This window comes from Petromyzon marinus, chromosome 69 (genome assembly GCF_048934315.1).
Source record: "Petromyzon marinus isolate PM22_M1 ecotype Great Lakes invasive population chromosome 69, UKy_Petmar_22M1.pri1.0, whole genome shotgun sequence".
In the NCBI taxonomy this organism is placed as follows: Eukaryota; Metazoa; Chordata; class Hyperoartia; order Petromyzontiformes; family Petromyzontidae; genus Petromyzon; species Petromyzon marinus.
Genome location: NC_133735.1, coordinates 823,437 through 885,172, shown reverse-complemented (window position 1 = coordinate 885,172; position 61,736 = coordinate 823,437). Strand labels below are relative to the sequence as shown.

General features: G+C 45.7%; 1 protein-coding gene across 1 annotated transcript; it reads left to right on the top strand.

Annotated features, from left to right (window-relative positions):
* Positions 1–26,848: 26,848 nt before the first annotated feature.
* LOC116957056 (chymotrypsin-like elastase family member 3A) lies at positions 26,849–43,698 on the top strand. Its single transcript, XM_076055094.1, has 4 exons — positions 26,849–26,900; positions 29,051–29,181; positions 41,459–41,692; positions 42,504–43,698. Exons 1-4 carry the CDS (start codon positions 26,849–26,851, stop codon positions 42,735–42,737), a joined length of 651 nt encoding a protein of 216 aa, XP_075911209.1. The 3' UTR covers positions 42,738–43,698.
* Positions 43,699–61,736: the final 18,038 nt, after the last annotated feature.

Genomic DNA, 61,736 nt, shown 5'->3' with positions numbered 1-61,736 from the left:
TTTCCCCGTCCCCAGACGACCTGCTTGTCAGTTTTGATGTGGTATCCTTATTCACCAAAGTTCCGGTACCTGACACCATCGCAATCATTGAAGACTTGGTTCATCAAGGACTGCATACTGATGTACCCCCCCTGGTGAGACATTGCTTAACCAACACATATTTTACCTGGAATGGAACTTTCTACAAACAGACTGAGGGCACCCAAATGGGCTCCCCCCTGTCTCCGGTTGTAGCCAACGTATTCATGGAAAAATTTGAAACTGACGCCATCCAGACTGCCACTCTACGCCCGACCTTATGGAAGAGGTACGTGGATGACACTTTTGTCATCTGGCCACATGGCCAGCCTGCTCTAGACCAATTTCTCGACCACATCAATTCCATATACCCAGTGATCAGATTTGCTATGGAGGTCGAAAAAGATGGCAAGCTACCCTTTTTGGATGTCTTAATTAAAAGGATACCTGATGGTTCAATGAGCCACTCTGTCTACAGAAAAGCTACCCATACAGATGCTTACTTGAAACCGGATTCCCACCACCATCCATCCCAGAAGAACTCCCTCATCAAGACTATATACCATAGAGCCCAATGCATTTCCAACCAGGAACACATTGCCAGTGAACTCAAGCACATACACCAGGCTCTCAGGGCTAATGGTTACTCCGACTACACAATCCGCAAAGCCATCACTCCAGTCATGAAGAAGGATCCTCTTGAGGAGCCACTCAAAACCATCACCTTACCCTACATTGCAGGGGTCACTAAAAAGATCTACAAAATCCTGAATAAACAAAAGATCCAGGTCCGATTCAACACAGTACATAAAATCCGTATTCTGATTCTATCTGTAAAAGATGCTGTTCCAGACATACAGTACCCGGGCGTTGACAAACTAAAGTGGATCTGTGGTAGCAACTACATTGAAGAAACCAAGCGACATATCTCGGACCGCATCCGCGAACATAAAGCAGACTTGAACCACGGTAGGACGAACTCTTCTGCCGTGGCAGATCACTGTTATAATTCAGTGGGTTCACATGACATCGACTTCTCCAAGACGGAGGTTCTTTGCAAGCCAACTGGCTACCATGAGAGATTCGTTCATGAGGCCATCCACATATTCAAGCACAGAGACAATTTCAACCGAGAAGATGGATTCTGGCTTAGTAACCATTGGAAAGATGTTTAAAACCATTTCGGTTCTTAATTAATTGTATTTTACGGTGACCGTCAGAACGCAGCTCTTTCACTGGCATTGACTCTTAATACCTCTAACACCACGGTTAATGGTATGGTTTATAACATGGAGTATAACGGCACATTGTGGCTGTTTCTCTCCTCCCTCCTCCGTTCCGAGCATGGATGAACTCGTCCGTCTGAATGGGGCTCGTTCGCTGTCCGTGGTGCTGGGGTTGAGGGGAAGAAAACCGACATTTTTCGCCATATGGCATTGTGATATATAACGACTAATTGTTGTGTTGCTCAGCTGATTGGAGAGTATATAGAGTTTATAGATAACATTGTGGTGGTATATATTTTAGTTTTTTATTGGTTTACTGTGGTTTTCATTATATAGTGTAGTGTATACCCAGTTGCTTTGTGATTAATAGCCCAGCTTATTGAAGAATACATTAAGTACATTTATTATATTGATGTAATATAGACATAGGTTTTTTTCACATCGGTTTACTGTATGATAGTTGAGTAGGTGGAGGCCTTTAGCGTCCATATGCTAAATGCCTCTGTTGATAGGTAAACTTTGACTTTAACATAGCTATTTCTGTCACAAGCTAATCCCTCAGCTATTTCAATGCTAAATTCTCCTGCTTTGATAAGTAAACTCCTTTGTCAAGATGTTTCACGCCTCTCAACGAGCTTAAAAGACGCTACGAATCTTAGCAACGCTCATTGAAGCACTGTCGTCCCGACAGTTCTGTTCTTTCACCTGATGAAGGCTACTTTTGTTGTGGCCGAAACGTCGTGAGAATTTTATTGTCTTGTTTTATTATTTTATTTTCATTTTACGTGACTTTACCGAAAGAACCAAAGAATAAAAAAAACTTATGAGATTTGATAAAATCTGTCGAACGCTGGTTGATTTAGTCACAGGCAAATGTGTGTAATGTAATTTATGATAGCGTTTAAGAAGGGCTTCAAACATGACACAAATTCAATCGAGTCGTTCTTTTCACTGGAAACATTCCAGAAGCAGAATTTTATATTTTAGGCCACCAAAATGTAAAATTATTTAGACTCTTTCATTATTGACCTATAAACGTTTATATCTGGATGTTTAATCACCATACTGTACCTACATAGCATCCGGAGAATGTTATGGAGATATACTATGACCAATATATATGTATCTGTGTGTACACCCTTTCTAACATGACCTGATGGACGTTTCATCTTTCGTGGTCACATCAGTTATCTTAACTTTCCAAACTAACTTCCCCTCCTGATGCTGTGGTGAGTGAACACCGGCCACTAAAGTGTGGCTGTAGATCCGATTCGAATATCCACCAATGTGTGTTAATGGGGCAGTGAAGTGGAAGAGCAAGAGACAGGTTTGCTTCCAGTGGTCTTCACTGGTAAGTATGAAAACGTAACAAATGTCATCAAATTGGCAATAGAACGGTGCTAAGTATCCTCCCGGTCAGAATAGCAGCATCAATGTTAGAAACAACCGTTAAATGATCCAAGCCAAGATGACAATCAGATCATCACTGAGCATCATACAGCTAACCATTGAAGGGATATCCCACCAAAAAGTGACTACCTCACAAAGGTGCGGAAAATCGATATTTAAGCGATCGTGTTACGATAAAAAAAAACCCATGGAGGATGAGGCGCCGAGCATGGAATGGCCTTGCCCTGCACTGCCACTATCACTGCAACCGACAGACCACATGAAGGACCTCAACAGCCACCATTATTAAAGAAGCCAGGTCTTGACTCCAGTGATATGTTAAACTTACCTCCCGGTTCTGTCAAAAATCATGGAACGTGGGGTAGCTCAGCATTTACTAAATCATGTTACAAACCACAACCTCTGAGCCATTACAGTCGATATTTCGGACACTGGACAGTAGCGAGACAGCTATTGTTAAGGTGGTCAATACTATTTTCATGACCGCTGATTCAGGATAACTTTCAATTCTGGTGCTGTTGGATCTTAGTGCAGTGTTCGATACCGTTGAGCATCATCGTCTGCTCAAGCGCCTTGATACCCTGGTTGGCATAAGTTGTGCAGCTCTGTCCTGGCTTAGCTCCTATCTCACTGATGGGAAACAGTTCGTTACGTTGGGCAGCCATAAATATGAAACTCGCTCAGTTGTCACGGGTTTCTCTCACGGGTCGATTTTAAGGGTCCTTGTTATTTTTCACCTATAGGTTGCCACTTGGGAGCCTTTTCCGTCGTTATGGTCTGAATAATAATATTCATTCTCACGACAACCAAATATTTCTGCAAACTACGCCTGGTGCTGATGCTGCTGTTTCAGTCTTGTCTCATTGTCTCTCTGAGGTCAGCGTGTCGATGTATACAAATTTCCTGAAGCTTGTCTGTGACAAAACTGAGGTCATATTTCGGGGTTCCCCTAACCTGCTTCATCAAGTAAATAGTTTCAGTCGGATGACTGATGATCTTGAAATCATTTAATCATTTAAGGTCCGGAACCTCGGGCTAAATTTTGATCCCACCTTGAGTTTTGAGTGCCATGCAAGGTATGTGACTAAAGTCTCCTTCTTTCACCTGCAAATATTTCACGCATGAGATCAATTATCTCAATTTCCGATTGTGAGAGACTGGTACATGTTTTATTTGATCAATACTAGAATATTGTAGTGTCCTGTTCAGTGGTGCAACACAGAATGGTTTTAATCTCTTACAGCTTCTCCAGAATTCTGCTGACCGGGTGTGGAGCGATTGCAGTGTGTGGAGTAAGGATATATGAGCACATGAAATCTATTCTATGTTCCCTGCATTGGCTTACGGTAAAATACAGGATCGAATTTAGAATCTTTGCATTTGCCTTCAATGCCCTGAAAGGGTTGGCTCCATTATATATCAGAAAACTGCTGAACATGTATGCCCCTGTCCGGTAACTTCGATGCACCAAGGACAAATCTGCGTTCAATGAGTGATAGAGCTTTCAGTAGTCAGGTGCCTCGTTTGTGGAATGGCGTGCCCGAGTCCGTTAGAGACGCTCCATCGGTCGATGTTTTTAAGGCTCGTCTGAAAATACATTTACGTTCTCTTGCATATCCGTCGGTGTAGAGTTGTTTTACTCTAATTTTTCATTGTAAGGATTTTAATGGGATTGTATTGCATAGTGCTGTGAGGCCTTTTGTGAATTGTGCTATATAAAACTGAGTTTAACTTATTCTTGTAAAACGCGAGGACACGAACAACAGCTATGACTGCATGGATCTGAATTCAGTATTTTCAGCATTAAAACAGTGAACGAGGTAGTGTGCTTACACAGTAGGTAAATCCATTCCTAAACACCCGTAATAAAAATGGTGTGGGAGATAGGGGGGCACTGAGCGCGTTGCGACAGGGGTATTGAGTGATCATAAACTTCACTGCACTGGCGAGTGTGAGGTTATTCACGGGTCCCCAGCACCGTCTGAAAAAGAGCTTTCGAGCTCAGTTGTCCTGACCTGGGGAAATGCAGCGAAATTTATATTTACTGGTTTCAATGGGTAGAAGGCATGCATTGTACTTTCATCTGTAAAACGTCGGATCATATTGAGAGAAGAAGATAACAAATCATTGATGAAGAGGATAAATAATGTTGTAAACAAATCATGAACGTGAGAGGGTGGCGTCGCCTTTGGGTGGCCTGCATCCATCAGTGTATTGTTCAGTTTTCAGTTTCAGTTCAGTTTATTTTGGTATAGCCCTGTGAGCCATTCAGCTCTTGAATCGGGTGCAACCATAACAAAAACAAAAAAAACACGAAAAAGAAAACATCTTAAAGTGACTACGTGACTGTGCAAACAGAAAATCCATGAAAAAAACAGCAGAATATTCCTGAAAAAAGCACCGTACACCAACGCTGTGTACAAAAAATCCCAGTGGGATGCAAGTCAAACAACAACAACAACCACAAGAAAACTTAGATTAAGGCCATCAGTCTAACTCCGTACTACAACAAAAAAACATGTCCAAACCAAAAAACTTTTCGAAATCACCAAAAAATAAAGCCATAATTGCAACGTAACAGTGATCATAGGGACTCTGACCGAATTTTTAGAATTAACTACATAAATAACATGTAACACCAAATCCTAGAGCCATAGCTGGCTGCATGAGTTACTCCACAACAACAGAAGCATCAGTCGGAGTATCACATGTTTCAATGCACCTTTAAGATCAGCATGCTAAATCAAAATAGAGATGATACTTTGCAGCGTCATCCGGAGTGAAAACACTTTATTTTATTTTATGCCAATGAATAGCAGTGGTAGCTAGTGGTGTACAACTCCTCTAGAGCAGTTTTGAGAGAAGATCTCATTGGTAGCGATTCAAGTTGCAGTTTATTGGCAATAGCATTCCAGACCCTGGGGGCATCAATAGCAAAGGCCCTTCCTCCAGTTTTTGTACGGCAATAGGGAATGTGAAGCTGTAAATGAGCGAAGACCTGCGGTCAAATTTGTTCTTTGAAACAGAGAGGAGACCCAGCAGGTAGTCTGCGGATTTTTTGTAAGGACATCGTGAATAAATAAGATCTGGTGCACAAGCCATCGAACATTAAGAGATGTTAAGTTTGTCCCAATGTAGAGATCACAGTGGTGAGTCCTATATGGGCAGTTCAATGTAAATCTTAAGGCCGAGTGAAAGATGGAATCAAGCTTCTTCAGTACAGTACTTCGGGCTGATTTATACACGATGTCACAGTAGTCAAGTAGAGGCAGTATGATAGATTTTATCAATTCCAAACGGAACATTGGGGGGAAGCAGTGCTTGTGTCAAAACAGAAAACCAATTTTTGTTTGTCTTTTTACCAATATAATCAATGTGATCTGCAAAATTCAATTTTGAATCCAGGATGACCCCAAGATACTTATAGATCTTGACTTGCTCTATTTGATATTTTTTTAAGGAATGTAATTGGGTAAAAATAACTACCTTAGTCCTGGTGAGAAGCATAGCACCTTGGTTTTGGAGGTATTCAGGACTAGTTTAAGAGCAACTAGCTGATGTTGTAGTTTGTTGAAATCACCCTGGAGCTTAGCAATCACGTCATCCGGAGAGCGGCCAGCAGTAATCAGTATTGTGTCATCTGCAAAAAGATTTACCCTGGAATGATCCAGGTCAGTGCCCAAGTCATTGACATAAAGAGAGAACAAAAGGGGGCCGAGGATGGAACCCTGTGGACCCCTTTTGTTATCTTAACACTGGTTGACGTCCAACCATCTGTGAATACAGTTTGGGTACGAGAAAAGAGGTAATTTTTAAAACCGTTTTACTGCGTTTTTGGAAAAACCGAGGCAACTTAGTTTACTAAGCAGGGTGTTGTGGTCTACTGTAACAAAAGCTTTGGACAGGTCTAGAAAAAAACAGGCACAGTACTGCTTATTTTCAAGGCTACTGTAAATGTGATTCAGAGAGTCTAATGCAGCAGATGTGGTGCTGTATTTTTTTCAGAACCCAGATTGTTTTAGATGTAGTAGATTATTGGTGGACAGGAAACTGCTAATTTGGTAGTTCAATAATTTTTAAAAAATTTTCATCAACCGAGACACAATTGAGATAGGTAGTTATTTTGATCATCTTTTGGGCTCCCTTTGTGAAGTGGACGGACATAGGAATGTTTCCTTTCTAGAGGAACTGATGTTTCTGTGATGGACAGGTTGAAAACATGGGCTATATGTTTGTATATTAGGTGACCCACAGTTAGCAGAGCAACGACGGGAATACTATCCGCTCCGGTAGCAGGGGACCCGTTGAGGTAGGACAGTTGTTTCAGAACATTACTTTCGTGGATTGCTGGAAACTAAATTTGTTTAATGTTTGGACAGGGGTGTAGGAATTTGCATGAGCAGGGGTGACTCCCAATACATTATCAGAAAGATTACCAGCTTCAGAAAAATGAAGGTTAAAATTGACAACTATTTTTTTGGGATCTAAAAAATATTCCCCATTTCGGTTAAGCTCAATGGGCAGATTGTCTGTTTTGGATGCCTTTTCCATACATTTGTTTTCCAGAAAATCCTGGCATTTCCATGTGATTCCAGGAGAGTGGAGGAAAAGTAGGCATTTTTTGCATGCCGTATTTTTTTTTACGCATCTATTCCTTAAAATCGTGTATTCTAGCCAGTTAATGACCAAATTACTTCTCTGAGCACATGCCCAAGCCTTGTCCTTAGTTTTCATGAGCTTTGTAATCAAAGGATCAAACCATGGTGGGCGGTTGCCTTTAGTTTTAAATCTAACCAACGGAGCATGTTTGTTAAGAATTTGAGAAACGTGTACCTGAAGGTCTCCAAAGCCGTAGTCAGGTTGGGGATATCACAGACCTTGTCAATATCCGAGTGAAGCACATCATTAGTAAACGCCTGAGTGCTGAAGTGTCTCATAGAGTGCTTCTCAAACAATTTAGGGGGGGGCTTTGGGTCTGGCTGATGATCTCACCCCAAAAATGAAGGAGTGATCACTAAGGTTATTACCCAGAACACTAGTCAGTGTGAAATTGTGAGGGGCATTTGTCAAAAGGACGCCGAGCAGAGATGACTGTCCCGGATTTTTTAGGTTGGGTCTTGTGGGGACATTTATTAATTGAAACAGATTAAATTAATCTGCAAAATTTGTGGCCATGGCCGGTGGGTTTAGCCAATTCCAATTTAGATCAATCACTAAAACTATCTCACCTTTAGGGAGGCCCCCAAAAAGCTCTCTCAGTGCAGATGCAGCTTCAACATCCTTCCCACTAGGCGGTCGATAGCAGCACACTACCAATATCTGTTGATTATTTGGGAGAGTTATTCTGAGAGCCAGACTTTCAAAGCAACATTTTTTAAACAAGGAGTGATCTAGGGAACATGCAATAGTATTACGAACATAGATGGCAATTGCACCTTCTTTAGATTTTCAGTCAAGCTGAAAAAGGTTGTAGTTGTCAATCGCAATCTGCAAGTCATTAACGGCAGGAGTGAGAAATGTTTCTGTTAGGCAAAAAAATGTCCGGGTCAAGATTTGCCACTTCTAGTTTTAGTTGACTTAATTTAATCACAAGCCCTCTGATGTTGACATGTAGAACACCAACACCTTTTCTGCCAGAAAAATCTACAAAATTATACGAGTTCTTTACATTTGGGCCAGGATGAAGCTCAATACCACCCAGAAATAAGAAAAGTATAATAGTTTGCACAAGTATTTTCTGTGAAAGGATGAAGAGCGGCGAACCTTGGACAAATAGCAGTAGCTCGCAGATGGTGTTATTTTTAAGAGCAGAATGAAGTTTGGAAGGAGTGCTGGTGAAGTAATGGGACAAAGATAGGGTTTAAAAGTATACAATGATGCAGTGTAGACGTGTCTATGAGCTGTTTCATTAGCAGGTGTAGTGGCAAATCGAGCAACAAGTATGGACGCAAAGTAACGAGGGTAGCTGTTTGTAGAGTTGAGTGTGGTACCAGATATGGCTGGGAGAGACAGCAGTAGGATACACAGCAGGAGAATTGCCCCATCTATAAAATATCCGGGGTAAACACAGATTAACACACAGGCGGAAAAGAAAAAATATATATACTTGTAGGCCGAGCGCGAAAAAACGTCTTGCCGCACTCGTCACACATGCACGGCTTCTCGCCCATGTGCTAGGGTTTAACAGCGCCCCCTCCCACCCCGCCCAGAGAATGCATATTTTTGGCTGTTGTGGGCTCGGCTGAACCGCTTGCACCGCCTCCTTTCCCCGCCGCAGGATGGTGCTCGAGCTAGCCCTCCTTGAGCTCAGCCCACGACTGGAATGTCGTTTCTTGGCCTCTCGTGTCTCTGCTGCCCGACCAGACGGCCCCACTGAAGCCCACACAGGGGACTCTTCATTCACGACCCTTGGCTGTCTTGACGATCTCCGTGACGTTTTACAGGAACACAGCTTGGGGTCTGTCGCAATGTTGCCTTGGCAGGAACACAGCTTGGGGTCCGTCGCAATGTTGCCTTGGCAGGAACACAGCTTGGGATCCGTAGCAATGTTGCCTTGGCATTTACATAGCTTGGGGTCCGTGGCAATGCTGCCCTGGCAGGAACACAGCCTGGGTCCATGGCAATGTTGCCTTGCATTTACACAGCTTGGCGGCCGTGGCAATCCCGCCTTGGCAGGAACACAGCTTGTGGTCCGTCGCACTATTAACTAGGCCTCACTCAGGCTGCACCATGGGCGCAATTAACTAGGCCTCAATCAGGCTGCGCCAGGTGCACGATTTACTAGGCCTCACTCAGGCTGCGCCAGGTGCACTGTCAACCAGGCCTCACTCAGGCTGCGCCTTGTGCATGATTAACTAGGCCTCACTCAGGCTGCGCCTTGTGCATGATTAACTAAGCCTCACTCAGGCTGCGCCCTGTGCATGATTAACTAAACCTCACTCTGGCTGCGCCAGGTGCACGATCCGCCAGGCCTCACCCAGGCAGTGTCATGTGCACAATTTACTAGGCCTCACTCAGGCTGTGACATGTGCGCGATTAATTAGGCCTCAGGCTGCGACACGTGTATGATTTACTAGGCCTCACTCAGGCGGCGCCAGGTGCACGATTAGCTAGGCCTCACTCAGGCAGTGTCATGTGCACAACCAGGCCTCACTCAGGCCACGCCATGTGTATGACCAACTAAGCCTCACTCAGGCTGTGCCTTGTGCATGATTGACTAGGCCTCACTCATGCTGTGCCAGGTGCACGATTAGCTAGGCCTCACTCAGGCAGTGTCACGTGCACAATTTACTAGGCCTCACTCAGGCTGAGCCATGTGCGCGATTAACTAGGCCTCACTCAGGCGGCGCCAGGTGCACGATTTACTCAGCCTCACTCAGGCTGTCATGTGCAGTACTACCTAGGCCTCACTCAGGCTGCGCCACGTGCACTATTAACTAGGCCTCACTCAGGCTGTGCCAGGTGCAGTATTTCCTAGGCCTCACTCAGGCTGTGCCAGGTGCATGATTAACTAGGCCTCACTCACGCTGCTCCAGGTGCACTATTAGCTAGACCTCACTCAGGCTGCGCCAGGCGCATGATCTAGTTAGGCCTCACTCAGGCTGCGCCAGGTGCATGATCAGCTAGGCCTCACTCAGGCAGTGTCATGTGCACGACCAACCAGGCCCCACCCAGGCCGCACCAGGTGCACGATCAACCAGGCCTCACTCAGGCTGCACCACGTGCGTGACCAACCAGGCCTCACTCAGGCTGGGCCAGGTACACACACGAGTGCACATCACCACACCATCACACACACACACACGAGTGTACACCATAACACACACACGAGTGTACACCATCACACACACACACGAGTGCACATCACCACACCATCACACACACACGAACGCAGAAGTCCCTCTCGTCACGGCTCACTCACACACACGGCTCACTCACACACACGGCTCACTCACTCTGTGTGTGTGATGGTGTGGTGATGTGCACTCTATGTGTGTGTGATGGTGTGGTGATGTGCACTCTGTGTGTGTGATGGTGTGGTGATGTACACTGTCTGTGTGTGTGATGGTGTGGTGATGTACACTCTGTGTGTGTGTGATAGTGTGGTGATGTGCACTCTGTGTGTGTGATGGTGTGATGATGTGCACTCGTGTGTGTGTGATAGTGTGGTGATGTGCACTCTGTGTGTGTGATGGTGTGGTGATGTACACTCTGTGTGTGTGATGGTGTGGTGATGTGTACTCTGTGTGTGTGATGGTGTGGTGATGTACACTCTGTGTGTGTGATGGTGTGGTGATGTGTACTCTGTGTGTGTGTGATGGTGTGGTGATGTGCACTCGTGTGTGTGTGATAGTGTGGTGATGTACACTCTGTATGTGTGATGGTGTGGTAATGTACAGACTTTTGGGAAGAGAGGGGGTTTATAAAGAGAAGTGATACAAAGGCTGCCCTTTGTCTCCCCAGTAGGGATGTCTATACACCCAACCAGGTGCTCATTTGAGGCGGAGTCGACCTAGAGGAGGCCCAGGACCGGTTCAGACAATCGTCACCGGTGTTGGTGGCCGTGAGCGGGAATCTAAATAGGGTCGCCCGGTTCGTCGTGCACTGCGCGAACCGCTCCGCCACCGCTCCGTTGTGATGTTTGTGCCCTCCGCAGACAATGTGCCTTGTCGCCAGGCGTAGGTCGATATTGAGTCAATGGATGATTTATGATTTTCCGTTCAATGTTGTAAGGTAACAGGTTGATATGCACCTTTGCACTCGCATTAAAAGCTGTCACACATTAATAAGCAATTGCGAAAGGCTCTGCAAATGCATGTATTGTGGATGTGTAATCATATCTGAGACTCTCATAAGATTAGCGTGGGACTTCATGGGTAATTTTTGCATTACAAGGTGAGTAACTGCTGCCAACTTACAGAGGAGAATATCCTGTTCTCTAAGGTTCTAACCTGGTTAAACAAAATCAAAGTGTTTTAGACGAGCATGAGAGGGTGTGCTATGCACATGCACAGCCCTGTTATCTCCACTGCCGGATGAGACTCTCCTCACAGCTTCCAGATCACAAACTTCACCCCACTCGTCAGTGCTGTTTGGTGAAGACAGGGATCACAGACATGGCAGTATATAAGCACATTACTAACATGGATGTTCTCCATGTACCTCCGCTGCTTGCCGCATAACCCGTAACCTATAACGCCTGTAATGCATCATGATAACCCATTTAAAGTACCATTCCTGCCTATACTCTTATTTAACTTGTGAGATTTGATAAATTTGTCGAACGCTGGTTGATTTAGTCACAGGCGAATGTGTGTAATGTAATGTGTAATAGCGTTTAAGACATGCCAAATTCAGTCGAGTCATTATTTTCACTGGAAACATTCCAGAAGCAGAATTTTATATTTTAGGCCACCCAAATTTGAAATTAGTTAGACTCTTTCATTTTTGACCTATGGACGTTCATATCTGGATGTTTGAATGCTGCTAAAATTGAAAATAATCCTTATACTGTACCTACATAGCATCCGCAGAATGTTAGGGAGATGAACTATGACCAATATATATGTATCTGTGTGTACACCCTTTCTGACATGACCTGGTGGACCTTTCATCTTTCGTGGTCACATCTGTTATCTTAACTTTCCAAACTCACTTCCGATCCTGATGCTGTGGTGAGTGAACACCGGCCACTAAATGACCCAAGCCAAGATGGCTGAAGACACGATTCGAATATCCACCAATGTGTGTTAATGGGGCAGTGACGTGGAAGAGCAAGAGACACGTTTGCTTCCAGTGGTCTTCACTGGTAAGTATGAAAACGTAACAAATGTCATCAAATTGGCAATAGAACGGTGCTAAGTATCCTCCCGGTCAGAATAGCAGCAGCAATGTTAGAAACAACCGTTGAATGATCCAAGCCAAGATAACAATCAGATCATCACTGAGCATCATACAGCTAACCATTGAAGGGATATCCCATCAAAAAGTGACTACCTCACAAAGGCGCGGAAAATCGAAAATATTGAAGCGATCATGTTCCAATAAAAAAAAACCCATGGAGGATGCACCAAGTCTGGTTACCTGATTGTACCAAGGACAAATTTGCCTTCAATGAGTGATAGAGCTTTCAGAAGTTAGGTGCCTCGTTTGTAGAATGTCATGCCCCAGTCCGTTATATATGCTCCATCAGTTGATGTTTTTAGGACTCATACTCTTTGGTTCTCGTCTGAAAACACATTTCCGTTCTCTTGCATATCCATTGGTGTAGGGTAGGTTTTACTCTCACTTTTTATTACAATTATTTTTTTATGGGATTGTGTTGTATAGCGCTGTGAGGCCTTGTGTGAATGGTGCTATATATTTCCGAGGTTTACTTATTCTTGTAAAACACGAGAACACGCACAATAGTTATGACTGCATAGATCTCAATTCAGTATTCTCAGCATTAAAACACCGAATGAGTTAATGTGCTTACACAGTATGCAAATCCATTCCTAAACGCCTGTGTAGTGAGGCCAACTGAGTTGCAGACGTTGTCTTGGGAGCAACACTATTTATTACATCAACTCAACACCACATAACGTGACCTGCAATCGGGTGTTGAACGCCTATCTAACCACGCTTCGACAGAACTAGATACAGTCCCACTCTCCCGGTCCAGACCATGAGCTGGGTCCCGGACTGTGTGGCTAGAGGCTTTTTCAACCCGACGTGGATCTTCACTCACCAATAGGCCTCGGCAAGGTTAGGTAATTTACCTTTTTTACCGGGAAAAAGGGTAAAGGTAAAGGTTAAAGGTGTTGACATGCAAAGGGGTAAGGTAAAGGGTAGGGTAAAGGTAGCTCGGAAGAATTGCCCGGTAGGGTAAAGATAGCGCGAAGTATTACCCGGTAAATACGGTGCCTTGTTTACCGCTAACAGCTCCGTGGCGCAGTCCGTGGCCTCCATTTAATAAGTAATATTTTTTTTTAAAACTTTTTTTTAAACACGCTGTTATGAAATGTACGAGTAATGGCAGAACTCTACGACTCCAGGAAGTGGATCCGAGCTTGCCATAACGTAAGGGGACATGGCCAATTACAGCCATGTCAGTTGACTGTGGACAGTTCGACCCAAGCCGAAACATAACATTTAAAAAGAATGTTTAAAAATATTTTATTTTTAATGATATAATATAGTATTTTCATAAGTATGACATACGTATACCAAGTTTGCAATCGATACCACATTGGGAAGTGGGTAACAATTTAGTTACAAGATTTGAGGATACAACAATGACAACAACAGAGTGAGTTAAAAGAAAGCATGTAAAATTGGAATCATTGAGAGTATTCTATATGAATAAATTGCTCTACCTAGCGTTTACCTGCATGTGTAGTAGTACCCCAGTAATTACCCTGTAATGGGGTCATTTGTATGGTGTAAGGGTAAAAGGTCAGGTAAAGGTAGGCTCGTTGCTTTTAACCTTTTACCTTTAACCTTACCTGTTGATGGGTAAAAGGTAGGGCAGAGTGATTGTATTGTGGTAAGGTAAAAGGTAGGGTAAAGGTAGGCTCATTGTTTTTACCTTACCTTGCCGAGGCCTACTCACCAACAGTCAAGAACCCCGAGCCCCGCATCGGTCCCCTGTTATATCGGCCCGGGCTGGGGATGGCTCCGCCTCTCGCCCCGCCCACTTTCTAGATCTCTCGAGCTCTATTCCAAAGGCTCCCGCGAGCTCCTCTGTACCACGTGCACACCCAGCGTCCCCCATCCACCGGTGGCCCCCCTCCAATATCATCCGGTCACGTGTCGGCAGGTAAACCAGAGTATCATGCTCCCTCACCTGGAGCCCGCACCGCACACTGTACGTGGTGCCTCTGCGCTAACCAGCGCTCACTCAAGCCCCGCTAGGGCTGGTACTATTCCCAGTAACTGGGCTGCACATAATGACAACATATTATCGGCCGTGGCCTCGCAAGGCCGGCACCACAGAGTGACATTCACTACATCACCCCCCCCCCCTCCCCTCCGTAGCATCAAGCCGTCCCGGCTGCCAATTCCCACGCAAGGAAGCGACCGATGGACATATATAAAGAACAACAAGCAAGTCTGCTCCAACAATAACACAACAGTGCAATAAATTACCCAAACCCAACTGTACAAATTTACACCGAGATAAAAGGGAAAGAGGGATAAATAACACAACGGCGAACAAATAACAACCCAACAAGCGTGTCGCACAAGGTCCATGCAGTCAACATCTCCCACCCACAATGGGTAACAATGCCCGGGAGCTCGATGGCGAGCAGGATCAGCCAAATACTCGCCACGACGCATGCGAGCGTGACAACCCATGACGGCGTGCGAGTGTGCAATGTGCGGGGATCGTGCGAATCGAGTCTTTGATCGAGTCCGTGAAGCCGGGCCTCCAGGCAGGTTTGGGTCGTCCGCCCTGGAAGGCCCGGGGGGAACAAGAAATCGACCCGACGAAGCGAGCTCCTCACGAAGGGCAGTAGGCCGGGTCGTCGTGTTCTTCACGTCCAGAGCAAGCGAGGCCGACACGAGTGGCCGCGAGCGAGGCATGAATCGCGCAGCGCCTGGGGGCGGAACAGAAACACTCTCGTGAGGACAAGCATCAGCAGACGCACGCCCCAGCTCGTCGGGCACACCCAACACTCGGCCCCTGCGATATGGAGATGAAACAAATTCACACGGCACGATGAACGGCTTAAGACGAGAGGGGTGCACAAACCATCTCCGCTGGACACGTTGCGGGCGCACGACCCGAACCACATCAAATGGCCCTCTCCATGGTTGCAGCAATTTGGGAGATGTGCCCACTGGCAACTGCGGACAATGCAACCAGGCCCTGTCCCCCCGTGACCAATCACACAGGGAAACACGGGCACCTTTGAGCCGCTCATTGGCCAACTGTCTGGCGTGGGAGTTAACGCTGGCAGCTTCCCGTACCTTGGAACGTTTGGCAAGAGTGTAACAAACCAAATCAGAAATTTTTGACACCTTTGTGGCGGGCACGGCTTGTAACTGCACATCGATGGGAGGATCATACTCCCTCCCATACATCAAAAAGAAGGGAAAGTAGCCGGTGGACGTGTGAGGGGTCATCCTGTAAGTGGCGCGAACCGCAGGAATATGCAAGTCTCAATCGACATGTGACTCGCTGACCAAGTGACTCGACATGGAGGTCAGAGTCTGGTGTAGGCGCTCGACCATGCCATCTGTTTGCGGGTGTTATGGTGACGTGCATTCCTTTTTCATCCCCAGCAAATCGCAAACCTCATGAAGCAGCTTGGATGAACATTATTTACCTTGATCCATCAAGAGGCGCTCAGGGGCACCCTTATCCAGAACATAGCCATTGAGGAACGCCTCGGTAATAGTCACAGCCGATTGATTCGGGAATGGCCAGGCCATAGGCCAGCATGAGAAGTACTCAACCGCCACGAGCAAGTACCTATTTCCATGCGCGGAAGTAGGAAACGGCCATAGAATATCGAGGGCAACAATTTCATTAATACGTGACACCTGGATGGATTGCCGCAGAGGGCAACAGGATCTCGCTGGTGGCTTCCGCCGGGCACATTGTACGCAGCCCCTAAGCAGATCTTCGACGTCGGAGGCCATGGCCGGCCAATAAAAATCTAATTCAAGAGCGGCCAGCGTTTTTTGCACTCCGAGATACAACAAACGTTTATGCACAGCCCATACAACCTTGCCACACAGGGCGATAGGGACAACAGCAGCATAACGGCGCAATCCTCCATCCCAGTATATGAGCAGCCCGGCCCGCAGGACAAATGCGGTGACACCTCGTGGAGCCGTGCCATTGGCAGCCTCCCTGACACGCCGGCGCAACTTAAGGAGAGACGCGTCCTCCGCCTGCAGGCATCGCCACACCTCGTAGTCCAACCCGATAACCGCATCCCGTGCGGCAGGAACGTCGCCCGTCCGGCCCATCGTGTCCGAGGTGGACACAATGAGAGGGTAGTGGGAGGTCGACCTGGCCGGTCGACAACGACCGGAGCCCTAAAAACAAGCACACTCCCTGCCCGCGGGCAATCGCGATAGGGCATCGGCGTTTGTATGGTGAGAACCCTTACGATACGTAACTTGGGACGAAAAGTTATGCAGGATTTCAAGCCAGCGTGACAATTGACCTGAGGGCTGATCCACACGCAGTGCGTTCTGGAGCGCAGCGTGATTGGAGCGCACCTCGAAATGTCTCCCGTACAAATACGGCCGATATTGTTGCACAAAAACCACAATGGCCAATATTTTCCAGCACGTTACGCAGTACCACTGCTCGGCAGGAGACAGCACCTTGCTATCATACGCGACCACGTGCTCCACACCATTGACAACCTGGGATAACACCGCACCAATGCCGGTGTTACTGGCGTCTGTGTCCAACACGAATGGCAACGAAAAGTCTGGATAACGCAGGGGAGGGGCATTAGCCAGCCCATCACGAATGGAGTGGAACCCACCTTCCTCCTCCTGCACTGTCAATGCGTGGAGAGGTTTTGCAATAGATGGGAAACCCGTGACAAATCGGCGATAGTACGAAGCAAAGCCGATAAAACTGCACACCTCACTGGCCGAGGTAGGGGTCGGCCACATCTGAACGCAAGCAGTTTTCTCCAGGTCTGTCGCAATGCCCGTTTCGCTAACTATATGGCCCATAGAGTTAGCGATTTTTGGAGTAGGTGACATTTCTGGGGCTTGAATTTCAGGTCGGCCGCAGGCATCTTAACAACAATAGCCCTCAGGCTATCCAAATGCTCATCAAACATGCGACCGAAAACAATGACGTCGTCAAAATATATTAGGCACCAATCCCACTGGAGGCCCACTAAAACCAACTCCATTAGACACCAAAAGGTGGCCAGCATGGAGTGGTGCCCCATCGGAAGCCGGTTAAACTCAAACAACCCTTGCGGTGTTTTAAAAGCCGTCTTGGGCCTTGAAGCCTCGTCACGCAGCAGCTGCCAAAAGCCCGACAGGTCAAGGGTGGAAAAGAACCGCGCGCCTGCCAAAGTGTCCAACGAATCATCCACACGAGGCAAGGGGTATGCATCCGCAACAGTAACCTTGCTAAGCTTGCGGAAATCAACACAAAACCGCAAACTGCTGTCATGCTTTTTTAACAAGTACGATCGGAGCACCCCATGGACTGGTGAATGGCAAGATTATATCTGCGGCCAACATCTCATCAACCGCCACCCGAACATGTTCCTTTTCAGCCGGGCTCAGGCGGTAAGGATTCAGCCGAATGGGGGCGGCATTTCCCGTGCCAATATGGTGGGATGTGCGACCGATATCAAATTTACTTTTACTAAAAATGTCGGAAAATTCCCGCAGGAGCGCTCCCAGCTTCCCCATTTGCCCCGCGGATAAATCGCCGCATTCAGAGCACAGTCCATCCATGCAACCCTCGACCACATCCCGAGGTCCGTGAGCCCTGTTGTATATATGCCTTTTTCCAAAATTGATATTAATAATGATTTTGCCAATATTTTTTTTTAGTCACTCGCAGGGTCGCGGGGAGTACAAACAAACGGAACCCCCCCCCCCCCTTTTCGAGCAGCTGTCTTGTCACCCTCGCAAAGATATTGACACCCTCCCCTCTCTTCAACGGAAAGGGTCAGTCATAAAGTAAAAAAACACACACACGCCCCCCCCCCCCGCCCCCCGGAGGAAGGATAACAAACAGGCATTTCGTTTTGGTTAACTTTTTCATGCTTCTGCTAACAAATGGCAAAAATTCCAAAACTTAGCGACCAAAGATGATGCTAACATTATCGATCCTCACACTCACTCCAATTAAAAACCAGGCCATAATCTATATCAGTGAATCATTATTCATTTATTAATTCAATACTAATGTTATTTTCACCTTTAATAATTTTCTACACGACCTGACCGAAGCATCAATAATAGTTCTGGCAGTCAGGGTTATTCCTAAGCCAAAACAAATTATCTGACCTCGGGATATCTCTGACCTCGAGAATAAAAAAAAAGCACGGATCCCTGGATGCAGACGGGGAGCAAAAGTTAATAAAACCCTTGAAATACCGGAGGTAACATCTAATGATGACAATGTTAAATCACAGATCTTAGGAAACATAAACCAAATAAATTTGTGCAGTATTAGACCGAGGGTTGTCAGGAAGGGATGAGGCGAAAGAGGTCAAACTTGCACAACCGAGATAGACTGTGTTCCATAGGGAAGGAGCCTCCCGGCCGTCTTTGGGAGAGCGGGGAATGTAACACTCAGAGCGAAGGAAATGACTATTTATTGCCGTGAAGGCATGTGTTCCATGGATGAAAAGATGGCTCGGGGAGAGACACAGATGGCTTAATAAATGACACACACCCACACACGGACACACGTCCAACGCCCTCCCCCCCCCCCCCCCCACAACACAGAGCGAAATCAAAGGAATTCTGGTCCTTTGTGAGAGAGCATGACAAAGTAAGCATCTGTTTGTTTTTTTTCTCGCAAGAGACGCACAGAGGGGAGATTTTTCAAATATAAACAGCAACACGGCTCGACAATTCAGCTCGACAAGGGACAGCTCGGCGAGCGACAGAAGAGGGCGCGGCGAGCGGCAAGCTCCGGGGTGAGACTCTGCAATCAACCAGGGATGGGGAGACTTGCAGAGTAGCGAGGTGTCACCGAACACGAGTTTAGAGCTGACAGAAGAAGAAGAAGTATCGCTCAAAGTCATTCTATCCTTAGTGCCAGCTCCCACCAGCAGCTCCACCGAGCAAGGGTGTCTGCCGCCAGCGAACGAACTGCACGCGCGATCGGGCATCGACAAAGAGCACGGGGCAGGAGCGAGCGCGTGCGACGCAGCTCCTCCAGCAGTGGAAGGAGCCTGCTGCTGCCAGCGGACCAGCGGCGAGCGCGATCGAGCATCTTCAAGGACAAGCAACGTGCCGACGCAGCTACTCCAGCAGTGGAAAGCGCCTGTATCTGCCAGCGGACGGGCAGCTAAGCCGACGCCCAGAGCAAGAAAAAGCAACGAAGCCGTTTGTATAACCCTCCCCCCACACCCTCACGACGCATCGCCCGGCGTCTGCTTCACGCAAAGAATTGAACAAGTGGCAAAGAAGACACACAACACGCATATCGGGACAAATAAGATTGTTCCAAAAAGTATCTTTGTGTTTCAATAAGGGTTGCCATTCCAAGGTGGTGCATTAAATATCAACTGATCGTGAAATACATTGCTGCCCATTGAGTTACGTGAATAAGGAGAAGTATTTTAGTCGTTCGTTGTTTTTCATTTAATTGCATAATCTTACAAACGAATTAATTGATAACTACTTGTGCCTTCGGGACATGTTTCTTTATTGCCCTTCGTGTTAATATGGTTGCATGAATTTTTAATGACTTTTCCTCTCGCCGTGTATGCTCACGTACTCTGAGGAATAATCGAATGTACTGTTACCCAGTTAACAAACGTGACCATTGAGGGCTAAATGTATGGATCAATGAGGGGAACATCTCATGGAGTGCTGTGTTGACAATTTGAAGCATGAGAATTCACATATTAGAGTGTTAAGGTTTTGTTGAGAAATTAAAATTGCTTAACACAGGAGTGTTTGAGTGTCTCTTTCCTGAGTTCATGCGTAATAATCTTAATTATAAGAACTGTATCCTGCGGTGAGATTTGAATTCGGAGACCTGACATAACACACTAATACATAATCAGTAAATATTAAAGCGAGAATAATTGTATTATACCGATCGATAATACGAACCTAGGCAACGAAGCCGAGTTTAATCTGGCATACTTACAGCACACCTGCATAACTTGATACGATTAATTGTCTTATCCCGATTGATTATACGACCCTCGTCAGCGAAGCAAGCCCTAATTATCATAACGGCTCGCATTAGCATAACCGCATACATTCGCATAAATGAATACGATTATCTGTCGAATTAGCATAATTACATAAATTTACATAATATCGGATAGTTACGAATATTTCCAAATTTCATTAAAATTTTATTCTATTTTTTTATTATCAAATTTTCAATACCCGGCATATACAACAGCCCGAATGCCGACTCCAATATTCCCCATGACATCCTAATCCGGACACGCCGGAGACGCATGCGCAATCACGGAACCCTCCTGAATGAACGTCGTGTCCGACCCGGCACTGAGGACACGTATGAATAGTTCCTGGTCCCGGGACACCAGCGTCTGAGCCGCTACGAGTGACATTCCCCAAGCTTATTTGAGGAAACCTTGATTTGAAGCTTTCGTGACTGCAGGAAGCCATACTCTTTGGTTCTTTCGGTAAAGTCACATAGGTAGAAATAAAAACTAATGAAACAAATCACGACGTTTCGATTGCAACACAAGCGATGTTCATCAGGTGGGACAACCACAGCAAGAAAAATGCTGAAGTCGGCGGAAGAGCTGCTGTGGCAAGAGGTTATATAGCTAAGAGAGGGGGGAGGAGGCAAGGGGGAGGGAGAGAGAGGGGGGGTGTGGGGTAGGGGAGAGGGGGGCACGTGAGCGCTGGGGAAAGAGGAGTAGGAAGGTTGTAGAAGAACTGAAAGAGGACGTGAGGCTGGGGGGGGGGGACATGGGCGGGGCTAGCAGTAAACCAGCAGGTACGATAGAAACAACAACAACAAGTTAAGGCATTGCCTGGTTGATAACATCCTTCCAATGATTGTTCAATTTGTATCCATCTTCTCGGATGAAGTTTTGTCTATGTTTATATATCTGGATGGCTTCATGAACAAACGTTTGATAGTAGCCCGAAGGTTTGCAGAGTACCTTGGTCTCGGAAAAAAACAATATCATGTGAGCCCATAGCATTATAACAATGGTCAGCTACGGCAGAGGTATTGGTTCTGCCATGTTTCAGATCTGCCTTGTGTTCGCGAACACGGTCCGAGACATGTCGTTTCGTTTCCCCAATGTAACTGCTACTGCAGGTACAACTCAGTTGTAGACTCCAGGGAATTGCATGTCAGGAATGACCTCCTTCACAAATGGGATTAGATCACGGATTTTGTGTACTGTATTGAATTGCACCTGGATCTTGTGTTTGTTTAAGATTTTGGAAATATTTTTGGTAATACCTGCTATGTATGGTAAAGTGATGGTTTTTATTGGATTCTCAGGAGATTGTTTATCCATGGTTGGAGAATCAGCTTTGAGAATAATGTGGTCCGAGTACCCATTCATCTTCAGGGCTTGGTGTACGTGTTCGAGTTCACTGGCTAGGTGGTGTTGGTAGGAGATGCAGTGGGCCCTATGGTGTAGTGTTTTGATGAAGGAATTCTTATGTGCCGGATGGTGGTGGGAATCAAGTTTTAGATAGGAATCTGTGTGGGTGGCTTTCCTGTGGACAGAGTGTCCCAACGAGTCATCAGGCCTCTTCTCAATCAGAACATTGAGGAACAGTAGCTTACCAGCCTTCTCCACTTCCATTGTGAATTTTATGGATGGGTGTATGGAATTGATGTGGTTGAGAAATGGGTTCAATGCTGGAAGGCCATGTGGTTAAATGACGAAAGTGCCATCTACGTATCTCTTCCACAAGGAAGGACGTAGGGGGGATGTCTGGATGGCATCTGTTTCAAATTTCTCCATGAAAACATTCGCTATCACTGGTGATAAGGGGAAACCCATGGGGGTCGTAGGAAGGCGGACGTTCCGAGGGCCGCCATCGAGGAACCCGACAGCCTGACTGGATGTGCCCCGGCAGGCCGCAGTTGTAGCAGATGACCCGGCCGCTCCTGGACTGGGATGATGAAGACCTCGCCCGTGGCCGGTCGTCCCTCCGCCGATCGCCAGCACCCCGATAGTCGCCAACCCGCTGGTGTAGCGAGCATGCAGGAGCAGGCTCGGTCTCCGCGCAGGCCTCTGGCTCTGTGGAGGATGTGGCGCACGCCACCAACACCCTGTCGCACTGCAGGGTTTGCAGTGCCTGGATGTGCCTGGCGATCCGGAGTGAAGACACCTCATCATCCTCGGTGAGAAGCACGGTGTGGAGGTCTTTCTCTACTCCCAGCCTCTTTTGGAGGACCAAGGCATCAAGACCGTCATGGTCCATTTTAGGGAACGCGGCCTTCGCTAGCGCTAAAAGCACGCTACTGTAGGTGATAGCCGACTTTCCCTCCCTTTTACATCGTATGGCGAACTTTTGACGGGTGTTCAACGGAGGCTCACGACAGCCATCATCTGGTCAAACGCCTGGATGAGGGTGGATCTTTCAGATGGCGGGATGGCGAGGAACGCCGCCAAGGCGTCGTCGTCAAGGGTGGCGGGCGGCACTCTCAGCGCGTCCACCTCTGTCCATCCCGCTAGGTCGGCATTGGTGAGAAACTGTCACTTAAACGCTACCCAGTCGCCGCTGGCAGCAACAAATTATTTATGAAGGGCAGTCGGCGGCGGAGCGGCGGGATGTCCATCGGTGAGGACAGCTTTGCTTCGAGCTTGGCGGGCTCCATGCCATCGGACAAACGGCTTCGCGAGCGTGGGCTGCGCGGTCGATGTTCCCGCCCTTTGTGAAATGGCGGTTGAGTCGCTCCGTCCAGACGATTCAGCCGCTACCTCCTTCGCAGCTCGGTGAGGATAGAGGACGCGGTCTGAAGAAGCTCCGCAAGGCGACCGTGTGCCTCTCTGACGAGGCGCCACGCACTCCAACAGCGCTCTGCTCCGCTGGCAGCGCCTCCGCTCCTTTGTCGGCGGTCGTGGGTGGAATCAGCTCCTCATCGTCTTCATCATCCGACGCCCGTGTACGAACTCTGCGACTGTCTACCGCTAGGTATTTCTTAGGAAGTTGGCCAATTCCGACACCAGTTGTAGTGAGTACAACTGTATCGCAGACGTTGTCTTAGGGAGCAACACTTTATTCAACTATTAACACAGCATACTACAGGGCTATTAACACAACATACTCAATGGTGGTGCCCACCTAACTACTCACACTATGGCGGAACTAGACACGGTTTCACTATCCCGGTCCGGACCACAAGCTGGGTCCCAGACTGTGTGACTGGAGGCTTCTTCAAGCTTGGCATGGATGGATCTCCTGCCTCTCCAACAGTAAGAACCCCAAGCCCCTCTCATGGCCCCCCTTATATTGGGCTGCGCTGGGGCTGGCTCCGCCTCTCGCCCAACCCACCTTCTCGATCTCTCTCGCCCTTGCCCAAAGGCTCTCGAGATATTTTCCCGGAACATGTGACCACCCATTGGCCCCCTCCACTGGTGGCCCCCCTCCAGTTTCATCCGGTCGTGTGTCCCCAAGTCAGCCAGAGTATCATGCCCCCAACAGAACCATAGCTGGCTGATACTCTCTTGCTTTCTCAACAGGAGCCCACACCGCACGCTGTGCGTGGTGCCATCGCGCTTAACCAGCACTCACCCAAGCCCCCACAAGGGCTGGTACTACACCCCGTGTCCGGGGTGTACACACAATGGTATGCCTCCCACCGTGGCCTCGCTGGCCTGGCACCACACAGTGACATTCCCAGTCACTACCATAGTAACTACTGAGTCTATAGTAGTATCCACTGACTATAGTAGTAACTACTAACGCTCCAGTAGTATATATTGACTCTGTAGTAGTATCTACTGACCCTATAGTAGTATCTGACTGTAGCAGTATTTACTGGCAGTAGTGGTATCTACTGACTCTATAGTAGTATATATTGACCGTAGTAGTATCTATTGACCGTATAGTAGTATCTGACTGTAGCAGTTTTTACTGACAGTAGTGGTATATACTGACTGCAGTAGTATAAACTGACTCAATAGTAGTATCTGCCGACTCGATAGTAGTATCAACCAATTCTATAGTAGTAAATACTGACTCTCCAGTAGTATCTACATAATCTATAGTCGCATCTATTGACTGTATAATTATTCACTGACCTTAGTAGTATCTACTAACTCTACAGTAGTATATACTGACTCAATAGTAGTATCTACCAACTCTATAGTAGAAATACTGACTCTACAGTAGTATCTAATGACTACAGTAGTACCTATGGAATTTATAGTCGTGTCTATTGAGTTTGTTTGTAGAATGTTCCATTCCAGGTAAAGTATGTACCAGGGCCTGTACATCAGCATTCAATCCTTCAATGATTAAAATGGTATTGGGCATAGGAACTTTGGTGAACAAAGAAATTACATCAAAACTAATGAGCAAATCACCTGTGGACAGTGAGATGTCTTTAATTGACGATACCAGGTGAGCTGAGTTGAGTAAAGAAGAGGTGGTCTTACCAGTAAATTGTTGCAAGGTTTTAGACAGATATCGGGCCAGTTTATAGGTGGAGACAATAGGACGAAGGGGTGTACCTTCTTTATGGATTTTTGGTGAGCCATATAAACTGGGTGGTCTAGCAGCAGAAGGTTTTAAGGAAAACTGTTTGGTCTCTTTAATTAATGAAGCTGAATCAGTGATGATACTGTTCGTTTTTGCAACGAGGCTATTGGTGGGATCTCTTTTAACTTTTTTATGCCCATTTCTAAACCTTTACAAACAGTTTGCCTTTGGAGGCTAACCCCCCTTTTCCTGATAACGACCGATTGTGTTGCGATCGAAACGCTGTGGTTTAATGTTTTTACTTTTATTTACTATTTTACTGAGAGAAATAATAAGTCAACATTAAAGACTGCCAGTATGCTAACTCAGTTTTATAACTATTGCTACAGTCTACATTATAGACTGCCAGTACACTCACCGAGGTTAAGAACCAGTCTACAGTCTACATTATAGACTGCCAGTATGGTCACTGAGGTTAAGAACCAGGCTACAGTCTATATTATAGACTGCCAGTACACTCAGCCAGCTTAATGAACCATTTCTACAGTCTACATTACAGACTACCAACACACTCACCAAACTTACAGGTTACAGTCTACATTATAGATTGCCAGTACACTCACGTCGATTAAGAACCAGGCTACAGGCTACATTAGTGTTTTGTTTTGTATTACTTAATTTTTTATTTTATTTTCATTATTTTATTTTTATCACTTCACTTTTTTATTATTATTTTTCTATCTACCTGACTTTACCGAAAGAACCAAAGAATATGAATTCCTACAGTCACAAACGTTTTAAGTATTTGCTTACTCTGTAGCAGTATCTCCTGACTACAGTACCATCTACCGACTCTGCATTAGTATCTCCAGAACTCTCCCGAACTCTACAGTAGTATCTACCGACCCTATAGTCGTATAAACCGACTCTATAATAGTATCTATCGACTCTATAATAGTTTCTAGCAATCATTGAGGACTTGACCCAACAGGGACTGAATTCTGATGTGCCAACTTTGGTGAGGCACTGCCTCACCAACACTTACTTCACCTGGAATAGTACATTCTACAAACAAGAGGAAGGTACCCCAATGGGTTCTCCCTTATCACCATGGAGGATGAGGGCGACCGTTTCAAAATCAATTAATACATTAGCGTCACTGCTAAATATATAACCCAAGTATGGACTCGCTACTTATGTCAAGGACCACCCCAAAACATCTCTGTAATATAGATCAGCATCAGCGACACCACAGTGGTCAATGTGTACAAGGCGCCAAGCATGGAATGGCTTTGCCCTGCAATGCCACCACTACACCCAACAGTCCACATTGGGGACCTCAAGATAGATACACCCTGCAAGAGTGTGAATCTATACAACTCATTGACCTAAAAGTAAACATGTAACATGTTGCATCTTGCGTTAAATAAATAAACTTGCTTTGACGTGAATGGGTAACCATGATGCAGCTATGTTTTGTATTTGTCGAGCTCAGGACACACAATGAGGGAGAGTTGTGATTGCACCACCACCGATTTGTGAACGCATCATGTCAAACAACCCAAAGCAGTCGGAATCACGAAGAGAATCCACCCACTATTGTAAAACACGAGGATGTATGGACTGTATTGATCTCAATTCAGTATTATCTGCATAATAACACTGAACGAGGCAATGTGCTTATGCAGTATGCAAATTCATAGACACATGCAATGAAAGAGTGTCGGAGATGGGGGTGGACGCTGAGAGCATTGTGACAGGGGGTATTGAGTGAGATTAGAGGAGGTGAGAGGAGAAGGAGGCAAGGGTTTAAATAGCAGCGCATTCGGTGGTAGTGGACAGACACGAAAACCCAGAGACCTTCATAGGCAAAGATGCGCACGGTGAACATCCTCAGCCTTCTGCTGGTGCTGCTGCTCAGTAAGGGTGAGTATCTCGCAGACTCACACACTATCGCTCCCCACATAGTGGGGAGCGGTGGTGTAGCGGTTAGCGCGCTACGCTATGAACCTGGCGACTCGGGTTCGAATCCCGCTCACGGCCAACACCAGTGACGATTATCTGAACCGGTCCCGGGCCTCCCCTAGGTCGACTCAGCCTCAAATGAGTACCTGGTGCGGTGTGTAAACATTACCACTAGGGAGACAAAGGCGGTCGGGCGTGGTGCTGGCCACCCACCCCCTCGTGTACCGTTCGGGCCTTCATAGGTGCTCGCTAACAGCACTTGCCCCTACAGTCTGTTAAGGCTATACGGGGGATCTTTGTCTTTGTATCTCGCAGACTCACAGACTCACACAGACAAAGACAATCGTTCGAATATAGCCTTACTGGTGTTACCCCTGAGCGGGAAATCGAATTCTGCTTCATAGCACAGAGTTCTAACCGCTACTCTATCGCTTTCCCTAGACATATGCACACAAAGAATTTAGCAATTTTCGAAATAACGTAATCAGCCAGTCCATGCGTTAATTGTGTTTTGACCCAACCTCTGTGCTGCATTATATTGTTTCCAAATTTTACTAAATCTTGTTCGATTTGATGTGCTTCTCCATTATATATCTGCGGTTCTGTATTTCCTCTCTCTCTTAAATTTAGCTCTTCTATACCTGATGATGATTGCTTGCATTGCAATCGAAACGTCATATGCTATTATGTAATTTTATTATTATTTCTTATTTCTACGTGACTTTACCGAAAAAAAAACAAAGAGTAATTCCTGCAGTCACGAAAGCTCCAAATCAAGTTTAATACACACACACACACAGACAGATTCAAACGCGATCACACACATACATTGTGTCATATATATACTAAGTAACTTGCACATACATTTACAGACACTCACACACCACTTAATTTCTCAGACTTATAGGTACAAACGACACGAACACACAGAAAGACTCAAACCAACTTACACGCAGACAAACAGACACTCACAATGACAAAGATTCCCCCATATAGCCTGTAACAGGCCATATTGGGGTAAGTGTTGTTAGCGAACACCTATGGAGGCCGGCACGGCATACGAGGGGCGGGTGGCCAGCACTACGCCCGGCCGCCTTTGTTTCTGTTTCACTCCAGCGCTGTCCTCGAGACAGTCTGGTCCCTTCACCTGATGAAGGCCGCTTGTGTTGTGGCCGAAACGTCGTGATTTTTGTTGTTTATTGTTTTACCTACGTGACTTTACCGAATAGAACCAAAGAGTATGGATCCTTGCAGTCACGAAAGCTTCAAATCTAGAATCGCTTTTGTATCCCAAGTGGCGATGTTTAGACACCGCACCAAGTACTGGTGTTGGCCTTGAGAGGCAATCAAAATTGTATCGCCAGGTTCGTAGCACATTGCGCTAACCACTATCCTACCACTCCCGACTCACAGACATACAAAGGCAAAGAGCCCTCGTATAGCCTAAACAGACTGTAGGGGCAAGTGCATTAAGCGAGCACCTATGAAGGCCGGAACGGCACACGAGGGGGTGGGTGGTCAGCACAATGCACGGTCGCATGTGTCTCCCGAGTGGCGATGTTTACACACTGCACCAGGTACTCATTTGAGGCCGAGTCGACCTAGGGTAGGTCCATGACCAGTTAAGATAATAGTCACTGGTGTTGGCCGTGAGCGAGAATCGAACTCGGATCACCGGGTTTGTAGCGCAGTGTGTTAACCACTACATTCTCACTCCCCAATAGACATACACACATATAGACATAAACATACGTATGCATAAACACTTTTTATACTTGGACTTGGCGAAACATCTCAATCTTGGGCCACAGAGCTTGGGAAATTGTTGGAGATTGAGTGTTACCCTTCCAGCACGCACTGGTTTTCTCCGGGCACTCCAGTTTCCTCCCAAATGTAGAAACACGAATTTAAGGAGTTGGTACAACATACCAAAATAGGACCACAGAGCTTGGGTAATTATATAATTATTACTGTCGGTACTGGCTGCTCTTCCCACTTGTCTGTTGTTCCGCGCACCTCTAATTCATCGTTTCTTTAATAAATAAAAAAAACTGCACGCTACACATTCTGAATTATGATATTAATATCGCCTTGTTGTCTCCGTGTCCCAGGTTTTATCTCAGCCCAGGAGGATGGAGCTGCGTTACTGCGTAACCTGAAGCTTCAAGGAATCAAAATAAACCTCCAGCAGGCCCGCATCGTCAACGGTGAGGACGCGGTACCCAACAGCTGGCCCTGGCAGGTGAGAGTACATCAACAAAACCTCCGGGGTGCAGGGTGGTGACATGTGCCAGTGGGACTGCATTCGCCGCTTGTTACGGAGGTCCAAGGGTTCAAATCCGTCAGGCCACCCTAGTTAAATGCTGTCGTATGTTTTACAAGTTAAATTCCAATAACAAGTGTAAATCAGGAAGCATTTTCAGGTTAATTTACCGTTTACCAAAATGCCAGTGTAATTTTGGTAATAAATGCACTGATTGTGAGTGGCACCATTGTTTAAATTGCCACGCCAGGAGATGGAATAGAATTGATGGCCCGTGGATGGCAGGTTCTGTGTGCTAACCTTTACATGGTGAATACTTTTAGTGCTGGTTTCTCGTCGCCAAGTTTTTCGCAAATAACCCTGTGAGCAAAGGGACATAATTTCTCTTGGTTAAGTTCATCGTCGCAATTTCAGCTTCATCCTCGAGTTTTGCTTATAGTTTAGAGATGCATCGCAGCCCCCCCATTAAAGACAAAGGGACTGAGCTAAAAAGTTCACACTTTGTTGAATTTTAATCAAAGCTTGTTAAAAGTATTTGCGGCACTAAACGCAATGCATTGTTTAAGCTGCGTTTCACAGCCGCGTGTGTTCTACACGTGTACACATCATGCAGATGCAGTACTTCTTCCTCTTTTTGTAAACACAGCCGCTGAGCACAGGCACAAAGTCCCAACATGTCAAGAGGTCAGCAACAAACAGCAGCGTGAACGAGCGGTTTTGTATTGAGCAATGTTGTTATTATAAGCGCTTGGGAACAGAGACAATGATGGGAGGGAGTTCCAAAGATGAGTGCGAGCGAAATAGCAGAAAGTTTTGTGTTTGAGTGGGTGAGTGAATAGGTGGGTGAGTCAGAGGGTGGCATGATCAAGCGAGTTTAATGTATTTTTGTTATAATAAGATCATCTGTATAAATTTAACACTATGGCTTTCACGACAAATGGTATGATTCATAATTACGTGTGTGTTATAAACCCTCCTCCACCCAGCACAAGCAACAAATAAAGTTATCACGTGAACAAAAGTGAAATTGTATTACTGCTTGTCACAACAATGCCATGTAGCCAGAACTGTTAAAAAGTCCTCCAGTCTTGGACCTTCAAGAGACAGTGTGACGTCATTAATGTGCGGCCACAAGGGAGCATGGAGTGGCAGGAATTATGTTTTTATTTTATTTTACAATATCTCATTTTATATATGGAAGTATAACGTGATGAAACAAGTACAATCACGTGTACTTCATGGCAATGTTAGATTATCATACATGACGTGAGATATGTTATTGAGGTAATTGCTTTGGTGACTGCGTAACAACTCAAATAAAATTGTTTTGATCCTTAATAGTATTCCAGTAGTTTATCTGCGATCCTTCTGTGCCACTTGCTCGTGGCATTGCAACATGAAATCAGATTGAAATTTCGCATGTGCTCTGATATGGTAATTGCATGCTTTACAACATTGCTTGTGTTGAATCACACTCAAGCATTCTAGATTTGAAGCTTTCGTGACTGCAAGGATTCATACTCTTTGGTTTTTTCGGTAAAGTCACGAAGGTAAAATAAAAAATAAAATAATATAATATAATAATAAAACAACTAAATTAAATCACGAAGTTTCGGAGGCAACACAAGCTTCCGTCTTCAGGTGGAACAGTCACAGCAAGATGCAGCTATATTATATTATTATATTATTTTATTTTTATTTTACCTACGTGACACTCAAGCAGTTAAAAAATCAGCAAACTACCTACGAGCACACCCGTTGACTTGAATTTGTCCAATATTGTCACATTCACTCTTACAACGTCAACGTCCCTGATGTTATTCTGCGTTTTCATCCTGAAGTCAGCTATCCATACTCAAGTCTTTTTTCAGGGTCCTGTAATATATATTTTGCAGGTACCAGTCTCAAATGGGTAGAGTGATGATGAGCTAACTGGTGTAGTCCACGCCCCAGGAGCTGATGCGACCATTGGCTGAGACAAAAGCAGCTCCACTCTCCATTTGTGCCCCTTGACGCCCCCTATGGAAATCAACATTACAACCTCGATATTAATTCAAATGTGTCCACCCTGGATATCTGGAGAGAACATCACTGGGTTGTCTTCACCCTACTGGTCCTCGTAAACAAATCCACAAATTACCTAAAGTACCAATGAGTTCCTTTAACTCCTTCCTGTAACTTCAGAAGTGCCTCCTTATTCCCACTAAAAATTCAATTTCTTAAAACTTTGTTTAGTAAAAGAGTCTGTCCGTGTTGCTGCTCCACGATTCTGGAATTGCCTTGCTGCTCATGTACAGCTCGGTACCCCTCCCTTCACTCCCCCTCTTTACTTCCCGATTAAACCAAAACTCAGAGCTTTATTGCACCTATACTTAACTTTTTTGTGGCCTCTTGCTATCACCATTTCACTCGTTTTTGTTGGTATAATATTTTTTTTCATGACCGTTACATTCCTCGTGTATTGATAAACAATTCGTCAGGATTATTGAAGTGTTTTGCCTTTGTTTTGTTATTGCTGTACTCGCGCACCACGGATCTCCCGTGTAAAATTGCCAGGAAACTGGCTAAACAGGACCACCCATGTAAACAATAAAATAAATTCAACACTTCATCTGTATGTATTTCTATTGATCTTTGTGGGCTCTATGCATATATATGAGTCTCGGTGTATATTTATGAGTCGCTATATATCTCTATGTCCCTCTATGCATCTTTATGTGTCTCAATGTATCCCTATGAATCTAGAAGGAAAATATCCAAGAAACTAGATGAACGGGATCATTCGTAAAATAAATCAAATAAGCTCTAAATTCATGAACAGCAGAACGAATCAGCTCCAAAACGGATCTCTCTGGAAACGCCAGAGATGCACCACGTGGTTTCCCTGGGCCCCTGCTGCTCCACCCAGCAGTCTGGTGGCTGAACACAGCATGGGTGAAAATCACCCTATGCTATATCGTACGAACATCATCATGACAGACAAATAAATGCTTGCTGTGCTTTTGTGATATGAAACAGATTATCACGTATATTGTGATGTCATTGCAGATTTCACTCGCGACTGCATGGTTTCCTGAAAGTCCTAATGATATCTACCACACGTGCGGAGGCGTCCTCCTCAACAGTGATTGGGTGCTGACTGCTGCCCACTGCATCGTGTGAGTGACCCATTCACTGAAGATACCACACATTACCGCCTATGTTTTTCAAATGTGATCCTGTGACGCTAAGACGTCACGTCTAACGCCTGGCAAAATCTCAGCCCAGTGACTAATATTAATTACTTATCCAAGAAAGATGGACTGCGTGGTGGCTGGTCCGTTTCCAGCACCACTCACTGATTTCTCTCACCACGGCAAAGTACGGTGCAGGGAAATTGGCGGTGTGGCACACGCGAGGACACATCAGGGTACGACAAAGCAACGTGGAAGCTTTTTTTTTGAAATTTTAACAGTTTTACTCTTTGCTTGCATAGCTCTGCTTTAAACTATGGTAAACTCAGCCATACCATGACATTAAAGAGTTTACCTACGCAACACCAATTTACATCGGGATGTTTGGCTAACCTGGAGGAAACCATGCATACACATTCCAAAAGAGAACACCAGTCGCCATCCATCATTATGTGGTGATGACACCACGTGCTTGTGCCAGGGTAGGTGCACTCTCACTGGAAGGTCACGGGTCAAACCTACAGAAGGTGTGATAAATATCTGACTGAGATTACTGACAGATGCACTGCCTGTGCTCCCAACTGTGCCAACCAGGAGTATTCTCTGCCTGCATTGTTGTTGCAGGGCGACTGCCTAAAAGTCGTGTTAGCATCTTCTGCGTGCCTTCTTCATAGAGGCCGATATTGACGTCGCTGGCACCACTTGTCGGCAAGTCCACTCAGCTTCACATCCTCCAGTACCAAATCAGTCAATCTCCATCCCGTGCGGTGCCCAATTATTCCCCCCTCTGCCCGGACAAACAGAAGCAGCTTGGGCATATGGTGACCTCAGCCAACGCAGCCTCGTCCTCTGGAGTAGCTCGCTGATGTAACTGTGCCCCAATATCTCAAGGATGTGTGTGAGCTTCTCAAACAATCTAGTCTGATTAAAGCCTCAATCTATAGCACCAGTGCAGATGTTCCTTTCAAGGGATCCGAGTTTCATCAGCATAGAGAAGGGAGGGCATAATCTTGACTTAAAGCTTTCGTGACTGCAGGATTTCATACTCTTTGGGTTTTTCGGTAAAGACGATTGCTTGTAAATTTTGATTTAAAGCTTTCGTGACTGCAGTAATTCATATTCTTAGTTTTTTCGGTAAAGTCACGTTGAAGGGAAACAACTAAATAATAAAATATATATAAAACAATAAAAAATTCTCACGACGTTTCGACCATAACTCAAACGGTTGTCTTCAGGTGTGTTGGTTTGCATGAATGTATTTTTAAACGGCGCATTTATTTATAAAAAAAACACACTTATAAAAAAAAATGCGCCGTTTAAAAATACATTTATGCAAACCAACACACCTGAAGACGACCGTTTGAGTTATGGTCGAAACGTCGTGATAATTTTTTATTGTTTATATATATATTTTATTATTTTGTTGTTTCCCTTCAACGTGACTTTACCGAAAACACTAAGAATACGATTGCTTGTGTTGCGATCGAAGTATCGTGATTTTTTTCCTCTTTTTTCTTCTATCTACGTGACTTTACCGAAAGAGCCAAAGAACAAGGGAGGGCATAACTGTGGCCGAGAGGCCTCAGAGCTCTGCATAGAGGGATTGGCCACATCTCTGCCACTACCCCCACTTGCCACTTTCACCTGTTCAATATTCGTAAAATCCGTCTCCCCATCTCGCTCTCTGCTGCTAAACTCCTACTGAACATCTGTGAAAAAGAGCTTCATAACTCATTCTTTGGTTCTTTTGGTAAAGTCACGTAGACAGAAAATAAATTAAATAATGTAGTACGACGTTTCGATTGCAACGCAAGCAACCGTCATCAGGTATAACTAAATTTGAGAGAGAGAGAAAACACAGACACTGAGACACACAATTCTAGATTTAAAGCTTTCGTGACTGCAAGGATCCATACTCTTTGGTTCTATTCGGTAAAGTCACGTAGGTAAAAAATATAAAACAAAAAAATCACGACGTTTTGGCCACAACACAAGCGGCCTTCATCAGGTGAAGGGATCAGGCTGTCTCGAGGACAGCGCTGGAGTGAAACACAGCCACGCTCAGACCGCGACCTTTAAGCTGTGTGCGAGGAAACAAGGTGCATTGACAAAGTAATTAGCATAAAAAATAACATTTGATTGGCCGACTTAGCATAGAGGTGGTGTACATGAGGGTGCACATGCCGGTTGGCGCGGGGGGGGGGGGGGGAGTTTACCTATTGATGGTGTGAAAAGGGAATTTAAGAGCTGCGAAAGTTTGGGGTACCACTACTTGAAAAATATACTGTACCATTGAAAATTAGTTTAATGTTTGGTTCGATTTAGAACATCTTTCCAATGGTTGCTTAATTTGAAACCATCTTCTCGATTGAAATTGTGTCTGTGCTTGTAGATCTGAATTGCCACGTGAACAAATCTCTGAGAAAAACCCGTGGGTTTGCAAAGAAACTTGGTATCGGAGAAAATTATATCATGATCACCCACAGCGTTGTAACAATGATCAGTTACGGCAGAAGAATTCGTTTTGCCGTGTTTCATATCTGATTTGTGCTCGCGAATTCGGTCAGAGACATGTCGCTTTGTCTCCCCGATATAGCAATCACCGCAGGTACAACTCAATTTGTAAACCGAATTCGCGAGCACAAATCAGATTTGAAACACGGCAAAACGAATTCTTCTGCCGTGGCTGATCACTGTTACAACGCTGTGGGGGATCACGATGTAATTTTCTCCGATACCAAGGTTCTTTGCAAACCCACGGGCTTTTATCAGAGATTTGTTCATGAAGCAATTCAGATCTACAAACACAGACACAATTTCAACCGAGAGGATGGTTTCAAATTAAGCAACCATTGGAAAGATGTTCTAAATCGAACTAAACATTAAACTAATTTCAATGGTACAGTATATTTTTCAAGTAGTGGTACCCCAAACTTTCGCAGCTCTTATAAATTCCCTTTTCACACCATCAATAGGTAAACACCCCCCCCCCCCCCCACGCCAAACGGCAAGTCCACCGGCACGTACACCACCTCTTTCCTAAAATCCGCCAATGAAATGCTAATTTTTATGCTAATTTCTTTGTCAGAACACCTTGTTTGCTCGCACACAGTTTAAAGGTCCGCTGTCTGAGCGTGGTTGTGTTTCGCTAAATTATCCTGTTTGATGAGTACTCGGTGCCTCGGTGAATGTATATGCTCTGACTTTAACATAGCTATTTCTGTGACCAGTTACAAGCTAATCACTCAGCTATTCTAATGCTAAATTCTATGCTAATTCCTTTGTCAAGGGGTACCTCTGCGGATGTGTATACTTTAACTTAGCTATTTCAATGAGCCATTTCAATGCTAAATTATATGCTAATTCCTTTGTCAAGGCGCTTTGTGTTTTTCTTCTCACACAGCTTAAAGGTCGTGATCTAAGCGTGGCTTCCCCCACTCCAGCGCTGTCCTCCAGACAGTCTCGTCCCTTCACCTGATGAAGGCCGCTTGTGTTGTGGCCGAAACGTCGTGATTTTTTGTTATTTTGTTTGTAAACCCCCAAGCGCGTTACTCCACTACACCTGTATCCTTCCTCTGATTTTCGTCTTTGGTGGAGCGTAAGCCACCACTACCACTATTCCTCGCCTCCCATTTATGGGGTGAGGTGAGCCCATTGTAGCCTGGGACTCACAGCTTCCGAGAGTTCATCGCTACGCTCCCATACCCCCTTCATTCTTTTGTTTTTGAGAATAGTTACTCCATGTCGCAGTTTTCTGCACTGAGTGAAGGACGGTCCATCCCAAACATCAAACACTTACTATCACACTCTACAGGGGTGAACGTACAAACTCCACACAGAAAGCACAGCTTCCGTCCGGTGTTTCCGAAGCTGCATTGGCTTCAGGTTGCTGAACGAATACATTATAACGTCTCACTCATTACACACAAAGTGCTTGCCATAAATGAACGACAGAACCTTGTTGATCTCATCAAGGAGCATAATCCATCATATAAACTCTGGTCATCCTCGCAGTGGCTTTTGGGTAAATCTAGATTGGAAACCCATTTCTTAATAACTGCTTTTAGTGATTAGTTTGGTGTCCTTCCCCCGCACTTCTGATTAGAATGGTTGACTACGCACAGTCAGAAAGAAGTTCAACATACAGTACAAAGGCCCACGTGTGGACACTTTGCCACCTGGTCACCCCATGTCTTACCTAGAAACCCATAAACTTACACAGACAGAGGCGTGATTAAACGCAGATTAATTAATGGTCTCAATGCGATCACCAATGACTGTACAAAAAAAAAACATCAAATACATTTTGGATTTTTACTTAATTTCGCTGAATTACAGCTCTCATTAAAAAAACAATTGGGTCGACTGTCTTGCATCAGACATTTCGGCCACATGGTAGGGCCGGAGTGAATGTGGGTTTTTGTTTTTTCTCAAAATGAAGAAATGTTATTAAGTGAGCATCTGATCCTTGTACCTCATTAATCATTCCAATCTCCTGATGCCTTTTATCTCCAACAGCACAAATTATTCTCAGTCCGTGCTTCTTGGAAAACAAAATTTGCATCTATTTGAAGAGGGACAACTTCATGTGCAAATCAAGAATATACACGTTCATCCGAAATGGAATGCATTATTTCCAGAATATGGGTACGTATATACACGTATTGCCCATTGGTCAATCCACTGTTGTATGAGGGCGTTCTCACACCTATGCGGGCTGTGTAGGTGATATGGGCATACAGCGTGGGTCCGTGGAGGTGGGGAACATATTGTTCTTCCACTTTTAAAATTGTTAGATAGTTGATTTTGTGTTACTGGTACCCACGTGCAACAACACGGAAAAGAATAATTAGTTACAACTGGCGGGAACTGGTTTGGGCAGTGATGCGCAAACACTACGGACTGCCACACTCGCCCTCGTGTAAACGACTGGGAGGGTATTGCTCACCTGTGAGGAGGACGCAGCGCTCACACTCGAGTTATCGTCACGCAACTGAAAATTGCAATGCGTGCCATCTCAGGTATGCTGAGGTCGACGCCGACCCAGTCGCTCCCAGTGCTTACCCACTCCATCGCAAATCTGTCGTGAAACACCTTCGAACACATAGGGACATAAACCCAGTGCCTAAAATCATATCACTCCTTCTGGATAACGAGCAGCCTCACTCCACGCCACAAATACAAATGAAGGCAAGAGATCGAAGCAAGTCTAGACTGTGGCCAATGTAAAAAAAATAAACATCACATCGAACCTCCCGGTTTAAACTTTCCACGTCGCCAATGGTCGACCATCAACCGAATCAGGACCGGGCATGGCCGATGCGGCCATCTGGTGCACAAATGGTTCATCAAAGATTCGGCGGCCTGCGAGTGTGGCCACCAACTCCCAAATGATCGACCACATTGTGAACAGCTGCTGTCTTCACTCCTTTAAAGGTGGAACGGACGAGAACCACTCCGTGTTTGAACAGACAATTGAGTAGATAACAAATGTAGATTTACATCTTTAATCTTCTGCTATGAATCCATACAAAAGAAGCAGAATAAGGATTGTATAGAGCAATAAACACGTGTTTTATATTTTATTAACTAATAAACAAATGGAGCTGCCATATTGGTCCAATGGTTACCACATTGGACTTGTAATCCAGAGGTCCGCAGTTTTATTCCATCTCCTGGCGCGGCAGTCGAAGAAATTGACATCTTGCTGAATGGTCTCACCTCTACCCACTTATCAGTAAAATTGTATACAGCGCAATCGATCGGCAGGTCCCATGTGATGACATTCAATGTGGGTATATCCACCTCTCCCCACCTCACATACAGTGAGGGAAAAAAGTATTTGATCCCCTACAGGTTTTGTACGTTTGCCCACTAACAAAGAAATGATCAGTCTAGAATTTTAATGGTAGGTTTATTTGAACAGTGAGAGACAGAATAACAACAGCAAAAATCCAGAAAAACGCATGTCAACAATGTTATAAATTGATTTGCATTTTAATGAGGGAAATAAGTATTTGACCCCCTCTCAATCAGAAAGATTTCTGGCTCCCAGGTGTCTTTTATACAGGTAACGAGCTGAGATTAGGAGCACACTCTTAAAGGGAGTGCTCCTAATCTCAGCTTGTTACCTGTATAAAAGACACCTGTCCAAAGAAGCAATCAATCAATCAGATTCCAAACTCTCCACCATGGCCAAGACCAAAGAGCTCTCCAAGAATGTCAGGGACAAGATTGTAGACCGACACAAGGCTGGAATGGGCTACAAGACCATTGCCAAGCAGCTTGGTGAGAAGGTGACAACAGTTGGTGCGATTATTCGCACATGGAAGAAACACAAAAGAACTGTCAATCTCCCTCAGCCTGGGGCTCCATGCTAGATCTCACCACGTGGAGTTGCAATGAGCATGAGAACGGTGAGGAATAAGCCCAAAACTACACGGGAGGATCTTGTCAATGATCTCAAGGCAGCTGGGATCATAGTCACCAAGAAAACAATTGGTAACACACTACGCCGTGAAGGACTGAAATCCTGCAGAGCCCGAAAGGTCTCCCTGCTCAAGAAAGCACATATACATGCCCGTCTGAAGTTTGCCAGTGAACATCCGAATGATTCAGAGGACAACTGGGTGAAAGTTTTGTGGTCAGATGAGACCAAAATTGAGCTCTTTGGCATCAGCTCAACTCGCCGTGTTTGGAGGAGGAGGAATGCTGCCTATGACCCCAAGAATACCATCCCCAACGTCAAACATGGAGGTGGAAACATTATGCTTTGGGGGTATTTTTCCGCTAAGGGGACAGGACAACTTCACCGCATTAGAGGGATGATGGACGGGGCCATGTACCGTCAAATCTTGGGTGAGAACTTCCTTACCTCAGCCAAGGCATTGAAAATGGGTCGTGGATGGGTATTCCAGCATGACAATGACCCAAAACACACGGCCAAGGCAACAAAGAAGTGGCTCAAGAAGAAGCACATTAAGGTCCTGGAGTGGCCTAGCCAGTCTCCAGACTTTAATCCCATGGAAAATCTGTGGAGGGAGCTGAAGGTTCAAGTTGCCAAACGTCAGCCTCAAAAATGTAATGACTTGGAGAAGATCTTCAAGGAGGAGTGGGACAAAATCCCTCCTGAGATGTGTGCAAACCTGGTGGCCAACTACAAGAAACGTCTGACCTCTGTGATTGCCAACAAGGGTTTTGCCACCAAGTACTAAGTCATGTTTTGCAGAGGGGTCAAATACTTATTTGCCTCATTAAAATGCAAATCAATTTATAACTATTTTAACATGCGTTTTTCTGGATTTTGTTGTTGTTATTCTGTCTCTCGCTGTTCAAATAAACCTACCATTAAAATTATAGACTGATCATTTCTTTGTCAGTGGGCAAACGTACAAAATCAGCAGGGGATCAAATATTTTTTTTCACTCACTGTATGTGTTCAGTATAGTAAAGTGAACCAAATATCCTATAGAGCTCCTTCTAGTGGCGGCGCTTCCACCAGCAGTGGCATGAGCAAGACCTTTTAGGTCAAACCCTTACGTTGGAACTCAGAAATAATGGCAAATGTATCACGAGGTGGCTTAGATTAGGTGCCTTGCAGTGAATGGGTTCGTATGCACCATGCGACTTGAATGATTCTGAAAGCGATGACCCGTGTATAGTTCCTCATGCACTGTTACTGTAAAATCCGCTTCCCCTTCGTCCATTGTCCACTCACCGTGTCCCCCACCACCCCATGCCAGGTTTGACCTTGCATTCATTGAGCTCAATGAATCTGCGCCGATCACCAACAAGATCCAACCTGCGACCCTGCCCTACCCAGGACACATCTTGTCCAACAACCCCGAGTGTTATGCGACCGGCTGGGGAAGTCTGTCAAGTAAGGACTAAACAAACAAAGCATTATATTTGGTAATGTCTGACTTTTCAAGGATCACAAAGGTCCATCGTGGTTCTCCCTTTGTATAAATAATGCCAGCACAAAGCAGTTGCGTTCATAAATACATTTTTATGCTCATGATATCACTCTATATTTCCCTGAATCTTCTGTCCTCAATTTACAAAGGAAACTGCAATATGATTGATTTATTATCCTACATAACCTAATAGCTTAACACGTAGGCTTCCGCGACCAATATCATCCATAATAGAGGTTATTAATAACGTGAATATCAAATGTACTAAAACAACATTTAGATTAGCAGACAATGTGCCTCCCTACACATAAAAAGATGAGTGTTGTTTTAGACATCTCATCAGCCACACGTCCTTCTTGCAATATATAATTTGACCAGCATTGGTTTAAGCAATTCTGACTGCTGATAAGACACAGAATGTCGTCAATGTTCCAAAGTTTTGATTGTGTGGAACTAATGCTGATGAAATGATGGAACTGCAAAGAGTGAAAGAAAGTGTGGTTGATGAATTTGGAAATGTATGTATTTAATGTCGGTTGCCTTTTATAGAAGTATTAATTCCATTAGGTTATCCAAAATATAGGTTTTTGGGTTAGACCGCGTAAATATTTACTTCTATTAAAGGCAACCGACATTAAATGCATACATTTCCAAATTCGTCAACCACTTTCTTTCACTCTTTGCAGTTAATATTCTTGGTTCTTTCGGTAAAGTCACCACGTAGAAGGGAAACAATAAAATAATAAAAATATAAAACAATAAAATTCAGGTTTTTACACCTGATGATGATTGCTTGTGTTGCAGTCGAAACGTCGTGAGAATTTTATTGATAACGACCGCTTGTGTTGCGATCTAAAAGTCGTGGTATTTTTATATCTTTTTTCTATCTACGTGACTTTACCGAAAGAACCAAATCATTTTTTTTTAATTTGGGACCACGACGCTGGCATACTGTTTTCAAATGATGTTATGGGATGATTAATGTGCACTGTGACACAGACAGAGCCTAGAATGGTAAATACACCTTCGGTTATACCCAAGGGGTCCTGAAGATGTCGGACCACAAACCTCTTCAATAAGATGCTAGCACGCTACGGCTGGGCCATGTCGTCGCCCCTACGTCTTTTAATGACAACACCACAACAACACTAATTTTTCTTTTGTATTTGTCACATTGATTGCATTTCATCAGCCGATGGCCCATCGCCCTCCACTCTTCAACAAGCGAAGCTTCCCTTTGTCAGCTACGCCAAATGCAGCAGCAGCGAGTATTGGGGGACCACAGTGAAGCCAAGCATGATCTGTGCAGGGGACAGCCTTCACTCTACTTGCTACGTGAGTGTAATAGTTATGGACACTCTTCATGCAAATACATTATTAACAAGAGGACGCTGGCTTTGTGTCAGTCATCAGAGGCCATTGCAATTCCAATGCAGCAAAACACCTACGAGTCGGATTTCGCATTTATCTGCAGCAGGTTGGCTAAATTATATCTTAATTTCACATAGCCTCAACACAGTCTCCGTGCGAGGAAGCCATGCCTATCTGACACTATGCTTGCCACGTGTGTCCAGTGAATTGCAGCTCTCTGTTTGTGATCGTTATATAATCTCAAGCGCCACATGTTTTCCACTATAACTCCTCTGCAGCGTTTTTACTGTGTTCGTGAAATATTATTTTCATGAGTGCACTGTGGGATTCTTGAATTGCAGGGCAACACGCTTGAATGGTGATTACTGTACATAACCGCACGATGCCAAGCAGCACAAAATAAACCGAACACAGTGTATCACCGTAGTTTTAATGACTATCTTTGACAACATTTCAGTGTTTACGGTAGAATGCATTCAAAATGCATGACAATGCAATTGATTTTCGATTTAAAGCTTTCGTGACTGCAAGGATTCATCTTCTTTGGTTCTTTCGGTAAAGTCATGTAGAATGAGATTAAAATAATAAATTAATAAAATAAAATAACACAATTGAATTCTCACGACGTTTCGGCCACAAGAAGGCCACTTGTGTTGTGGCCGAAACGTAGTGAGAATTTTATTGTATTATTTTATTCTCATTCTACGTGACTTTACCGAAAGAACCAAAGAAGATGAATCCTTGCAGTCACGGAAGCTTTAAATTGAAATGTCTGCGGTTCCTTCTCGTGCCTCCACACCTTGCATATTCCCATGCGCTACATGAATGATGCTGTATAAAACTAAGTCATTGTTGCTATTGTCACAATTGTCCTTATATGCAGGGAGACTCGGGGGGCCCCCTGAACTGTAAGACGGACAGAGGGTGGGAGGTGCACGGCATCACGAGCTTCGGGTTTCCTACCAGCTGCAACTTTGACACAAAGCCGAACGTCTTCACGCGCGTGTCCGGCTACAGTGCCTGGATCACCTCCATCACGGGGATGCAGTTCCCCACGACGGTGCGTAACTCATAACGAGACTGCGCGTCTCCGTACGAGTCTGTGCATCTCTTTTGTCTCACTCACCTGCTCACTCACGCATAAAGAAAATCACTCACACAACTGATTATCACTCAACCGCTGATTCATACGAAGAGTGACTCACTCACTCAACTCAAGCCCCCACTCTCCATCTCCCGCCCTCTCAACTCCTTTAGACGCGCATGCACAGTTGGGCAAACAAACACTGAGACATACGGTAGACACGCAGGCATGGAGATACATGCAGAGAGATCCACAAACAAGGAGAAGAACAGAGAAACAGGCACAGGAGGCTCGGAGAGACACACAAAGACACGGAGACACATGGAGACATATACAGAGATAAAGACACACACCGACGTAGATAGAGTCACACAAACATGAATACAGACAAAGAGACGTGGAGATACACAAAGCTATACCCAGATAAGTGGAAGCACAGACAGACACACGCAGAGGCACACACAGTAACAGAGACTCACACAGGCACGAAATGCCTGTAAGCAGTCGGGGATATTCTCGTCACGAATTTTTGCAGCGCCACTTGATTTCCTTTATTTTTGTGAGGTCAGTAGAAGAAGAGTATCTCGAATTCTCAGCTACAATGCATCTCCACGCACTCATCCGGGCCCAAAGTGAGTGAGCTCGAACGTGAGTGCCATGGAATGAAAAAAAATTGGGAAGCAGTGCTCTAATACTTAGTTAATACATGGCTTAACTCAAAGAGGATATGTGGCCCATTCTATGGAGGAGACCTGGCCCAGCCCAAGCAGATGACGTGGCCCAGTCAATGGAAGAGCCGTGGCCAGCCCATGGAGGAGACATGCCCTAGCCAATGGAGGTTCGAAGAAAATAGCAAATTCCTCAAGTTTTGACGTACGATTTGAGCACTAAGCTCAATGTATAATTGTCCACAGCGCTCATAGAGAGAGAGAGAGTGAGCCATACAGAAAGTGGCACCACCACCAACAACAACAACCACCTTTCGCCACTACGTGGCAGTGATGTCACCACGGCGCTTGTGCGATGCTAGGTTCACTTTGTGGCCACGTGTCTTATCGAAGGATTTATGGCAGTAGGTCACAGGACAGACCTAGATGCCATGGTTTGACTGACAATTTTGACGTTTTAGCTGCCAAGGCACCCAGCTTATTGTTATGAGCGTCGGTCCTGCAATCTCCTTTCTTGCTGGAGGGCGACTGCCTCCAACTGGCCAGTAGCGTCCTTCATGAACCTCCTCCACAGATGCCAATCTGGACATCGCTGGTACCAGTCATTGGCAAGTCCAATCAGCTCCATATCCTTCTGTAACACATCAGTCCATCTCTTCTCTAGCCCTGACCGCGCCTGTTTAGCACTATCTTTCTGGCCAAACAGAAGCTGCTTGGGCATGTAGTGGTTGGGCATGCAAGCTAGATGACTGAGCCAACGCAGTCTCGCCTGCTGGAGGAGCTCATTAATTTCAAGGATATGCGAGTCTGTCACGTAATGCACTTTGTTTAAATCCAAGAAAGATCATTGGCAGGCAAGCCTGAATGTTTAAAGAGAGTGCAGACGTTCCCTTGGAGGGCTCCATGTTTTGTAAGCTCAGCGAAGAGAAGGCATCACTGTGGCCAAAAACAATCGCAGCTTCATATGGAGAAATAGACCAGGTAGCTTCCACACAGCATTATTCAGCTGATGAAAATATAATCACACTTGACGAATTTAGAGTGAGACCTCTCCTGCCACACCAGAGCTGGTCATGCAGTAAGCACAGTGCCCATGTACGAACTCTTCTCCACTCTTTCTACAACTGCCCCTTCCCTCATAGAGAGTGAAGGGGGGAGGGAACATTCAATGAAATAAAATACCCAGGTAGGTGCCTTTTGTTATGGGGGATTGATGGTAAAGCACCATCTCTTAGTAGGATTCTTCAGTGGCATGTCCAACGCCTTCTCAGAGTGGGCAGCACCGGAGTCTCCTTTAAGTAGCTCCTGTGACATGACGTCATCGCACCTCACAGCTCGCATGACGTCATGTCGTCATACTACTCCTCTACACTTGCATCCCTCCACTGACGGTCATCTTCTGTGAGGGCGTAAACCCCCACCAATACCATGCATCACCTCCTGTTAATGGGAAGGCGAATCCACAACAGCTGGAGACTTACAGATTCCCACACTTCGTCTCCGCACTCCTATGCCCCCCTTCATTGTTTGGTTCTGAAGCAGGACCACCCAATGTTGTTTGCAGTTTTCTTCCCCAAGTGGAGAACTGTCCACCCGTCATGGTGACTGAAACCAGAACCAGTCTACCAAACCTCCTGCATACAGAGGTTCCAGCTCGCGAGAGACGAATGGAAGCCTCTCCTCCACAGTGAACGTTCGGAAATTACACATTGACAACTTCATTGTTTTTATTTTTATATCCGAAGGGAGGTGTAGAGTCTGGCTTTGCCAAATGGGGTTTGGCCCGAAGGCGCCTATATCCCTGGGGCCTTCAGCACAAGCTTAGCTCGGAGTTTCCACCGTGGGTATTGGTAAGAAGTAGTGCCAGGTGGAGCAGTTACCACCCCTCGCAAATACTGATCCCCCGTGTAGCCTTAACAGACTATTGGGGCAAGTGCAGTTAGTGAGCACCTATGAAGGCCGGCATGGCACAAGAGGGGGTGGGTGATCAACGCCACGCCCGATCGCATTTGTCTCCCCAGTGGCGATGTTTTTACACACCACACCAGGTACTCATTTGAGTATGAGTCGACTTAGGCCCAGCACCGCTAAATTCACATGCAGATAGACATACACACCACCTGCTCACACTTACTTCAACTCAGCCTTACCACACACACCTCCTATTAACTATTCACCATTACTCAGGTCAAACTCACGGCGTTCAACTTCACACCATGCCTCACACTCATACATGCCAATATATACCACATACCACCCTATATACTACACTATGCACACACTATATCACACAGACTTGACCATCTATTTTACACTGCTGTACATAATATTTAATTCTACCACTTTACCCATCTACATTTTGCTATATATTTAATGCTTCCACGTTAAATATAATAAGACGCGCATATAAACATGCACACAGACGCAAAATATAAAAAAATACACTAATATAGACACATAAACAAGCAAATACATATGTAGTGTATTGTAAGATCACTCAGACTGACACGTTGTAACAAGTCACCTGCTTACACTTTATTAACCTATTTCCGCACCAGTTGTAGGTGCTCCTATCGCTATGTGTACGGTCACTTCTGTTAACCAGTTCCCACTCTTATTTACGTTACACCTCACTAACCTGCACACAGCGGCTCTCACACAGAGGCTTGCACACAGCGGCTCTCACACAGAGGGCTTGCACACAGCGGCTCTCACACAGAGGGCTTGCACACAGCGGCTCTCACACAGAGGGCTTGCACACAGCAGCTCTCACACAGAGGCTTGCACACAGTGGCTCTCACGCACCTTCTCACACAGAGGCTTGCACACAGCGGCTCTTACACAGGGGGCTTGCACACAGCAGCTTCTCACACAGAGGCTTGCACACAGCAACTCTCACACAGGGGGCTTGCACACAGCAACTCTCACGCAGCTTCTCACACAGAGGCTTGCACACAGCGGCTCTCACGCAGCTTCCCCCAACTCCACCGCTGCCCTCGCCTACGTTCCACCAGACCCACTCACTCGTCCATCGGGAGGATGAACGACCACCCGCCCGGCGACTCGTGAGGGTTGAGGTCCGTTCCCGGCTTGAGCGGCGGCGGCGGGACGTCTTCTTTCTCTGGTCCCCAGCAACACGAACTCCCGCTCCGCTCTCGCGCACGTCCTTATATACCCCTCCCAATTGTCCAGCTCCTCCCTTGCGTCTCTTTAGGGCCAGACGGGGCTAGCGCCTGTGAGGCCATCAAGCGCCTCTTATCGCAACGTCTCCCTGGCAACACCTCCGGTGTCAGCGTGCAACCCCGAGACGAACTGGTCTTCACCAGCGTCCCTCCCAAATTAGGTGGCGGTTTGCCCGTGCAACCTCGTGTCGCGCACGCGCACGCGTTTGTCCTCAGTTGCCCTCGGCCAACAGTGTGCGCCACGTGTTTCACCACACTGCACACGTGTTATTTAAGAAGCACCCGAACGCAAACTCACAAAACGCATGCACGATGGTCATGTTCTTCACGTTGCAGATGCTATTGATGATAAATGTATTATGAATGTTGCAGATGATTTTTATGATGATGATGATGATGATGTTCTTATTTTGCTGATGATTAGAGTGATGTTAGTGATAATATACACATATATACATAAACACAAACAAACAAACACCTATATTAGTTAATAAGCACTCCAACACAAGCTCACAAAATGCAAACATGATGATAATGTTCTTCATATAGATGATGATGATAATAATAATATAAATCTTGCTTACGATGTTGATGATGATGATGAAAATTATTATATAAATGTTGTTGATGATGCCGAATTTATTTCACAGAATTCATCCTCCCTTCCTCGCTGCATGATGACTTGGGGGTTCACCGCATCTATCCTCATCAGTATCGCATTGATGTTCTGTGAGTGGTAAACATAGCCACACGCATCACTACAACCATCGTAGGAATGATGAGGGTTCAAGTGTCAAATTGAATGTGTGACCAGGTCAGAGCTCAAGGTGAGAGACAAGGTGAGAGATCAGGATTTTGTCGAATTTGCAAAAGTGACCTGGGGCATTAGTCTGTTGCCAGTAGGGGGCGATGATTGCCGCTGTGTGGTCAATGTATGGCACCCCAAGTGGCAGCTGTCCCTATGCATTAGTTTGTCAGTATGGGGTGCTGAATGTTGTTGCGTGGTTAAAAACAAAACAGGGGGATCTCTCCACAAACCTGGCTGTCGCCTGATTATGCTAGTTGTAATTACTGGCAAAACATCATACTCGAATTGTAAATATTCGTTGGGTCTTTCGGCAAAGTCAAGTGACTTTACCGAAAGACCCAAAGAATATGATTTCCTCCAGTCACGAAAGCTTTAAGTCACGAATTGTAAATATTGTGGATTTGCTCTCCAACACACCATTGTGCTATACTCGTAACGATTTGACGTGACAAACCTTACTAATTGGCTGTGACAGGTGGTGGCAGGTTTAACGACACATTTATATTTACGCGATCTAACCCACAACCTCTAATATGGTTTAGCCTATAGCACCCCCAGTGGCAGCTGTCCTCGTGTATTTGTCTGCTACCAGTAAAGAGACAATGATTGATGCTGTTGTAATCGCAATGGAGTAAATTACGTCATAATTTTCTACTTCTGCAAATTTGGACAATACAATGGAGGCACTCTAATGAGGATTTTAATTGAGTCCCTGTGGGAGTCCATATGTATTTGTGGGAGTTTGTGTGTTTATGTATGAGAATCCGTGTCTTTTTGAGTCATTGTGTCTTGTTGTGAGTTTGTGCGTCTCTCTATGAATCTGCATGTCTCCATGTTAGTTTCCGTCTCTCCCTGTGAGTGCATGTGTCAGTGAGTCTGTGCGGTTTTTTGCGAGGCTGTGGCTCTCTATTAGCCTTGTGTAACTCTGTTGTGTTTGTGTATTGCAGGCATATGAAGTGATGCTGATTATGTTTGCAATGTACTCAAGGATTAAACACAGCAAACACAGTCACCTCATATACATATGTACCAGATTTGATTTGGAGCTTTCGTGACTGCAGGAATTAATCTTTGGTTCTTTTGGTAAAGCCACGTAGAAAGAAACTATTATTTAATGTATTTTCTTTCTACGTGGCTTTACCGAAAGAACCAAAGAGTTATGTACCAGATTATAAAATATACCTACTACACACATGTGTTTTGGGGAAATGAGTAAGGTTGATTCAAATGAGCTAGGAATTGGGGAGTGAAAACGTGGGACAATTATCATTATTCATACATTTACATAAGTAACATATATACACGATTGTGAACATACTTACATATAAACACTCATTTAAATTAAAGTGATTATTAAAATAACATATAACCAATTATTGGCCGAGCTCTGTGAGCAAATAAACTCTCTCCACCACAAATTACACTCCAGTCTCCACATTTAGTGACATCAGCAGCAAAGTCAAGCTTTTTCTTGAACCATTAGTTCAGTACGAGCAAAACTCTGGACCGGTTTCGACATTCAAAGTCTCATCAGCAGATACAGACTTGCTTTTATTCCATATTTCTCCACAATGACGGTAAATATTACGTTGTTGTGTTATTGAGGGAATTATCTATTAGTCGAGTTTTGTGATTGCCTTCATAACATTTGCTTTAGTTCAGTGATGCTATGTATACATTCATTTGTAATGAAATATTTGTAGACTTAATGAGAGTGATGATGATGTCCATCGAATGTGCTCGCATCACGTGGACATGATACAAATACATTAATAATCAAACAATTTGCCTCATTCACATAAAATCTGTCCCTCCATGTAAAATATAAAAGTTATGTTTACAGATCCCATCAGCCACATGGTCTTCCTTCTTTGAGTGCATCTTATCAGCACCATTGGTTCAACACATGTGTAGTGAGCGATTTCCGAGACACGACGTGTAGACAGCTCCTTATTTATTGCTCACACCTACAGGCACAATCACTGAGCGACATACGGGGCTACGCATAGCTGACCCATCAACACAGCCCCATCGTCAGCATCTAACTATATAGCTGGCTGAGTAATATAGCGAAGACGACGACGATGGGAGCCGAACAGCGGATCGGCCAGGCGGCCGGATGATGAAGAAGAGATGACGGCAAAGACAGCTACGGCAGCCAGGACCCGGACCCCACGACAGCCCCGAACCTTCTGTCACGTCCCCCCTTTATACTCCTCAGCGTGGCCAGGCCCCGCCTCTGGCCACGCCCCCTTCCTAAAACCCTCTTGCAGGTTCCCGAAGCTTCCCGACTGACCTCACCTTTGACCTATGTTGTGTCGTAGAACCACGCGGAGACGGAATTTACTATAAGGGCTGTTGCCGTTCATTACATTCAGCACTCAAGCTCACACCAGGGGTTGGTGCTCTCTATTCTGGGCCCTTACCCTGGATCCTCGAACACTATGTCGTCCTACCCTCGGCTATCCCTTGGGCTCTCTCACTCGGGCCGGTGCAGGGGCTCATCCAATACCACCCGGCAACGAGGAGAGAAGAACCCACTCTCTCTCAGCCAATCCTCACTGAATAATTGGAGTCCTACTCTCGGCTATCCCCTTTGGCTCTCCCACTCATCTGCCCCGGGCGGGGGTTCAGCCAACACCGTCCGGCGATGAGCGGGAGAGACCTCCTGCAGCCGATCCTTATTGTGGGCTCCCACAACGACCACCCCCTCATCACGGGGTCCCCCTTAAGTAGCCCTTGGGCAGCTCCAACCCCTAACTCGGACCCGCCTTTGTTCCCAAAGGTACCCCCTTACAGCACCCATGGCATGACGTCATAATCCGCTGTCAACTCGTTTGCACCTCCCTCTGTATGCCCTCTCATTGTTGCTCACACTACTGTCTGTCCACAATCCTGTTCAATGCAATACTGAGTAACAGGAATTTCAACGTGCATCTTGGTGACCTCCACACATGGAGGTTGAATTACAGACCCCGAAAGAGTTCGTCCTAGCTTCAGCCTTATTCAAACTTTACATCAATGACATTTCATAACAAAGTCTCACAAATGTATGTATGCGGACGAAATTGCACTAGCAAACCAAGCCTCTACATTTGATGAAGAGAAGATAACCCTGGAGGTAGAGCTGATGATACTCGAGAAGAAACACAAAGTCTGGTGTGTGAATTCCAATGCAGCGAAGACGTCAGTGTTCTCTTTCCGTGTGAGCAACATCGAAGCCTTGAGGCCTCTAGAGGACAAATTATGTGATGCTCCCCTTAACCATTACCAAAGCCCTCGATAGCACACAGTCACCTTTGACCAGACCTTCAGTTATTTCCATCACCTCGAAGCCACCAGCAATCTAAGCTATAAAAGGCATTTTTTGTCCGTCTGTCTGTCTGTCCATCTGTCTGCGTACACGCGCTTTCGAAGGATTTGGCTCTCGGATGGTGGGGTATATGTAGAAAAAAAATTGCCAGGCAGTGGGGCACAATTTTTGGTAACCTTTTCGATCAACTATTTACCCCCCACATTCTATCGCTTTTTGGACTTGTGCAAGCCTCTTATAATTTTGGTCGTGGAGAATTGGACAAACGGCACACCGGGCTTTCACAATAGCTTAGTATCTGTGTATGTATATGCAAGGTTTTAAATGGAAGATTTGAAATATATTTTCCGCCCGGGTAACGCCGGGTACTTACCGCGAGTAAGACATAAATCTCAGGTCAACATCACCCAAAAGGGAGGAACTTCCTGGGGATGCAATGCTGGAATGCTTCTGACATCGACTCGGGCCACGGTCCATTCTACAGTGGAATATAACTCTATGCCTGTCTGGTGCAAGAACTCTCTCACATTGGATTTCCTGACAAGAATTCTATTGATAATTGTTTCTTTACCCTTTTATCTGGCAACAAAACTGACACTTTTTTTTACAAGCTCAGAACCCAGATTTTTCCCTGGGATTCACTTCTTTAAGGTTTCAGTTTAGCCTTCACGTGGGAAATCTGCTCCACCAGCTTTGCACACGTGCTGTCGTGACTGCATCCAAGAGATGGAGTCTCCTCGCTTTGCAGCTTGATCTTCAAATTAAGTCCCTCTTCCTTCTAACAATAGTTAAACGACTGGCAAAGGAGGTTCCAATGGTGAAGAATTGTATTGAAGACCAGCGACGGAACAGCGAGGTTTTTCTTTTCCTTGATGATAGTGAACGTCGCTCTCAACAGTGTCCAAACCGCATATGGAAGTTGTGGATATTTTTTCCCATAAATATAACATCAAGGACTGACCAAACTCTGAATGCAGTGAAATGTAAATCATCAGTTACAATATCACTGATGACTGCCCAATACAACAAGTGGACTCCACTCTGCTACCCTGGATGCCATGGCATGACTTACAACATTTAAATACAATTGTAGTCATGTTGCTTTGTTCAAATGCCATAAGGAAGCAGAATATATCACCTTTGTGATCGTTTGCTGTCACAAAACAAGGAAGCAGAGAAAAAAAATCCTCATATCTGTCTCTCCACATTAAAACTGACGTACCCTTTACATATCCTGTCAGCCACACGGTGTTTCTGACAGTGCAGAACTTCATCAGCATTAGTTAAAATCAAGCAAAACTCTGCAACAGTGTCGACATTCAGTGTCTTATCAGCAGTCAAGCTTGTTTAAACCAATGCTGGTCAAATTATACACTACCAGAAGGACGTGTGGCTGATGCGATGTGTAAAAAATACCCCAAAAAATGTATGTGGAAGGATGCATATTGTCTGCTTATGTAACACATTATTTTAGGACAGTTGATAATAACTTAATTCTTCGAGTAAAATGATGTCAATAAAGGTGCTGTTTTTCACGTAGTCTGAAGTAGTTTCACTGGCGGGGTGATGATGTGATGTGTAATCCAAATGAGCAATTTTCATGTAACATTTCCAATTGGGACCATGACGCCAGTACACACTGGCCTACTGTTTTCAAATTATGTCATAGGATGGTTACTGTGCACTGTGATACAGAGCCTAGAATTGATGGTTAATACAGCTGCAAGATTTGGACCACAAACCACCACGGCTGGGCCATGTAACCGCCCCTATTTTTTTTCATGTATACACCACAACAACGCTAATTATAATTTTTGTAATAGGTTTTTACCCTTTTATCTGGCACAAAAAACTGACACCTTTATACAAGGGATCATGTTTGCAATAACCACAACACAAGTAGTCAAAATGCAAACAAAAAAGACAGCTCTGATAATATTTGGCACTGTCCTTGAAATTGATTGGTCCACACCCGAGGCGGCTTTTCTTAGAGCCCAGTCTCCACTGGTGTTGTTTTTGAGTTGTACGCCTTTTGGCGTCTTCTGGTCCAACACCAGTGGAGGCTAGGCTCTAAGAAAAGCCGCCTCGGATGTGGACCAATCAAATTCAAGGACAGTGCATATTATCAGAGTTGTCTTTTTGTTTGCATTTTGACTACTTGTGTTGTGGTTATTGCAAACATGATCCCTTGTATAAAGGTGTCAGTTTTTTTGTGCCAGTTAAAAGGGTAAAAACCTATTACTATATCTTGTTACTGGCGAAGGAGGTCTCATAATATCATTTTTGTGTTTGTCACATTGCATTTCATAAGCCAGTGGCCCATCGCCAAATGCGGATGCATTTGGCGATGTGCAGGGGACAGTTGCCACTCAGTTTGCAACGTGAGTGTAATAGTGATGTGCGCTCTCCATGCAAATACATTAACACGAGGACAAAGGTCAGTGCAATACCATTGCAGAAAAACACCTGCTCTCCAGAATTCGCATTTAGCTGCACCAGCTTATCTCTATCTCTCCCCACCAACTCTCATACCTTTCCCTCCCATACTCACTCTACTCCGCTCAATACACTTTCATCCTTCTCCTCTCTCAGCTTGCACTTCTCACCTCCACACACTCTCAAAGGTGTTGTTGCTGGAGACCCCATACGCGTCAGTGCTGAAGGCCAGCAGGTGTCATTAACCTTGCAAAATTGTTGTAAAGACGTCAGCTTGGAAATAAGGGTAGTAGGGTGGCATCACAGGAAGAAGGACCTGAGCTTTTTCGTGGAGTTTGTATGTTCTCCCTCTGTTCTGTAGAGTGTGAGTGCATGTGTGGAGTCTGTCTGGACCACAGGACAGGTTCCGCAGGAATTGAAAGGATGCCCTGGTGGTCTCCCTCTTTAAGGGGGACCGTACCGATTGAAACAACTAGCAGGGTATATCCTTCCTCAGTGTTCCGAGAAAGGTGCTGCCAAGAATTATTCAACATCGCCTTGCAAGGCACGCTGAGGAGAGGCTTGCGTAGCTCCAATGTAGTTTTAGGCCAGGGTGGTCATGCACGGACATCACATTTGTTCTCGGTCTGCTACAGCAGAGGTGCAGGGAATTTCAACAGGTCCTACATATCTGCTTTATTGACCTCGTCAAGGCCTATATTACCCTAAATAGGCCAGGGCTCTCAGTTGTTATTATTGCTCACGGGGTCCCTGACTCTGCTCACGATCATTAAGGACCTTCATGATGGTGTCGGGGTACTGTAGTGAATCCAAGTGACAGGGATAGATTGGGTGAGGGACAGGATTGTTGCTGGGGGTGGGGCAATTGAGAATAAAAGGGAGCGTATGGGGCGGAGGATGAGGAGACGCGCGATCAGGAGGGAAGAGAGAGAGAGAGGGAGACGCGGTGAGTGAGAACCCGACGTCCCTGGCATGCAAGTCAGTACTGTGTTCATTTATACCTATTGCCTGAGGAAAGCTACCATTTAAGAGTACTGTGCGAGCTGGCACTGTGGTTTTTTTAGAATTATTGACTGAGGTTACTTATCACTGAAGGGGACTGTCCAGTCAGGGCTGGATCTGTGGTCGCTTATTGTACCAGTTAACGATTAACAGAAATTGAAGGGATTTATACGGGAGGTTACGGGACAATGAAACAATCCGCTGAGCTAAATGTGTCTCGGTCTGGGTCGCTGCAATGGTATTCAGGCCCGGTTAAAGCTTCGTGGCTGGAAATCGGAGCCTTACCCTGTTCATTTTGGGGTGCGACAAGGTTGTCCTCTGGCTCCAACATCATTTAATATATTTTTCGACCACGTGGTTCGATAAGTGTCCCATGAAACTCCATCTGAGATTGACACAATTGGAGGCTGATCAATGCCTGGATGTGGTCAAGGGATAGCTCCCTATTGGTCAACCAAATAAGGTATGTTAATGATCTGGTAATTGCTGCTAACTATGAGAAGGATTTGGAGGTAGCTGCTGCTGAGTCTGGACTGTGCAACCAAGAAGTGGGACCCTGCCATCAATCCCACCAAAGCTAAGCTCGTGCCTGAGTATTTTGTGCCATCAAACACTCCACCCCCTCAACTCCCCACGAGTGATGGAACAGTAGTGGATAGGGTGCAGAAGTTTATGTACCCAGGTAGTGTGCTTATGACCATTTCCACTTTGGCAGCAGAGATTATTATCCAAATTAGTCGAGCGGTATTATCTTTTCATCAGCTCTGTAATGGTGTGTGAAAGCTATCAGATCTGTTGCTCCACACGAAGCTCCGGGTCTTCTCAGCCCCAGTTATGCTCTCTCTTGTGTATGCTTCGAAACGTGGACCCTCTGATGGAATACCTGAGCCAGTCTCAAACATTCATGCTGGCCTGTCTACGACCCATCCTGCGAATTAAGTTGCGTAAGCAATTTCAACAAATGGATGCAACTGTAAGTGTCCCAATACGAAAGTTTTGACTAAATAATCATGGACAAAGCTAAATGGAAGAAAAGACACGGATGTCTTTGTGAAAGAACAGGGCACATAGAGGGAGCGATTGTAAATGGCATTTTCTGAACATAAAGTATTTTATATTCATATATTTATATCAACTGTAATCCAGCACCGCGGAACCAGCGAAGAGTTGTTGGATAAGCATGATTGGCGAAGTAGGGTGCGAAAGAAGTTCTACGTACAGAAATTCCTCCCGTGAGCGTTGAAAGGGAACCATACACTGGCTCGCAAGAAGAATGCAGTACAGCAAGTGTAGACTCATCCCATCGGTTCCATCTGTATGTAATGTATGGAAGAGTGTTGCCACATCACACACTTATGTTTGTGTGTGTTTGTGTGTTCTAGTTTCCTGTTCTTGTGGGGAGCGGTGGGGTAGCGGTTAGCGCTATGCCACGCTACGAACCTGGCGACCCGAGTTCGATTTCCGCTCACGGCCAACACCGGTGACGATTATCTGAACCGGTCCTGGAGCCTCCCCCAGTTCGACTCAGCCTCAAATGAGTACCTGGTGCGATGTGTAAAACATCGCCACTGGGGAGACAAAGGCGGCCAGGCGTGGTGTTGGCCACCCACCCCCTCGTGTGCCGTGCCGGCCTTTGTAGGTGCTGCTCGCTAACAGCACTTGCCCCTACAGTCTGTTAAGGCTATACGGGGGATCTTTGTCTTTGTCTAGTTTCCTCCCACGTGAAAACATTCATTTAATTGGTTGAACACGCTTGCATATAAGGAGGACAGCAGAGCTTGGACATTTGTTGGAGGCCCCGGCTCCTCAATGCCTGACCACCTTCACACTTCAATCTAGATTTGACGTTTTCGTGACTGCGGGGATCCATACTCTTTGGTTCTTTCGGTAAAGTCACGTGGGTAGAAAATTAAATTACATCACGTGACGTTTCGGCCGCGACACAAGCGTCCGTCATCAGGTGGGCCAACCACAGAAAGAAACACACTTGTCCTGCGGTTCACATTCGCGCCTCCACGCCTTGCATATTGACACGTGTTATAAGACGCAATCATCATGCATAATGCCGTATAAAATCAGGTCATTAATACTATGATTAAAATTGTCCTCATATGCAGGGGGACCCGGGGGGGGGGGGGGGCGGACCTCTGAACTCTAAGACGGGCAGGGGGTGGGAAGTGCACGGCCCCATGAGCTTCGAGTCTATTTTCGGCTGTAACTTTTACACAAAACCGAACGTCTTCACGCGCGTGTCTGGCTTCAGTTCCTGGATCACCTCCATCACGGGGATGAAGTGCCTCACGACGGTGTGTAAATCATAAGAAGTCTTTTGAGCCTTGAGCCTCGACCCAATATTTTGGTACTAGCAATAGAGGTCTAATAATGTAGATGCTCACCCCGAGCCCTCATTACTTTGATAGTGCATTGTCTTTGAACTGTGTACGCCTTTTGGCGTCATCTAGTCGAGCACCAATTAGGTCGAGGCTCAAAAGAAAGCCGTCCCTTGGTGTGGCCCAATCAGTTTCAAGGACAATGCATATATTATCAGAGTATGTTTTTTGTTTGCATTTTGACTGCAGGTATTGTGGTAAATGCAGACATGAATCCTTGTAAACAGGTTTCAGTTTTGTTGCCAGAAAAAAGGGGAAAGCCCCTGTTATTATACTTGTGTAATTACCTAAAATAACCCTAAGCCAATGTGCAGCCTAACGGTTATTCAAAGATAGAACAAGGTATCCGCTTGGCAGAAAGAGGCCTCCACAGGGATTGATCGGGAGGCAGGCTTTTGAAGTGATTGGAGGAAAAGGTTTGAACGAGAATAGGCGGGAAATAGAGTGGAAAAAAACCCAGAGGCGACGGTTGGGATCTGTTAGAAGGGAAGGACAGGCATTGGCTCAAGTGAAAACAGTGAGGGAACATTCGAGAAAGGGAACTAGAAAGATATAAAGGGCAGAGCACAAGGGGAGGGACGTTCGAGGGAAAGTACAGCTTCAAGAACAAGCACGAAGCTAAATTGTTCTTCATTAATCAAAAAGTGGCTCCTAGTAGTTCGTCGTCCGACTCTTTGCACGTGTCTCCTGGAGCCTGTGTGTCTCCGTGTCTCTCTGTGTGTCTGCGTATCTCTGCATATTTACATTTGAGTATCTAAACAGGGACCGCTGTGGCCAGATGTCAACTACATCGCCTAGTACACAGGTTGTAGGTTCGATCCCGTCACTGACGCCTGTATTCTATGTTGTATTTGGAGTTTGCATGTTCTCCCCGTGGTCAAGTGGATTTTTCTTTGGGCCATCAGGTTTTCACCCTCCACGTTTATAAACATACGTTTAGAGTATTTGGCTGCTATAAATGTGTAGTGGAGTACGAAGGTGCGTTGTGGAAACAGCGTGATTACATGATAACAAATACATTACAGGTTATGTGAGGGCAATTAGGTTGGGAGAGCCAAGGACGGCTGTGATTGGTTGGTGCTGTTGCCGGGGCTGGAGAGGCGTCTTGAAGTCTGGCGAGAAACAGGTGTATGGATCACGCGGGGTGCCGTTGGGACGCGGGTTAATTAATTGGGGTGTGATGAGAGCGTGGATAAATTGGGGGAGTTGGCAATTGGAGCAGGAGTTGGAGTTTGGAGAGCTTGGAGTCAACAGGGGGAATTGAAGTGTGGAGAGTTTGAGAGACAGAGTTGGAAGACAGAGTTTGAGAGACAGAGTTTGAGAGACAGAGTTGGAAGACAGAGTTTGAGAGACAGAGTTTGGAATACAGAGTGGAAGGGAGACAGAGTTGGAGACGGAGCTTGGAGAGAGCGTAGCGATAGCGAAGCTGAACAAAGACGAAGTAGTTAGCGGTGGAGAGAGCGTAGCGATAGCGATGCTGAACAGAGATGAAGCAGTTAGCAGTGGAGTAAGCATAGTGACGGTGATAGCGGTGAACAAAGACGAAGAAGTTAGCAGTGGAGAGAGCATAGCGACGGTGATAGCGGATAGCGGAGACGAAGAAGTTAGCGGCGGAGCAAGCAAAGTAATCGTGGGGAGTAAGTGAAGTAATCGTGGGGAGTAAGAGAAGCAATCGTGGGGAGTGGAGAGACAAAGGTGGCGAGCGAGTCGAGTGAAGCACGGCGAGAGAGCCGTGGCGACCAGGATACTGTGGAATGTGGAGGACATGCTGAGAGTTGTAAATAAAGCGGTGTACGGAGAAAGACAGAAGTTGTCCGAGTGAAATCGAACACTACGAATGTCCCATATGATATTCAACTTCATTTGTGGCCAGGTCGCTTCTGAAAAAAGAACTATTTGGCTCGACGGGGCTTACCTGGTGAAAAAAATATATATAGGAATAGTTAAAAATAGTAAGCTCTGTTTCCGTGCGTCTCTGTGTGAGTATGTGAGTCCCTCTGTGTCTTTGTGTGAGTCCGCATGTCTCTGTGTGACTTTGTGTTTCTATATAGGTGTTTGTGTCTCTGCGAGTCTGTGAATCTCCGTGGATCGGTATTTCTGAGTTAGTTTGTGTGTCTCTCTGTGAATCTACACTTCTCTCTGTGAGTTTGCGTCATTCCCTCAATGTGTCTGAGTCTCTGAATGAGTATGCGTGTATCCGTAGGAGTTTGTGTTTCTGTGAATCTGCATGTCTCTATATTATTTGCTTCTCTCCCTGTGAGTACATGTGTCTCTGTGAGTCTGCCTATGTGTGAGTCTGTGGGCCTCTATTAATCTTGTGTAACTGGTGTGTCTGTATTTTGCAGGGTTATGAAGTGATGCTGTTTGTGTTTGCAAGTGTACGCAAGGATTAAACACAGGACACACAATCACCTCATATACACACGCCCTGCGGCGCTGCAACAGCCGCTGATCGGAGTCCACCCGAATCCTGACCCCCCAATCGCCACCACCGGTACAGCATGGGCTGATATAATAGGGCTTCGACATGAACCACCTCTTCATCACCTGCACCTGGAACCTGCGCTCCTGAGGACGCTCTCTGGCCTCGGGCTCCTTCGCGGTCAACGTCAGAGACTGCATCGGCACCGTGGTTGCAGAGGCGGTAGGGGCCGCCGTTCACAGGTCAACCTTCAACCAGCTATTTCCTTTGACCTCTCGACATCGCGCCTCTTCGGATCTTCACATCCACCTTCGCACATCCGCCTTGGCCTACTCAACTCACGCTCCATTACCAACAAATCATTCCTGATTCACGATATCTCGGACCACAACATCGACCTTTTGCTTATTACCAAGACCTGGTGCAGGCCAGACTCCCTGCCAGCCATCTCTCTGGAAGTCGCGCCCCCGGGATACAAGGTTCTTCACAAACCTCACGCAACTAACCAGCGGGGTGGTGGCTTAGCAGTCGTCTACAATGCTCACTTGAAAATTAAAGAGCTCTATCTACCAATGGCTCCCGCCACCTTCGAGGTCCAATCCGTGTCCCTCACTACTAACTGTGAGTGCTTTTCCATCATTTCCATCTATCGCCCTCCAGATGGTAGCATCACTACCTTCTAAAAACGAGCTACCACCTCATGCTATTTTCCCTTCAAATTCCATGCAGACCTCGATGTGACGGCGCGCTGCGAGCTTACATTGACGTGCTAATCACATCTACACATTACATTTACGTGCAAATTTCTCACTTTAACATCACTAGCTCCCCCCCGCCCCCCACTTCGTTTATGACTCTGGGGCTACGCCCATCTCTAACCTTTGAAAGCAGCCTGCATCAGCAGCTTCCCTCCTCTTTCTTCCGCCTGATGACGGCTGCTTGCGTTGCGATTGAAACGTCCTGATCCATTATTTTGTTTCATCCTACGTGACTTTACCGAAAGAACCAAAGAGTTTGCATAGTAAAGTAATTGTGTGTGTTTTTTTTATTTGGTTACCAGCCAGATAATTACGACAAATCGCTAACCTTAAACGCCCAGTCGTTCATAACAGTTGAAGGCGGTATAGTACTATAGTGATAGAGCAAGCGCAGAATCACTGAACCGGAATTGATAGCTTGAAAGCGTTTAGCGCGGGGCCCTTGAAAGTGCGGGGCCCGTAGCATGTGTAGCTACTTTTGCTACACATGCTACGGGGGTTGGGGGGAGAAATTGGCTGGACAGGGGACAGCTGGCTTTGGCCGGGAACGGGGGGGGGGGGTAATTGGCTCCGGTTGGTGGGGGTGGGTATGGTTGTGGCTTGGCCCCCCTCGCGTTAGCAGCAGCGGGGTGACGTTCATGGGCAAAGAGCATCGCTGATAAGGATGCGGTGTCCCGAGTCAGCACCGCAGAACAAACAATCGGGAACAACGTGCTCACACCCTCCACCCCCCCCCATCCACCCCATCGGTCCGCTACTGATAGCGGGGCACAGAGGTTGGGATAGAGGGGATTGGTTTGGGTTGACGTTAGGATGAGGGTTAGCATCGTGGCTAGAGTTGGCAGTTAATTATATGGGCCGGTGTAGTGTTGCAGTTGGGGGTTTAGCAGTTAGAATTAAGAAATTTGAGGTTACAGTTGTATTATATAGGATTAAGGGCGAGTGTGAGGGATGTAATTGGGGCTAGCCGGTGTGTTCAGTTTGTTGTCCTTTCCCCGCACCTCCGATTAGCACGTTTGGCTACGTACGGTGCGAAAGAAGTTCAACATACATTGAGGGATAGAAAACCCTGTTTCGGAATAGGAATCGTGGTTAGGCCTGGCGTTTGGGATGGGATTAGGGCTGCGGCTATCATTTGGCATAGGGTCCGGGATAGCGTCCGTGTTAAAGGTAGCTAGGTTATGTGCCCCATCGGCATTGGAATTGTAGAGTTTGATTGCGCGTGATTGGATGGGAGACGAGCAGGTGGCATTCCCAATGTGCATTTTTTTAAGGCGGGGGCAGGGTCTATTCCACTCCGGCTCCAGTGACCCCCAGCTCTCAGTGCCGGATGATCCTAGTTGCAAAAGTAGCTACTACATGTGTAGTAGCTACTACTACACGTAGTAGTAGCTACTACACGTGTAGTAGTAGTAGCTACTACACGTGTAGTAGTAGCTGCTACTACACGTGTAGTAGTAGCTGCTACTACACGTGTAGTAGTAGCAGCTACTACACGTGTAGTAGTAGTAGCTGCTACACGTGTAGTAGTAGCTGCTACTACTACACGTGTAGTAGTAGCAGCTACTACAGGTGTAGTAGTAGTAGTTGGCTACGTACGGTGCGATTTGTCGTAATTATCTGGCTGGTAACCAAATTAACAAAAAAACCACACACTACAGGTGTAGTAGTAGTAGTAGCTACTACTACACGTGTAGTAGTAGCTACTACTACTACACATGTAGTAGTAGTAGCTACTACTACATGTGTAGTAGTAGTAGCTACGGGCCCCGCACTTTCAAGGGCCCCGCGCTAAATGCTTTCAAGCTATCAATTCCGGTTCAGTGATTCTGCACTTGCTCTATCACTATAGTACTATACCGCCTTCAACTTTTATGAACGACTGGGTGTTTAAGGTTAGCGATTTATCGTATTTTCTGACTGTATAGCAAATGAAAAAGAAACAATTACACATGCTACAGGCCCTGCACTAGCTTCATCCGGCAATGCCAGCTCTACTTCATATCCATTG

Coding starts and splice junctions, on each gene's coding strand:
- LOC116957056 (XM_076055094.1), top strand. CDS start 26,849: ATGCGCACGGTGAACATCCTCAGCCTTCTGCTGGTGCTGCTGCTCAGT. Junction 26,901..29,050: donor GGTGCTGCTGCTCAGTAAGG/GTGAGTATCTCG, acceptor TCCGTGTCCCAG/GTTTTATCTCAGCCCAGGAG. Junction 41,693..42,503: donor CAAGAGGACGCTGGCTTTGT/GTCAGTCATCAG, acceptor TGCTGTATAAAA/CTAAGTCATTGTTGCTATTG.